The following is a 71372-nucleotide window of genomic DNA, read 5'->3' on the forward strand; positions in this document are numbered from 1 at the left end:
AATTACAGTTGGGCAATTGACAAATAAAGAGGGCATGACCATGCACATACATATTATGATGAATATTGTGAGATTTAATTGGGCATTACGACAAAGTACATAGACCGCTATCCAGCATGCATCTATGCCTAAAAAGTCCACCTTCAGGTTATCATCCGAACCCCCTCCAGTATTAAGTTGCTAACAACAGACAATTGCATTAAGTATTGCGCGTAATGTAATCAGTGACTATATCCTCGAACATAGCACTAATGTTTTATCCCTAGTGGCAACATCACATCCATAATCTTAGAGATTTGTCACTTCCCATTCACGGAGACATGAACCCACTATCGAGCATAAATACTCCCTCTTGGAGTTACAAGCATCTACTTGGCCAGAGCATCTACTAGTAACGGAGAGCATGCAAGATCATAAACAACACATAGGCATAACTTTGATAATCAACATAACAAGTATTCTCTATTCATCGGATCCCAACAAACGCAACATATAGAATTACAGATAGATGATCTTGATCATGTTAGGCAGCTCACAAGATCCGACAATTAAGCACAATGGGGAGAATACAACCATCTAGCTACTGCTATGGACCCATAGTCCAGGGGTAGACTACTCACACATCACTCCGGAGGCGACCATGGCGGCGTAGAGTCCTCCGGGAGATGATTCCCCTCTCCGGCAGGGTGCCGGAGGCGATCTCCTGAATCCCCCGAGATGGGATTGGCGGCGGCGTCTCTGGAAGGTTTTCCGTATCGTGGCTCTCGGTACTGGGGGTTTCGCGACGGAGGCTTTAAGTAGGCGGAAGGGCAGGTCAGGGGGCCACACGAGGGGCCCACACCACAGGGCCGCGCGGCCAGGGGCCAGGCCGCGCCGCCCTAGGGTGTCGCCACCTCGTGGCCCCACTTCGTCTCCTCTTCGGTCTTCTGGAAGCTTCGTGGCAAAATAGGACCCTGGGCGTTGATTTCGTCCAATTCCGAGAATATTTCGTTACAAGGATTTCTGAAACCAAAAACAGTAAACAAAGAATCGGCACTTCGGCATCTAGTTAATAGGTTAGTTCCAGAAAATGCACGAATATGACATAAAGTGTGCATAAAACATGTAGATATCATCAATAATGTGGCATGGAACATAAGAAATTATCGATACGTCGGAGACGTATCAGCATCCCCAAGCTTAGTTCTGCTCGTCCCGAGCAAGTAAAACGATAACAAAGATAATTTCTGGAGTGACATGCCATCATAACCTTGATCATACTATTTGTAAAGCATATGTAGTGAATGCAGCAATCAAAACAATGTATATGACATGAGTAAACAAGTGAATCATATAGCAAAGACTTTTCATGAATAGTACTTCAAGACAAGCATCAATAAGTCTTGCATAAGAGTTAACTCATAAAGCAATAATTCAAAGTAAAGGTATTGAAGCAACACAAAGGAAGATTAAGTTTCAGCGGTTGCTTTTAACTTATAACATGTATATCTCATGGATAATTGTCAACATAGAGTAATATAACAAGTGCAATATGCAAGTATGTAGGAATCAATGCACAGTTCACACAAGTGTTTGCTTCTTGAGGTGGAGAGAGATAGGTGAACTGACTCAACATAAAAGTAAAAGAATGGTCCTTCAAAGAGGAAAGCATCGATTGCTATATTTGTGCTAGAGCTTTGGTTTTGAAAACAAGAAACAATTTTGTCAACGGTAGTAATAAAGCATATGTGTTATGTAAATTATATCTTACAAGTTGCAAGCCTCATGCATAGTATACTAATAGTGCCCGCACCTTGTCCTAATTAGCTTGGATTACCGGGATTATCGCAATGCACATGTTTTAACCAAGTGTCACAAAGGGGTACCTCTATGCCACTTTGTACAAAGGTCTAAGGAGAAAGCTCGCATTGGATTTCTCGCTATTGATTATTCTCAACTTAGACATCCATACCGGGACAACATAGACAACAGATAATGGACTCCTCTTTAATGCATAAGCATGTAGCAACAATTAATTTTCTCATATGAGATTGAGGATATTTGTCCAAAACTGAAACTTCCACCATGGATCATGGCTTTAGTTAGCGGCCCAATGTTCTTCTCTAACAATATGCATGCTCTAACCATTAGGTGGTAAATCTCCCTTACTTCAGTTCAGGAAAACGAATAAAGTCCTAGACGGATGCGTCGCAGTTAGTCGGTTTGGGTCGCTCCCGGACCGTGGGCTATCTGTAACCGACTCAAAACGTGCGCGCTATGTGGGTGTGCCCCACGTTGCCTAGGGTTTACTGAGCCTATATAATCTCCTGACCGGCTACCGCAGAATCACATCTAATACACGAGTTAGGGTTTTGCTACCTCTCTCTGCTTGCGCCGCCATCGTAGCCTACTCCATCCCACGCGCCGACGTGCATCGGCGAACGGGAGAGCAGGTCTCCGGAACCGCTCGTACTTGCGATCCTGTACAGGAGATGGCGAATTAGGTTTTTGGGAAGTGCTCTGCGCGACTGCTCAAGCTCTTCATCACGGGTCGCCTTCCGTCCAAGTCGGGCGGTGCTGCCTACCGTCGTCTTCAACGCCGTCTACTTCGACCCGTCATCCCTGTCGTCAACAACGTTGTCATCAACAACGTTACTGCTGCGATATCATCTGCTACACCTCCACCGCCACCTCCACCAGATCGGTACGTGCGACATATCTTGATCTGTTTAGCGATGGATGCTTTACCGTTTGTGTTGCTGCTACTCATGTTGATTAATGCATCTAGTATGTTCGAGTTTCACATGTTAGTAGTTGCTGTCATCTTGTTTTATATTCTGGAATTAATCATGAAAATTGTGCCTAATTATCCAACAAAAACTAGTGATAGTTCTTCATCGGTAGGAGTGATATTGTACACCTCTGATCAAATTCCGATCTTCATCAGTAGGAGGTGCTATTGTGCTAGTGTACACCTCTAATCGGACAATTGTAGTCCAGACTTGTACATTTTTCAGTATTAAAGTTTTAGTTTGGTGGACATGTCAATTATATTGCACACTAGTGTCATGGACAAACAAACACATGAATATAGTCCCATGAGTCTCTCTCTTTAGATGGGATTCAAGATTCTATTCTCTCATCATCATCAATAGTGATACCTTGCATCCAAAGCTGGATCACACAAAAAAATGGTTGCAGTGTAATGTATTGAGTTTTTTTTATTAATTAAACAAAATTTCATATCTTATTAAAAGTAATATTATCACGTGGATGCAATGTCCAAACTGATTTTGTACCAGTGCTTGTTATTAAATTTTGTGTCGCTGGAAGGTGTACCTTACAAGGCAAAAAGATTATGCCTCACCATATCTGTGCAAGACGCTAAAGTTTGCGATGGATTTTAGTCTACTGAGGTGAATCATCAGAATGTTGCTGAACAAACCATGCCACAAATAGAATGCACGGAGCTAAAAAAAAGCAACACACATTCACTTTTACTAGTCCCACCTAACCGCGTTCATGACATATAGGCGTGTGGCACGACATTTATAACCTTCATGTAAACATGTGTGTTATAGTGATATCTAACGGTCCCATGCAATGTTTGTGTTGTCTGGTATGGAATCGAGTTTCCAGGTTGATTGCTACTCCAGAAGCCACTAGACCTGCCCGGTATTAAACCCGATCGCTACTCAAATTTATTTCCGGTCGTACATAATTCTTTATGAATTCTAGATTTCACACCGGGATTACAGAAAAAAGCATCCATGGCCGAGAAGATCATTTTACTCTCTCTCATGTTTGGGAGGAATATGTGGATGAGATTATATCACAACGTAGTTTATAATTCATCTCCATCAAGCTCATCAAGAGTACCCTCTTAACAGTGCAACATACCTATGACTCAGCATTCAAATTAGGTAAATTACGTGAAGCTTTAGCTCGCCAACACTTTTTCTCTATTTGTATGGGCTCCTTCCACATTTTACCGTTGCGTCATTTGTGACTAAAATCCGAGTATTTAGTGTCAACGTCACCAAATCCCACTTAGATTGACCGTTCATCCGGACATGGCTGGCATGTACACCACCACCGCGGTTGAGCTCGGTGACCGAACTCAACTCTCCTCAACCTCAAGCGCATACCCCAAATAGACCGATCGACCAGAGATCCATCCATGGGAGCATCAACTGGTATCAAGCACACTAGAAGCCATAGAAAATTTCGGAGGCGGCACATTTGAGTCCGAGTTTAGGACTTATAAGTGGTGACCGATTGACTCCATTTGCAATCTTCGTTTTCTCTTAATGAGTTTAAACCATCTTTCACTTGTTTTGTGCAGCTAGGCACTTCTGACCCTTCTATGTACTTGAGAGCCATGTCATGATGTACAATATGATCTTTATTTTAATACAAATTGGTCTGTTAAAAAATTAACTAGTTTTGTACATTGGACTGTTCCAGTGGTAGGTGAGATTACTCATTCGACTTTCCATGTTTGAAAAAATTTAGGGGGTGGAAGAATTAAAAGCGCAGAGCCCATGTGCCCTTCCTCCTTCCATCCTCTGTTTACCACGCCCAACGACTCCGCTTCCCCATCCCACCACCACCCTCCGCTTCATTTCCCTTTCCTTTCCTGGCTTCCCACTCTTTTCCCCTTCAGCCCAGCCCAAGCGAAGCCATCGTCGCCAAGAACTCATCAATCAAGTGAAGAAGCCAAGAAACCCCGCCGCCGCTCTGCGCTGCTCCGCTCCGCTCCAGGTGAGAATGGACGAAACCCTTCTTCTTCATTCTTCTGGATGCCGCCGCCCTCGAGCATTGGCTTAAAACCCTCAAACCCCTGTTTCTTTCCTTTTCAGGAACATTTACTTTTTTCTTGTGTGTGATGCCCCAGTTCCTTTACCTATTTCTTGGTTGTGGTTTTGTGGTCTGGTCCGAGGACCCAACGGCCCGCCGCAAAATCTCTCCCCTTCTGTGCTCGTTTGTGCGTGCGTTATTGGACCTGGCTACGGGGGGATTTCATCTTTATCAGTTCCGTACCCCCGTGTTTTACTTCGATTCCTAGTTCTTGTACTTTACTCGATCCCTTTCTTGGGAGCTCGATTCTTGAAAATTTGGCCATTTTCTAAACTTTCTTGCGCTGCGTGTTGTTCGGAGGAAACGAGGGATTGCAGGGAACACACAAATGTGGACATTCTGAATGTGGATTATGTGAGGGGATGGGGGCCTAATTTTACCTCCTGTGTTGTCAGTGTTGAGCATGCCGAACCTGAGCCTTTGGGAATGTGTTAATTTTTCTTCTTCCCAGCTGCTCTGATCTGTAATTTGGGAGTAGCCTTCGAAACACAAACGCTCTGCATGCCCAACTTGTCTTGTGGCTTACTGTAGCTTAATTAATTGCAATAGCACTCTTGTTAGACCTTTGCAGGAACAGAAACCTATTTTTGGATGGGACGATTGATTGTGTGCGTAAGCGCGTCCTTCAATTTCTAAGAGCCTTGTAGAATACAGACGCCAGGCCTTACTCTAGCATTGGCTACTGCTCATGTAAATGCTGCATTTGTAGAGTTATCCACACCCATCTTACTGAATCACATAACTTACAGATTTATCATTCTTTCTGAACCTTGTTGGAACAGGAAACAATGTTAGGACGGGGTGATTAACTGTTTCTGTAGGCTACTGAATTGCTGAGCACTATCATACTACTGAATACAGATTACTGAGTCTCATCAAGTTTGTGCTATGCCTTGTTTATTTATTTAACTGGTTTGTAAGGAATGTGAGATGAACTTACTCATTGGCTGAGTGACTTAACATGTACTCAGATTCTTTTGGTCTCTTGGTTTGTATGTTAGGCGTCATTCTAGTATTGCTCATCTATTTGGCACTGCATCTTTGACTTTCTGTAATATTTACCACAATCATTTCATAATGAACACGTTTGCACCTGTTTATTTCTCTCTAGGTTGCTGGGCTTTCCATGTTCTTTCGCAATGGACTATACCTCGGATGGAGATTCTGAGCTTGAAGCTTATGGGTCTGACACTTATGCACTTCTGCTGTCAGGAGATATACAAGTGATGAATGATGAGGGCTTGTACAAATGCCCCTTTTGTTCGGATGAAAAGGATGACTATAACAAATATGATTTACTGCAGCATGCCCTTGGTGTGGGGGCTGCACATGATCAGCAAGTGAAAGAGAAGGTAGACCATCGAGCCCTCGCCAAGCATTTGAAGGATGATGAACCAGCTAAATCGCATAGCCCACTCCTGCAGCCAATTGTTATAGATCCACAGCCTCCTCAACATAACAGAGATGACCTGTTTGTCTGGCCCTGGATGGGTATCATAGTCAATATGCCTTCTGAATATGTTGGAAAAAGTGCAAACCGGCTGAAGGAGCATTTCTCACGTTTCTATCCTGTGAAAGTGCACCATGTGTACAGTAAAGGTCGCCCTACAGGAAATGCTATTGTTGAGTTTGGGAAGGACTTGGTTGGTTTTAGAAATGCACTAACATTTGAGAATCAATTTGAGAAGGAAGGGCATGGGAAAATAGGCTGGCAGGAAAAACAGCATGGAGGGCCAGAGCCTTTTGGATGGATCGCTAGAGCAGACGATTACAATGCTCCAGGAGCAATAGGGGACTTTCTAAGAAAAAATGGTGATCTGAAGACGGCTGACGGTGTTGAGGATGAAGAAACAATGAAAAATAACAAACTTGTGGCCAGTTTATCTTTTAAAGTTATTGAAACTGATATGCATATACAAGAACTGAAATCTGTGTATCAGGAGAGAACTGCGTCACTGAAAAGAATGATGGAGCAGAGGGAACAGCAGCTACAGTCATACAATCAAGGTGTGTCCTAATCTTCTGGTAATTTACTTATTATATATGTCAATGTCAAGTAACTATTTGCACACACAGGTTTCTTTCCTCTTTAGAGTATGCCGCGTTCTTTAAGTGATATGAGTGTCTGACTTACGTTTTTAATTTCATGTGTATTAGAAATCCAAAAGATGCAACAGCTTTCTGTTGAACATACAAAAACGATTGTTGACGAGAACAAGAAGCTAAGCCTGGATCTTCAGTCTATGACGCATGAGCTTGATGCAAGGTCCAAACAAATTGATGAGTTGGCTGCACAGACTGATTGTGACAGAAGAAACCTTGAATTGGAGAAGCAAAGGGTGAGCCATTTTTTTGTCTCTGTATTACATTTTTCAGTCAACCAGAACTACGATGGCTTGTAAGTTAGTGTACTGTGTAGCTTCTCTGTTCATTTTTTTTTACAGCAGTCGACTACTATCTTAACTTCAACTCGTACTCCTTCAAAATGAAACAAGTTTAGTTAGCTCCACAAAAAAAATTCAGTTATGATCGTCGCTGACTTGAGGAACATTGGGAGTCTACTTTTTGTTCCTATCATGGAGTAGAACTTTCGGTGTTTGGATTGTTGTACAGAACTAGCATGCTAGTCCATGAAGTTCGTTTTTAAAAAAGGTCAAACCTCCCGGCTTGTGCATCCGGGAATGCAAGTGTATGTGCAACTTTAATGTGTACATTTTTTGTAGCAGAGTAACGTTCTCCTTCAAAATTTAATAGCATACTATTTTGGAAATAAGTAATACAGTAACACAATATTGTGAAGGCCATTCAAAAGGCAATGCTCTGCAAGGTTACTCCTAACATACAACAAAAGATCTAGGATATTTGTTTTCTCTGCATGATTTGTTTTGTAAATGTTGTCCTGAGCTCGGCGTTGTCTTGGGTTGCTTGAAATGCTTTGTGAGGGCATTGAAAATTTTGTTTCGATATTATGATCTTTTGATTGCAAGAATGAGAAAAATATGTTAAGAAAATTGACTTGTAAAGAAGTAATAAACTTCAAAAGGACATCATTTGTATGCATGGCAAGCATGACTATGTGACTTGACAAAACTGGTGGAGAACACGGTAGGTCGTCAAAGTGAAAAAAATAAAAAAAAATTGGTGGTAATTGTACAGGGAAAACTGTTTGTATTTAGCTTTATTACTGGAGGCGGCATGAATGAAATTAATGAGTACCGCTCAGAACAGCATGGGGGTTGGAGTGTTGCTTAGGAGCCTTGCTAATTTTCAATCTGCCAATGATTGGGTCCTATATGGCATGCTTCCTCGAGTTTATTCATTCTTGTATAAAATTTTAAGTTTTCGCCTTTTGCCACACATACCCCAGGTGCAATTTACCTTTTTTATTTTATCTTTTTAGTCTAATTAACTAGATATACCTTTTAATTCAATCATAGTTTGGATCCACTAAATTGAGGGTGTGATTATTTTATATTTACTTATGAGAACATGTATAGCATATTTTGTTTGAATTTTCAATCTGCCAATGATCATGTCCTTTTGGCAGCGACATATGTTTGCATATTTTTCACTATGTATATACATATATATTAATGCTCAACTAAGACATGATATCCATCTCAAATAAGTAGAAGTAAGTGTAGGTTCGAGTCTGTAATCTGTTTGGTTTCCAATACGTGTAGGGGGTTCTTTCTTTGTGCTTAGAGGTACCAGTGCTTGGTGGGAAAAGCCTTTGAGTATGTGGGATCCTGTATTATTAGATTCAAGGGTTATGTTTTAATGATACTGTAATTAGTTGTGCATTATTTTGCTTGTCCGTGTGATTTTCTAGCCTTCCTTTATTTTTCCTGGTAGATCTGTCATGGTCTTTTAGTATAGATTAGATGTAAGTGAATCAACCATCTTAGTTTGACAACATATTAGCTGAAGAATGCAGAATGGAATTAGACCACTTTATGTAAAATATCATTCGACTTGTGCCTTATTTTCTACAGAATGCAATGAAGTTCAATCATCTTACCCTGGCAGAACAGGAGTATCAGAAAGCTGATGAAAATGTTCTAAAGCTTGTCGAACAACACAAGGTTAGTCCCTGTTGAGCTAATCTGTGTTCACGCTGTTTTGTTTTCAACGATACATGTTTTGACGATGCCTTCCTGTAAACTGCAGAGAGAAAAAGAAACTGCTTTAAACAATATTAAGAAGTTGAACGAAAAGCTGCATCTGACGCACAAACTTCAATTGGATATAAAGCACCTGACAGGAAAATTGGAAGTGATAAAGCTCACACCAGGCAATGAAACTTCAGAATCGGGGAAAAGAATAGCGGAACTGACAGAGGAGCTGCGTGATAAGATCGAGGAGATGGATTATACAGAAAACTACAACCAAGATCTAATCGTACAAGAAAAAAAGACTGCTGTTGAGTTGCAAGAAGCTCGGAAACTGGCGATAGATGTATGCTAGTTCTTTTGCTTTACTGTGTAATTTCCATGAGTACACTTGTTTATGTGTATTCATGCTTTGTTCAATTGCAGGCAATACAGCGTTTTCCTGGCCAGACCAGTGGCAAAGCACACATCGGCATCAAGATGATTGGTGAGCTTGACTTGAAAGCATTTTCAAATGTGTGCAGGCAAAAATTTCCAAAAGATGACGCCGAAGTTGAAAGTGTTAAGCTTTGTTCAAAGTGGCAGAATGAAATTAGCAATCCAAACTGGCATCCTTTTGTGGCTGCTATGGTGAACGGAAAAGAGTCGGTATGAATCTTTGTCCTTTTCTTACCATAGACCTGAATTAGTATGTAGTAGCATACTTTTTTTTGCGGGGGATGTAGTAGCATACTTACTAAGCTACTATTGTCAAACTTGAAAATTATTGAAATTTCTCACCGTGTTTTCATCTTTTGCTCCTTTCACCATTTTATTCATGGAAATAAAATCTTTTATTGCAAAAATTGGAATCCTTGTTGAGTATTTAGTCACTCAATGGGGCTTTATATAATGACTGAACTGTAGTCAGTGGATGCTATTGTTTACACATATATCACTTGGAAATATTATAACTGAACACAGGCGGAAACAACGGTACACAGTCTCTTGTCTGCAAGAGTTACCTGTGGATCAATTTCTGAACAGAGGGAATCCTATATAAAATGCTTTATTTGATATAGTTTGAACGAAGTAACACATTGCACATTTTTTCCCGAAACGGAGGCCATGCCACAGCCTCTGCATCAATCGATGCATGCGGCTTTCTTTATTATTTTATTCAACACATTGCACATATTTCTGTCTTTCTATTGACATTCAAAATCGATAGTAGAGATCTTCCTTTCTGTACTCAAGTGGCTGCTGTCTCGTCCTTCCTCCTATACATAGAAATTACTGAATCATGGTGTGCGCTATTGTGTGAGGTTTTTTTCCGCAAGTCTTATTGATGAAGCTGAGCAGATAGATTGCACCAGGAAGGTTTTGTAAATTTGCAACCTAACATATTGAATTCAGAGTAGCATAGGGACAATAGATGAGTCCAGTCTTTACACAACATATGATGAGCCTAATCTTCTTAGCAATTCTTATCACTACACATTTAGTGTCTGCGCAATCTCCAAGTGCTAACCCTTTATTGCACTTGCAACTAACTTACTGGTTAATACTTTTTAATTTCTGTTAATTGCTGCTTCACTCATTACAATCGGCGATGCTGCACGGGGTGCATATTTTTGTGCAGGAAGTGATCAGGGAGGATGACAAGAAGCTCCAGGAACTGAAAGAGGAGTACGGTGAGGAAGCCTATACTGCAGTTACAATGGCGCTGACCGAGCTCAATGAGCACAGTAGCAGCGGCAGCAGGGTTCCTTTCCCCGAGATGTGGAACTACAAGGAGGGGAGGAAAGCGAAAACAAAGGAAATTGTCCAGCATGTCATCAAGCTGGCCAAGGCGAGCAAAAAGGGGCGTTGAGCAGCTCAGCACTATATGGCTCCTCTATCAGTGAACCGAAGCTAGAACCCTATATATGTTTTATCATGTATTAAGTCACTAAGTGGAGTGGAAACGTAACCCGATGCATTTTAGTGGAGCTACCTATTTCTATCTGCAGTAAGTGAAGCTGGAAGCAGCTACATTGTCCATTGGTGGACAGTCTGCTGTTCTTCTGTTAGTGTCGTATATGGGATGTCACTTAACTGGTTACGTATTGGTTCAACGTAACTATCTGATGGATTATGATGTCGACTCATATGTTGTTTCCCTTTTCTTGACATATATCGTGGTTAGCACTTTGTTAAATTAGGGAGGCAAGAACACAGGATTTATTTCCCCCATAATGATGCAAATGAAATGCCCAATCATTCATTTCTAACAATGTGGTCTTTTAATTCTTACTAGCTCCAACCGGTCATGCATCCCACGTAAATGATGTTCAACACATAGGGTCGATTTTTATTCAGTATAGAAGTGCTAGTGTACACCTCTGATCAAACAAATAGTCTCAGTTCATCATCAGTAGGAGTGTTGGTGTACGCCTCTGATGAAACAAGCATAGCCCGGGCTGGAGGCCCCCTGTCGAAGGCATCAGGGCCTTCCGTTGGTCGGCGCGGTGACCAACCCGGCTATTGGGAACGGCAGATCCCGTCTCCTGGTTGTCAGGGCCCTCAAATCTGACGGTCCTGCATGAGGATCAGGCCAAAATTTTGTGTTCCGGCGTCGTGTTTTAGAAGATGTGTGATACAATGTGAGAACATCTTCAGCGGTCCGATACAAATGTACAAAGGCGGTTCGCAAATGTATGTGTGAGGGCATCTTCAGCATGTCGAAGTGTACGTGTTAGGACATCTTTAACGGGCTGATACAAACGTACCAAAGTGGTTCGACTCAAACAGACCGATTGTCATGGACCAATTGGCGGGGACTCATTCCCAGCCCAAATTTGTGCTAGAAATGCGCCTGTGCGGATCATCCGTGCACGTTCCCCTCTTGTCCTCCCTTGGTCCTTCTGTCAGAGACATACAAATCACTCCTTCCATGAAATCATGAAAGAAGCAAGGAAAAAATCTCAACGGGTCAGCTCAATATTATCTCTAATTCATTGGTGTCATCTCATGCAAAATAACAATACTTACTACTAATTAGTGAAGAGTTTTGTAACATTCATGGGGGTTAGTATGCCAATAAGGCGGCTCCGTCCCTGCATGAAATCGACCCCCTCCCTCTCTGTCACAACATCGTTGCAGCGCTGCCACCTGTTCCAAGCCATTGTCAGAGCCGCATGCCGCTGCTTACCGAAGGCCATTTCTCTTGCCGGCGTTGTTTGTACGACCTAGCCGCTATCGGAGGAGCTCAGGCCATGTAGTCGTCTCCGCTGTCTTCCCGGTCAGCACCACCACCTTAGTCCACGCCTTCGTGTCGGTTGGTTGCCTTTTGCGGCTGTCTTCTCGGATCCGGCCAGGACATGTCCAATTCACTTGCCGTAGGCTTAGACGTGCCCGTGAACCATGGCGCCCCGGACCTATCCAGCTATTTTTTTGGCCAAATTCGAGGTATGAACTCGGCCTATAATTTCATGCCAACTTGCGCTGACATAGACATTGATATAGTGACCATTTATATGACCATTGTCCTGTATGTTGTGCAAAGATGGGCAGTAGCTCAACCGATTTTTTTCAAAAACACATTTCGTGAATAGGACGAGGAGTCCGAGTCCAACGGTTATACAAATGTTTTGTTGGCCACGGCAGCCCTCGTCCATGAGCACAATAAGAAGCAGCTAGTCATATTCTCTCATTTTATTTTATTTGCTTGTAAACTATGTTTGATAGTGAGCTATGTTATTTAATTGATTATGAACTATTTAAATTTATTGTTTGTAAAGTACAATATTGTATTGTATTAAAAATGGTCAAAATAGGTGAAATGGGAAAAAGCAGGGCTATACGGGCAGCGGGGACCAAATGGGGTGCACCCCACACCAAACCGATGAGTAGAGAATACACAACCTTTGGTATATTCATGGGCCGATTAAAACCAAAATTGATACATTTGGTGTTCAAAATAGGTCGACCCATTAGTGATGCCCGTAAGTCTAAGCCTGCGGCCCTGATTATGGCCACCCCTTCCATTTGACTTCTTTTTGCAGACGATAGCTTGCTTTTCATTAAGGCAAATTCTGGTGGAGCTTTGGAGATCTCAGAAATTCTCAAGGTATATTGTCTTTCTTCGAGCCAGCGTATTAATAAGGATAAATCTTCAGTACACTTTAGCAAAGGTTGACCGAATTTAGTCAGAGCAGAAATAAAGAACATTCTCCAAGTTGCAAATGAAACTCTGTCAGGAAAATATTTGGGTATGCCATCTGATATTGGAATTTCAAAAAATGGTTCTTTCAAATATCTCAGAGATCGGATCTGGAAGTACATACAAGGATGGATGGAACAGATACTCTCCTCAGATGGAAAGGATGTGCTAATAAAATCGGTGGCCCAAGCCATCCCAATTTTTTCCATGTCATGCTTTAAACTCCCACGAGGTCTATGTCAATACATTGATCAAGTTATTAGAAGCTTCTGGTGGGGGAGCAAGGATGGAAAGAGAAAGGTTGCATGGGTATCCTGGGATGTTCTAATAATGCCTAAGTATATGGGAGGTCTAGGCTTTAAGGATATGGAACTTTTCAACTTGGCCCTCTTGGCCAAACAGGCTTGGCGAATTCTTCAAGCTCCTCAAACTCTGAGTGCTAGAATTCTAAAAGTTGTATATTTCCCTCACTGCGATATTATGACAGCCGGCCTTGGCACTAGGCCTTCACAAGTTTGGCGGGCGATATTGGAAGGAAGATATGCTCTCAAGCTTGGCCTGATCCGACGCATTGGTGATGGCAACACTACATCCATATGGAATGAGAATTGGCTCCCTCGCAGCACTAGACTGCGCCCCGTTGCAGCAACTGGTACTGTTCACTGTCCGACAATGGTTTCTGAACTTATAGAACATACTGAGGGGGAATGGAAGATGCTAACAATGCATTTCCTACCTATGGACATAGAAGTTATAAAGTCTATTCCTTTGAGCACAGTTAACCAAAGTGACACTTGGGCATGGCACTTTGAAAAAACGGGATTGTTTTCTGTCCGATCAGCATACAGGTTGTTGGTTTCTACCAAAAAATGCAGAGAAGATTGGCTGGCAGGGCGTCCAGCTAGCTCTTCATCGAGCACTGAGCAGAAAGCATGGACCACTCTCTGGAAAACGAAGGTCCCAAGCAAAATTAGGGTCTTCTTATGGCGACTAGCTCATCAGTCCATCCCAACTGGATCAGTTCGCCACCATCGGAACATGGCTACAACCCCTAGGTGTCCATTCTGCGCAGCTACAAGTGATGATTGGAGACACTCGTTCATGAATTGTACCATGGCAAGATGTGTTTCGGCTCTAGTCGATGAAGAAGTGACTGAGCACATAAGCATAAACAATTGTGGCAATGCCAAGGATTGGCTGTTCTTCCTGATTGACACACTGTCACACGAAAAGTTCACCAAGGTAATTATCACGCTCTGGGCAATTTGGGGTGCCAGAAGGAAAGCAATACACGAAGAAATTTTTCAGAGCCCTCTAACAGTCTATGGTTTTATCACAAATTATCTAGCCGAACTGAACCAGATTCAAACAATCAACAAACCTCGATTGCAAGTTCCTGCAGTACCTCCGGCTGCCCCCTGGATCGCGCCACCAAGCAGTGCAGTAAAGGTAAATGTTGATGCTACGGTATCTAAGTATGGGAACAGAGGGGTCGTTGCAGCAATTTTCGGGATGAACATGGAGCTTTTCTTGGTGCCTCTGTCCTAGCAGTTCAAGGGATTGCTGATCCTGCAACTTTGGAGGCGATAGCTTGCCGTGAAGGACTTGCTCTCTGCTCTGATCTTCACGTTAACAGAATTATTCTTGCATCAGACTGCCTGGAAGTTGTCAATGCTATCAAGGAAGGGAGCAGAGGAAGCTACTTTTCTGTCCTCTGTGAGATTAACTAGCGCAGTTCAGCTTTTGCTTCAGTTAGTTTCAACCATGAAGGAAGAAAGTCCAATATGCATGTTCATAATTTAGCCCATAGTCACATTTCTCTTGAGCATGGTCGCCACATGTGGCTCCTTAATTCCCCAGACATTGCTATTGTACCTATGATGATTGAGTAATAAAAGGAGCTGTAAACCCTCAAAAAAAAAAAAAATTTGACTTACAGGTGTTGCGACTCTTGTTGCAAGGAAGGTAACTTCAGGTTGATCGATGTGATAAGTCTTCCGTGAATAATTATTAAAAAATGTTTTATTTTGATGCATAAGAAGGGATACAACTTCCATTTCAAAGAACACATACATAGGCAGCACACTTGATAAATATCGCACAAACGCGACGACACGCACACCCAAAACACAACTTATTACTGTAATTCATTCATCGTGTCTCTCTCTAGAGAAGATGAGATCGATCTCATCGTCGTCACTCTCACCGGCGTCGTGGCTCCGCCGTCGTCCATCTCAGACCTGCTTGGCCTCGATGCGGCCGAGGCGGATGCCGTTGACGTAGTCCCTGGGGCTGTGCGAGGCGAGGCCAGGGACGATGAGCCCGGACGCGCGGTACAGCAGCGAGACGGCGCCCTCGCGGTAGTCCTTGCCGGCCCTGACCCAGAGGAAGGCGCCCTTCACCAGGTCCCCCAGCGCGTTCCCGTACATGGACAGCAGGAACCTCGGGTCGAAGTAGTTGGGGTTGGGCGCGTCGCCGGGGAGTACCTTGCCGTCGTACCAGCCGTCGTAGTAGATGCAGGTGCCGCCGTGCGCGAACTCCGCGATCAGCGGGATGTCGAACGGCACCCGCGGCACGACGTCGTAGCGGTACACGATCCGGTAGTACGTCGCCGCCACCTTCGCCACCTCGGCGGCGAGGTACTTGGCGAACGTGTCGTCGCCGACCCGGGGCTGCCCGTAGGTCTGCACGGTGTCGAGCCGGCTGAGGATGTCCGTCTCCTTGTGCAGCGCGAGGATCGCCGGGAAGACGGCGGCGAGCGCGCCGCCTAGGCTGTGGCCCGTGATGACCAGCCGGGACCCCGGGTGCTTCTTCAGCTGCTCGCGGATCACCTCCCGGAGCTTGTAGTAGGCGATGGTCTTGCCGATCGGGGCGGCGCCGTTGGGGGCGTCCTTGGGGAAGGCGCGGTTGGCGTCCTTGCCGTCCTCCTCCTGGAGGCCGAGCGCCTTGAGGAAGCCGGCGTGGACGTGGCCCATGGCGCCCATGCCCAGCCACGACAGGTTCACGTCCGTCGACCAGTCCTGCATGTTGAACGGCTCCGTGCCGCGGAACGCCACCACCACCACGTTCGCGTCCTCGGGGCGGTCCGTGAACACGAACGCCTGCGTCGTCTCCTCCTTCAAGAACTCTGCATCCACCAACATTACATGCATACAGATAATTAATAATAAGCTTAACGATCTCTTGATTAATTTCGTGCTAGCTTAATTAGCTTGCTACTTACTGTTCCAGCCGTTGTAGAACCCCACGAAATTAAACTGCAAATCACAAAAATAATAGTACGTTAGATTAGATCGATATATAATTATATATAGATATGTAAACAGACAACTCGTGTGTCAGAATAAGCAGATGCCAATAATATTTTTCTCAGATTTGCTAATTCTAAGTATCCAGACAATTGAATATACTCTCTCACTAGTCAGTTTGGTTTATAAGACGTTTAAGGTATTTTAAAGGTTCACTCGTTTTTGTGTGTATCTAGTCTATTTTTAGTGTATAAATTCACTCCTCTTAATTTGTATTTAATCTAATTTAAATGTGTCTAAAAAATCTTACATTTGTGCATGGATGGGGTACTTTTTAATTCTTGTTGGTCTATATATAAGTTGCACATGAGCCGCAAGTAGATTGTAACATCTATTTGGATGATGTTAATCGTCTAAGTCGAGTGAGATCTTACATGCATGAAAAAAAAAAACATGCATGTGTACTTGTCCCAATATGATTGATGATGTCCTAGAACAGTTGCTGCCCCATTCTCCGCAAAACTAGCTAGTCCACTTGTACACATTCTCATCATTTGATTCGTCCATCACTTGTATCTCACTTGTCTCCACGTTTTTTTTATTAATCCTTTAGTGATGTCATGTGTAGTTATATACGTACAGTGGTGATTATATCTACTGTATTACTGTGGATCATTTTATGTGTGTGATTACCTTCCAGACATTGTTGACCACGTTCTCGACGAAGGCGGCGTTCTCGTAGGCGATCTTGGCCGCCATGACGGTGATCTCGAGGATCAGGTACGTCCGCACGATGAGGGGCGTCCCGTCCGTCACGTACCCGCTCTCCAGGTCGGCGACCTCGCCGGAGACCAGGACGTTGAGCACCTGTAGCTGCCTCATGTCGCCGGCGGACGTCTCCGGCGCCGGTTTCAGCTCCGTCCGCCCGTCAATCATGCCGATCATCGTCCGGAAGTTCGCAGCGTCGCGCCGCGGGATCACCAGCTTAACTGCATATCATCCCCATGCCAAATTCAGATTTGGTAGTAGTAGTGTTGCTATCATGCATGGCGTGCTCCGTTTGATTTAATGACAAGTACGGTCAGGTTATCAAATCATGGCTTGTACTTTGGTACAAGGTGCCAAATTCTAGCAACGCTGTAGCTGCGACCTGCTTCGTTAACAAAACTGTACTGGATAATGACAGTGCCAAGATGACATGCGTGCATATGTACATTCAAGCGATTTCCGTGGTAGACACGTGCATGCAAATTAATGTGTAATATAGGCATGCGTGGATTAGGACAAAACGTTGAAAGGTAAAAAACAAAAACCGAGATAATGCATGGAAAACATGCGAAGAGATATGGTGGCGTGTGTTAAACTCCCTTTCAAATACATGCATGATGTTTTACACATGTACATGCATGTACACCATATCTAATTTTTTAAATTAAACATATGTTATCAGTATGATTATTATCGATTTTTTTTAAATTAGCGAATGAAGAGATTCGGAGGGAGCTGTAAAAATTGAAATACACGAAGTTTAACATCATGGTTTTATGTGTAAGATTATTAGACATAACACAAGTGTGGCACTATGTTAAATTAACAGAAAATTAAGCACCGTAAAAATAACCATACAGAAGAAATGCGAAGATCACACAAGCACAAACACACACCCATATGCGCAGGTTGTAAGAAAAAAATAAAAACATGAAAAATGGTGACACAATTTAGTTTACAGAAAATAGTCCAAAATAATAATGCACATATGTAAGCTTTACATACGGTTAAATCAAGTTAATTAGCACATAGATGAAAGACACATACTTTGTTAAATTAACACCCCTTAAAACACCACATAAGTAGAAAATGCAAAGAAGAAATAATTGGGGAAAATACACACACACACACACACACACACACACAGAGAGAGAGAGAGAGAGAGAGAGAGAGAGAGAGAGAGATCATACATGTAATCGTTCTGTCTCACAAACTTACCTGGGACAGTCATTATCCTTGCATGCCTCGTTCAATATACGTTTCCGACATTCGATCTCAGCATGTTGGTCCATTACTCATTTATATGTAGATATATGTAGTTAGACGTTTGTAATTAGCTACATTTTGTGACACGGTTAATTAATTTAAATTAAGCCAAATTTAAGTCGATCGTCAGTTTATACAGATCTTCGTCTCAGTTTTTGTAGGCCCTTATTTCAAGTAGATCATGCATGAGTTGATTAAGACATAACCGCGTATAAGTATATGTGCGCATACTATATTCGTGGATACGTACATCTGACGATGTTCCATAGGATGCCGAGCAGGCCTCCGTTCAGCGCGACGAAGTTGAGGAAGAACTCGACGACGATGCCGAGCCACTTGGCTGGCGTGTAGATGGAGGCAAGCACCTTCTGGATGATCTCGGTGAGCTTGACGAAGATGTCGCCGGGTGTGATGCCGATGTCTCGGGCCGTCTCGTCGCCGACGTCGACGAAGGCGTAGCTGGTGATGGGCCGCCGCAGGATCATCATCGACAGGATGTCGAAGAGCCGCACCTTCTCGGACCGAATGATCAGCTTCTCCTCCCCCATCTTGGGACGTCCAGCAGCAGCTTTTCCGGCTGCCGCCATGCTCGCCGGCCGGTGAGTGTGCTAGCTAGCTAGCTCAGCTTAGCAGACTTAACTACGTGGTGTGTGAGTGGCACAGTGGGCGATCGATCAGCTCAAGGCACACTGCTACGCCGCGGAGAAGGGTGCCTTTTATAGGGCTTTGGAGGGAGACAGACGGAACCGGGCCAGGGCTGGGTTGGGCTGGGCTTGGTGCCGAATGATTGATTGGCTAGGGCTAGATGGGTACCTAGGGTTTTGCTTACGTGGGTAGGGCCGGTTCATGCATGCTAGCTCGCGCGCTGAGCCTGAGCGTGCATCACATGGCTCGATCCATCCCCGCCGGCCACTGTTTCTACCAGTTGTCGGGACAGCACTTTCTACTGACTTTGGTTTGGTAGAAGCAGTCACATAGCTAGACTCCTTCCAAAATGTCGGATAGTCACACTGTGTACGTTGCCTGCACACAAACCGTCAAAGGGAGTGTATTCTCACTCAAGCTAGCATGTAACACTGGAAGACTGGAAAGAGTTGTGCTTACCTCTTTCCTAGTGAATTCTTATTTGTTTAGACGATGTTGCAAAAAAAAAGAGTATTAACCGAAACTCCCAAATTGACCCCATGTTTTGTTAACAGGACACATCATCTTCCTCCACTCACTTCACATCCATGGATGATTAAAGAGACGCAAAGTGGTCCTAAGGCAAAATATATTTTCCAGTAAACATACATGTATGAAGTCTTTACATTTCACACGCCCTTTTTCATCATGTCTGCCCAAGTTAAAAGTCTAGTTTGTGCACAAATATGTACAGTCATATAGATCTCCAATTATCAAAAGATCATTGGTTTGGACATTGGGGTGTAAATATCCAATCATCCAAAGATCATTGTTTTGAACATATATATATGGTTTAGTCAAATGCTAGATTTAGCTACCGGTGTTCTTTTCCGATAATTTTATACATAGATGGCATATATACTTTTGAATCACATGGCACATCAGTAGTATTTCCGAGGAAATTAACCACTTTCGTACTATTAATTTTTATTTAAGAGTATACTATATAAGTGCTAAATACAGGTTTAAGATCTAAGTCGGTTTAGAACATGAAGCTACTCTAGTAAAAAAATCGAATAGGAGGATAACACCCCGTGCATCCATTGATGCACACCACCATATATTATTTATTTTCAGAACTAGCAGCCAAACAAAGTCAACCAAAAAAGAAAAGCTTGGATTGTATGCCTCGCGGCAGTAACTTCACTAGACACTACTAACCCTATGTTACAAGACTGAAGCAAACAAAAAGTACACAACTCTTAGGCCAAGCCTCAAGAAGAAATACCACTAGTACCACCTCGCTTCTAATAACGGCCACATCACCTTTGATCTAGCAAAAATTGCATGACTTGACACCTCCGCCAGAGTCACGGTGCAAAGCATCTGCTGGCAGCAGTATGACTTAATACCTCCTTATGAGGCGTCATGCGTAGAGCTTGTCAACGAAAACATGACTCAATGCCTTTAAAGAGACATCGTTGTAGAACCTATCGAGCCGGAAAGACCATCATGGTGGAGGGCACGTCGAATACCACCGCCAACCTCGGAAAGACCATCAACATCTCGAGATCTAGTCGCCACGTTGTCTACATGAGCACTATAAATCTTTATCGAACGACATGTTTCAAAGACAGCCAGATATTTTTTGTTTTGCAATTTTTCCTAGTCGATAATTTCATCGTATTTGGTGTGCTAGATGTCTTTCCAAAGAAGATTAACGATGCAATTTCTTAGTTGACGGTGTCTTCCAATTAAAGTACATCCACATGTATCAAGCTGGATGATTTTTTGATTAATCTTGATTGACAACTAGGAGTATATTTTATGGAGCTTGTCCGTATATATTTAGTCACACTAACTTTCTCCTAGGTAAGCCAGATGGGACGAATCAAGTAATAACTGCAGGTCGTTTGTCGTTAATCGTCCCTGACGCTACAAAGCGACCCATTCCAAGTGGTTTTCTAGCAAAATGTCGATCGCTCGTATCTGGTTTCTTGTATGAATTTGGATAGGTTGGAGTAATAGTGCTTTCAGAAAATGTTTTGCGTGTGTGTATAGGAAAGGACTAGCAGCGTAAGCTAGACTATTCCAACATGTCGTCTCGTCGGATGGTAACATCTCTATCTCACGATTCACACGAGCGCAGCGTGTTATGATATTGTCATGCTCAAGATAATTGCAATCCAGCAGGTGCATATCTCGTGACTCTTGGTTGATGGGGTGCCCGGCAGGAAAATTGTACATGTCCATGGTCTGAGACAGGGACATCCCTTATCTCCGAAGCTTTTTGTGATCGCAATGAAAGTTGTGACATTGGTTACATGCAGGGCAGCAGAGCATGGGCTATTGTCACCTATCAGCAATGCTACCAACACTAGTGGAGAAGAGGCCTTTGGACCCAAGCAAATGACCCACTGCTGAACCAAACCGGGTCCAATGTCCCCATTGGACCCGGTTCGTTTCTGCCCAGGACGACCCCACCTGCTCGCGCCTGTCCTGTAGCGGCCTTTGGACCCGGTTTGTCATACAAACCGGGACTAAAGGTCCACCCGCAGGGCGCGGCAGGCCGTGTCAGCCTGGGGAACCCTTTAGTCCCGGTTTGTATGACAAACCGGGTCCAAAGGCCCCCCTCTGGCTATATAACCTTGCCCCTGCCCAAGTGTGAGCCACACTTAGCCATTTTTTCACTATCTTCACAAGAGGGGTGTGTTGCTTTCCTCTCTTCTTCACATGCACAAGAGGTGTTCGATGAAATGCTTAAGAGGATTTGCCACTTGAGTTTACACAAATCAAGCCATACTTAACTTGCTTTTTTCTTCTTCATCGAGGTTAACAACTTTATCCTTTTCATCTGCAATTGATAAAATGCATGTGTATATATACATCGTGATGTTCTGTAATGGTTTTGATCAGCTTAATTATATCATGCAGATGAATCGGCAATGGATGTACATTGACCGACGGTTTGACGAGTTCACTGCGGGCCTGGATAATTTTATGGCCGTGGCGGAGGCAAACAAACATGGTGGCTTCATGTATTGTCCATGTGTGGACTGCAAGAATACCGTAAATTACGCTCGCTCGAGTCTCATTCACAGCCACCTTCTCGCGATCCGGTTTCATGCCCGGTTACTATTGTTGGACCAAGCACGGAGAAAGAGGGGTTATGATGGAAGACAATGACGAAGAGGAAGAGGATGATGACGGTTATCCCAATTTCCCGAATACGATGATACCGCAGAAGGCAATGAAGACAATGAAGTAGAAGATCAAGAGGCACCAGATGAGCCTCGCTGATGATGATCTTGGCCGGGCCATTGCCGATGCAAGGAGAGAATGTGAAACTGAAAAGGAAAGGTTGGCCTTCGACAAGATGATAGAAGATCACAACAAATTGTTATACCCAACTTGCGAAGATGGCCATAAAAAGCTAGGCAAAGACACCGGAATTGTTGCAATGGAAGGCGCAGAACGGTGTCACCGACTCAGGATTTGGAAAGTTGCCGACAATAATTAAGAGGAAGCTTCCAAGGGGTAACGAATTGCCCGCCAAAGACGTACGAAGCGAAGAAGATTGTCTGCCCTCTAGGATTAGATGTGCAAAAGATACATGCATGCATTAATGATCGCATCCTCTACCGCGATGAGTACGAGAATTTGGATGCATGTCCGGTGTGCACCGCATTGCGGTATAAGATCGACGAGATGACCCTGGTGATGTTGAGGGCGAGCGCCCCGGGAAGAGTGGTTCTGCCAAGGTTATGTGGTATGCTCCTATAATACCACGGCTGAAACGCTTGTTCGTAAATAAAGAGCATGCTAGGTTGTTGCGATGGCACAAAGAAGACCGTAAGAAAGACGTGATGTTGAGGCACCTGCTGATGGCTCCCAATGGAGAAAATCGATAGAGAGTTCCCAAACTTTGCACAGGATGCAAGGAACTTACGGTTTGGTCTCGACAGATGGCATGAATCCTTTTGGAGAGCAGAGCTGCAGCCATAGCACCTGGCCTCGTGACTCTTTGTATATATAACCTTCCTCCTTGGTTGTGCATGAAGCGGAAGTTCATTATGATGCCAGTGCTCATACAAGGCCCGAAGCAACCCGGGAACGACATTGATGTGTACCTGAAGCCATTAGTCGAAGAACTTCTACAGCTGTGGTCCCTAGCAGGTGTACGTGTGTGGGACGAGCACAAGCAGGAGGAATTTGACCTAAGAGCGATGCTTTTCGTAACCATCAATGACTGGCCTGCTCTTGGTAACATTTCAGGACAGTCAAACAAGGGATACAATGCCTGCACACACTGTTAACAGGAGCTCGAAGGTGATTATTTGGAAAAAGGTCGAAGGTCGTGTACTGGGGCATCGTCGATTTCTTAGGCTTACCCATCCCGTAAGAAAGAAAGGCAAGCATTACAACGGTGAGGCTGATCACCGGAGGAAGCCTCCCATCGTGATGGTGTTGATATATTTGGTATGGTCAAGGATCTAGATGTAATATTTGGAAAGGGTCCTGGCGGACGGTCTGTTCCGAATGACGATGCCGGACACGCGCCCATGTGGAAGAAGAAATCTATATTTTGGGATCTACCCTATTGGGAAGTCTTAGAGGTCCGCTCTTCAATCGATGTGATGCACGTGACGAAGAATCTTTGCGTGAACCTGCTAGGCTTTCCGGGTGTGTACGGGAAGACAAAAGATACACCGAAGCACGGGAGGACCAAAGCAACGTTGGAAAGACCCCAAAAAGCTGCATGAGAGAGTTAAAGGACGTCATTTATCCAGCTACGCTCTTACAAAAGCAGAGAAGGAAATATTTTTTGAATGTCTTAGCAGTATCAAGGTCCCGTCCGGCTTCTCCTCCAATATAAAGGGAATAATAAATATGGAGAAGAAAACATTCCAACTTGAAGTCTCATGACTGTCACGTGATAATGACACGGTTGCTTCCGATTGCATTGAGGGGGCTTCTACCGGAAAATGTTCGACCGCCCATTGTGAAGCTATGTGCATTCCTCAATGCAATTTCTCGAAGGTAATAAATGCAGTAATTCTACCGATTTTGCAGATTTATGTGGTCCTCTGTCTCTTTAGTTTTGAGCTGGTGTTCCCTCCATCATTCTTCAATATTATGACACATCTCCTCGTTCACCTGGTCGATGAGATTTCCATTCTCGGTCCCGTGTTTCTACACAATATGTTCCCCTTCGAGAGGTTCATGGGAGTCTTGAAGAAATATGTTCATAACCGTGCTAGGCCGAAGGAAGCATCTCCAAGGGCTATGGAACAGAGGAGGTCATTGAATTCTGTGTTGACTTTATTCCTGACCTTAAGCCGATTGGTGTTCCCGAATCGCGGCATGAAGGGAGACTAAGTGGAAAAGGCACGCTAGGAAGGAAATCAATGATATGTAGGGACGGGATTTCTTTGACTCAAGCACACTACACGGTCCTACAAAGTTCCACCTTGGTGGCTCCGTATATCGGTGACCACAAGAACTTTCTACGCTCCCAGAACCCGGGGGCAGTCGAACGATTGGATTAGACGTGAACACATGTCGACTTTCGGCGGTTGGTTGCAAAAACATCTCCTGAATAACAAACATATTGAAGATCAGTTGTACTTGCTGCCCAGACACCATCTTCGATCGTAGTGACTTTCCAAGGGTACGAGATAAATGGGAATACATTTTACACGATCGCCCAAGATAAAAAGAGCACCAACCAAAACAGTGGTGTCCGCTTTGATGCAATAATGAATGAAGGCCCAAATGACACATATTATGGTTACATAGAGGATATATGGGAACTTGAGTATGGACCTTCTTTTAAGGTCCCTTTGTTTAGGTGCAAATGGGTCAACAAAACAGGAGGCGGGGTTCGTGTAGACAAGTTGTATGGAATGACAACGGTGGATCTCAACAATCTTGGGTATAGAGACGAACCATTCGTCCTAGCCAAGGATGTGGCCCAGGTTTTCTATGTGAAGGATATGTCTACCAAACCAAGAAAAAGAAAACATAAGGAAACAAATACATCAAACGATGAGCCAAAGCGCCACATAGTTCTTTCTCGAAAAAGAAACATCGTGGGAGTGGAGGACAAGACAGACATGTCGAAGATTATAATCAGCTTGATGAAATTCCACCCTTCGAGTGAACATTGATCCAAGCATCAAGTTAAATGATGAAGATGCTCCATGGTTACGGCCGAAGAAGATTAATTAAATGATGAAGATGCTCCATCATCAAGTTAATTGAAGAATGTTCATGGCACAAATGAGTATCTCAACATGGCAATCAATTTCCCATTTATTTTTGTGTAATCATGTAATCGTATGTAAGATATTAAAAGTGGAGATGCGCCACGGGAGATTTCCCAACCCTTTCCCCAACACTGTTAGATGAGATGTAGTCGTTCAGGGGCTTGGCAAGGCGTATCGATGCTCCTTTTATAGGCACGGCACCTCTTCTACTTTGTCTTGTTCCTTCGACAGGGCGTCGTGCGCTACATGCTTTATCTCATCGAGCAGCTAAGGCGTCCACCCATGCGTTCTTATCCTGCCGACATCTTTAGTCCCGGTTGTACCCACCAGCCGGGACTAAAGGTTACCCACACGTCCTTATCCCACCGACAGTTTTGTTAGATGACACAAAAAAGGATCTTTAGTCCCGGTTGTACCCACCAGCCGGGACTAAAGGTTACCCACACGTCCTTATCCCACCGACAGTGTTGGGCGCCCCTGCGTTCCCGCCTCTTTTTCGTCCCGCGCTTGCCATCGCTTCCCGCCTCCGTCCTCCCGCCATTTTTTCACTATATATATGTTGGCTTGGCCTCCATTTACATATCACATCTAGACTCATATCTGCAAACCTCATCACCAGGTCACATGGCTTCCATCGTATCTCTAACCCTCCGGGAGGCGGAGGCGCTTTGCGCGTCGAACTACCCCTGCCCGCCGGGCTACCGCGTCCCTACCGGCTGGTTGCCGAGCGTCGGAGGGGTACCGGTCCCTCCTGTCCCTCTAGGTGTGGCGCGCGAGATGGCCATCACGAACCACTACTACTTCGAGCTCACGCCGAGCAGCGGAGGAATCCCGGTGGCATCCCGACTACAGCCCGACTTGGGAGAGCTTCTTCATCAATCGGCGTGAGAGGGCGCTCGCTGTGCACGAGGAGGGCGGCCCGCCTCCTTCGAACTTCAACGAGGCCGGCCGTCGGCTGTGGTGGCGCGACCGAACTCTCCAGGCGTCATGGCCCACCGCGGCCCCCGCCTGCGCGACCCTCAGTCCCACCCCCCGCGGGCTCTCCCGCCGAGGTTTGACTACCGCGACCCCGATGCCAGCCGACGATGATGACGGCGACTACGACGACTACAAAGTGGCGAGTACTACAGGGCTAGGCACGAGTATGACCGAATGACTCGAAACAGTCGAATCTGGCCATGTATCTTAATTAATTTTCAGTTGAGCTAGGCACGAGTACTATAGGGCTAGGCACGAGTACTATCTGGCCATGTATCTTAATTAATTTTCAGTTGAGTTACGTACTTTAATTCCACATGTAATCTGCGGGAAACTTTTCTCATCATCGGCGTCACACAACGACTTTATTGAAAATACAATAAAATAGATAAACAACTAGTCTAGTCGATCTACTCGTCGTCGGAGGTTGTCTCGGTCCAAATGTCGTCCCACCGAGGGTCGTTGTCGGCCCAAGTTGTATTCGGGTTATCGAGCTCGAACACGGCGACGGCCCGACGATGGCGCCTGTTGGACCTGCGTTGTGCCCGGAGGTCAGCGAAGAACGCGGCGGTGTTGTCGACGTCGTTGGGGAACCGCGCCCTCCACCGGCGCATCAACTCCTCGTCGTGCTCGGCGATTGCGATCCGGCGCTGCACCTGGCGGTGGCGGCGACGGTCCTCGTCGCCGACGAGGCACGGCGTCGGCGCGAGGAACTCCGCCTCCTCTAGCGATTCAACGTCCGGGAAGTTCATGTCGCACCGTGGCCGCCGAAATCGCCATGCGGCCGCGTCGTAGCGCGCGCCGCCAGCTCCGGGGTGTTGTACGTGCCGAGGGTGAGCCGGAAGCCACCGGCACGCATCTCGGCGTAGAACCTACCGTTCGGTCGCGCTCGGACGCCACGGAAACCGGACGAGCCGCGACGGCGCGGCGGCATCCCGGCGACGGATGAACGGAGGCGACGACGATGTTTGGTTCCGCGCACACGCGGCGCTTTATAGCACAGCGACGCGGCAAGTTTGGCGACAGGTGGCGCGGGGAAGCGGCGGGGCGTGGCACGTGGAAGCGGCGGCGACAGGTGGCGCGGGGAAGCGGCGGGGCCAGGCACGGCGGTGGCCCGTACATGGCGGTGACGGTGGTGGCCAGGCGGTGGCGGTGGCGGTGGTGGGCAGGCGGTGGCGGTGGCGACAGTGGCTTTTTTTCACTTGAAATAAGGCGGGAATGAAATTTTTTAAAAAAATTGGCCTTTGGACCCGGTTTGTATTACAAACCGGGACTAAAGGCCTTTTTTGCGCGCGCAGCGAAAACGCAGCAAAAAAGGCCTTTAGTCCCGGTTTGTTTTACAAACCGGCTCCAAAGGTCTTTGGACCCGGTTTGTAAAACGCACCGGGTCCAAAGGGGGGGGGAGTATAAAAGAAAGGACTTCGTCTCCGCGGCGATCAATCCCGCGGAGACGAAGCGCTGAGCGCCGCCAGGCTGCCCAACTGCGCGCGCCCACGCCGCTGCCGCCGCCGCCGCCGCGCGCCATCGCCGCCGCCCTCCCGTGCGCCATTGCCGCCGCCGCCACCCGCGCCGTCCGCACCATCCCCGCCTCCTCTCTCTCTCCCCGCGCGCGCACGTCGCCGCCGCCTCCGCCACTCCTCCCTCGCCGTCCGCCGCCACCGCGCCCCGCTCCGCCGCGCCCGCCTCCGCTTCTTCTCGTCTCGCCGCCATCGCCGCCGCCGACCCCGCCGGCCGCCACCGCGCCTCTCCCTCCGCCGGTAAGCCTCCTCGATCCGGTTTTTTTTTTTTCATTTGTTAGATTAAAGTGTAGTTAGTTTTACCCCGCACAAAAAAAAAAATAGTGTAGTTAGTTTTAGTGAAAATTTAGTTAAAATTAGTGTGTTAGTAAAATTAGTTAGTGTGTTAGTAAAATTAGTGTGTTAGTAAAATTATTAGTTAATGTGTTAGTGTGTTAGTAAAATTAGTTAGTGTGTTAGAAAAATTAGTGTTAGTAAAATTAGTTAGAGAAAAGTTAGAAAATTAGTTAGTTAGTGTTAGTAAAATTAGTTAGAAAAAAGTTAGTAAAATTAGTTAGGAAAAAGTTAGAAAAGTTAGAAAATAGATTCATTTGTGTCGGCGCCGCCGCGCGCCGACGACTTAGACCGTGGCGGTGCCGAGTCCGTAGCGGTGCCGCCGCGACATAGACTTAGGGTCGCGAAATAGAGAAAGAGCGAGCGAGGAGGAGCGCCGAGTCCGTGGCGGTGCCGGTATCGCCGGCGCTTCTGCCGACGCCCCCAAAACAGGGTCGTGGAACGCGGCGTTCGTACCAAAGTAGTGAAGTTTTTTATTTCGCACAATATCATGTTTTTTATTTATATTAGTATACATATATGATTTGTTTTCGTAGCTACGATGCCGCGACAGTGACAGCCGGCGGGCCGTGGTCTGACTCTCACCGAGGAGATGGAGCAGATGGGGGAGGTCCGGGACTGGGCTCCGCCGGGGTGGCACTGGGAGGTCTTAGCTTCCGGGTCGCGCACCTTGGTGCGGAATCCGGGTCCCGTTGTCGACCCGGATATTCTTTGGTGGAGGTCTTATGGGCCACGGTCATTTCAGAGGGAGCCGGCCCCGCCGGAGGAGGTAGCTCAGCGCATTGAAGCGGAGGACCAGCACGTTCGCCGTTACATGTACGCGTTAGACAACATGTATAGGACCGGATGGAGCGTTATGCGGGGATCTCATGTTAGCTATGCTCCCGTTGTTGTTCCGTGGCTTTGGGGGCACACCCAGCGCGGCTCAGGACCCGGTCGGCGCCCTCTAGGACCCGGTCTGCGCGGTTGAGTGGTTGTAGTAGTGATTGATATGTATTAGGGTTAAATAAACATGAACCCGATCTATGTATGCATGTAACTGCAGTATCTGCTTTCAGCACTATATTATCGATCCTTAGTTAAGAACTACACATATGTAACTCCATTTTCAGTTTTCGCATTATCCTTAATTTGATCATATGATGGTTCCTATGTATAGCTTGCAGGTCGTTGTAGAAAGCATGGAGAGAGATGAAATTCAAGAAAATTTCATGGAGGAACTCATAGCAAACGGTACTGGATGATCGCGACGACGACGTTATTCCAGATGATGGCGGTGACGATGTCACCGCAACTTATTTGAATGACTCCGGTGAGGGAGCGGAGGATATTGAGGAAGAAGATCCTAGTGGCGCCGGTGAGGAACAAGATCATCATAATGGCTCCCGAACTGTAGTTATCACCGAGGTATATAAATTAATTAAGCCGCTGTTGATCGACTAGATGCATTAACTAATGAAATTGTACTGACTATGAACTATTTCTTTTTTAGCCCTCCGGATCGAGCACTTCTTCTGTAAAGTCGAGGAAGCGAGGCCCGGCCAAAAAGTTGGATGACGGTGTTAGGTACGACATCACCCACATCGACAAGGATGGTAAACCGATTGCTCCAGAGAAAGGTGCAAAGGCATTTATAGCTCAATGCGGAGTGCTTGTTAGGGACCACGTCCCGATCACCGTTCGAGAATGGCACAAGCCGAAGGGACTAGTGCTGTCTGCGCAGAGGAAGAAGCTCAAGGTCTTTATATCGATGATGTAGCCAAAAACAGCATTATGAACAAGCTCATGGCACATTTCAACATAGTACCCGAAGAGGGGGGTGACGCTGAGAAGGCCAAGATGGAGCAGGCCCTCCGCGAGTTTGGCAAGAAGAAGATGGCCGAACTATTCAAGAGCCACAAGAAAAGATTGCGCCGCCTTATCAAGTTAAAGAAGACTCCGGACAGTGAGAAGGTAAAAAATCACTGGGACGAATTCGTGAAGTACAGCACGGAGTCAGAATAATTTTTGAGAAGGTCGGAAATAAATAAGGCAAATGCTGCGTTGAAGCTATATCACCAAATTCTGGGTCCAGGTGGATACAGGGCTAACCGTCCTAAGTGGGAGGCAGCTGAGGCGGAACCGACCGATAAAGGGATCGGATTAGGGACACACGGTTGGATCGAACGGTGCAAGGAGTGGTTCTACGGGATTGGGGGAACGTTGGATCCAGAAACAGGAAGTGCATCTATAAGAAAGCTCATCTGAAGGTTCCCATTGATGCCCTGGAAAAGGCACATAGGGACGTGGAGGCGGGGTTGTTCCAGCCCGAAAGAGAGAACGATGAGCTGACACGCGCCCTTGGGAACAAAGAACACGGCGGACGAACACGAGGCACAGCAGGCTCCGTTCCGTGGAAGTATGGCTTTCCTGCGGAAAGGAAGAGATTTCCTGATAAAAGCCATGAGAGGAGGAAGGCAAGGGAAACAGACCGCCTGGCTAACTTAGAGGAGGGTATGAGCACCATGCAAGCCCAATTAACCATGGTAACCCAAGTACTTACATCTCAGATGGCTCGGGGGCAGGCTGTAGATCCTGCACTGCTCAATGCCATCGCCCCACTGCAATCTCAACCACACCGGAAAAGCAGCGTGGCTTCCTCTCAGCAGGTGGATAATGATGATGATGATGACCAGGTGGTCGAGCCTCCTCGCTACCCCCCCGTGGATGATCTCACTGAGAGCCGTCCTTGTGAGCTGCATGTTAAAGTTTTCAACCTATCCTTCAAGGCGGCGGTCGGCATCCTCTTACCTACAAGGTCTTACCATTGCCGTCCGGTCCAAGACGACTTTGCTGTTGTGATGGTGGATGAAGTGTTGAGAGAGTATGAGGGGTTGGTGCTTGAGCACCCTGCAGGTGAAGATGGGGAAATCAAAGAACTGGGAGAAGCCCGTAGAACCACCGTGCAATGGCGGAAGGAGAACATTGTGTTTCCAGGTGAGAAGCCAACAAGCAGGCCACCTCCGCCTCCTCCGCCACCTGTGCAGTCTCCTCCGCGTGATGATTCTCCTCTGCGCGATGATGATTCCCCTATCCATGACCAGTCTCCTCCGCGTGAAAATACTCCGCCGCCTCCTCCTCCTCGTCAGGAGACTCCGCCGCTTCCACCTAAGCAAAAGAGGAAGCGGTCCGCGGCACCTCCTACAGCTCCGAAGAGATCATCAACTCCAATGAGGGAACAGACTCCAGAGTTGTTGCCACATGAGCAGACTGAAGAGCAAAAGGCGTTTCTTGCAACTGCGCCGAAGAAGATGTTTATTCCACCGCAGCAGTGAAGCACTTTGCCGAGACGAGAATGAAGAGACCAGAGCCGAGAGCTGATTATGACCGCTCTCTTGGACAGTCCTCTAAAGCGATGAAAGAAGCAAAAAAAGTCGCCCGGCTTGGACAAAGCGGGACATTCGGGCCGCACCCCACTTCATCGTGGAGCCATATCATGATCCAGAGACGGCATCGATGATCGAACGGGCGGCTAGAGCTCAGGGAGCATCAGTTGAGTACGAAGATTACTATCCAACGGCTCAAGTGGTAAACAAGTATAGATACGGATCTGATCTCGTCAAACTTGGCGAGCTCGCGCGTCTAGGGACTCAGATGCGAAGGTTGCATGAATGGTACCTGAAAGCCTGTCGAAGAGGTGATCGCTACCTCACGGTGTATCTTAGAGATGAGCATTACTTCCGGGGGGAAGACGAGATAAACATTGACGTAGAAGAACTGTTTCAGTTATTCAATCAAGACGCCCTCGACAAAGCTGTCATCAGTTGCTACTGCCTGTAAGTGATTTATTTGTGTAATTAAGTTTGTAGCTCATTCATTTGCACTAACAATTATCCTCATTATATTCTTTGTGTACGCTATACATTTAATTATGCAGAATGAAGAAGCTGGAATACAAAAGAGGCAAGCTCCTACCGCTGGGGTTCATAGACCCAAACACAGTTCATGAAGTTACGGTTCAAGACTTCGCCAAGGACACAGAGGACAACATCGTAATGTTTTTATAGAAGCAAGCAGACAAAGAGGATATATTCTTTCCCTACAACTTCAAGTGAGTGTTATATATAACATACATTATGCTTGTGCACCTTCCACTTTATTCTCGTAATCATTGAGCTATGCTTGTGCAGTTTCCATTTTATTCTCCTAATCATTGATCTTCACCTTGGAGTCGTAAACGTCATGGACTCGAAACGTAAAGAATATGCGGAATGGGCGGACATGGCTGCCATCCTCCGTAGGTAGTTTCAATCAATTTCGTATTGGCATCTTCATCTGCTCTAATTCGAAGATATCATCAACTAATCAATTACTCATTTACTCATTATTTTTTGTCAAGTGGCTTGGAAACGGTTCATCAATACTGTTCCGGGTGAATGGAAACCGGAGCTTACATTTAGAGATTACCCTGTAAGTAGTACTATATATATAGCTATGTCCGTGAAACTTTATATATGATATTTACTTTCAATACGATGCTTGATTATTAGTTTGATCGAACTATTTTTTCGTAAAGTGTATGAGGCAGGAAAAATGGAATAACTTATGTGGATACTACGTCTGCACCTTCATGCGTGACATGTCCTGTCCCAAGGGTGGGGATCCCCAAATACACCACACTCGTGTACGATAACAAATTTTCACAATTAATCTTAATTAGTACCATCTATTGTATTGAGTTCCATTCATATATTGATCTCCTTTTTTAAATATAGATGACACGCCTGCGGGACACTCTCATAACAGCGGATCAAATAAAAGCAATTCAAGAGGAAATCGCGGGATTCTTTATTACCGAGGTCCTTACCCCAGGTGGAGAGCACTATCGGAAGATCGTGACGGCGGAGGATATTCGTTCAGGAAAAGTTGTATTGTAAATATGCATGCATTACGTGTACTGTGTTGACTATGTCGTGTACTGTTGACGATGTCTATATATATTCATGACGATTTTTTGTGGTTTCTTGAATGATATATATATGCATTGCTGATACTCTGCCGCGGCAAGGAAACAGATCGTTTCTCTGCCGCGGCAGAGAAACGCTGGTACAGCCCAAATCTGTGCCGCGGCAGAGAAATAGCAATTCTCTGCCGCGGCAGAGAAACATAGGCCCGGTTCGTACCACGAACCGGGACCAAAGCCCTTCCAGCGCGAGCTCCCTGGTCGCACCACGTGTTGAGGCCTTTAGGCCCGGTTTATCTTTGAACCGGGACTAAAGGGTACCCCCTTTAGTCCCGCCTAGTTGGTCCCGGTTCAGGAACCGGGTCTAAAGGCCCAAATGGACCGGGCCTATTGCCCAGTTTTCCACTAGTGCAACATACAGAAGCTGTCGATCTACGCCGATGAATGTCGATCACCTATCAGCAGAGCAGAAGCTGTCGATCTAATCCGGTGAGGAAATGTCTGGATGTTTTTGGACATGCTTCAGGTCTTTTTTTTTTTGAAATTGGGATATAACCCAGCTTCTGCATTGTGATGATCCACACCGGTCATTTATAAAAAAGGGTTCAAATTCGGTAAAATGTTTACAACTCAAGCATTGCCAAGAATTGATACAAAAATCAACCGGCAAAAAAAGCAAAACATACTATGACTACGCATCAACATAGCCTTCTAGTATGTCGTCAGGCAGTCTGGCATAAGATATCCTCAGTGACCATCTGGAGCCGTGTGCATCCAGAAACCATGACATCCCGCTGTCCCTCCGGCGAAAGGAGGGCCCAAAGCTGAACCCAATGTGACACCATATGGATAACCTGCAAGAAGTGAAAAGATTTTTTTTGTTAAAATAAAGATAATATCATTTTTAACCCTCCATATAGACCAACATAAAGCAGAAACCCCAATCCGGATAAAAGCCTTAGATTGTCTATCTACTCCATTCAACCAGTTACCAAACATATCAGTAATATTGGTTGGAGACGGAAGATCATAAGTGAAATTAACCGTACGCCAACGAAGCTTAGCTAAAGGACACTCAATAAAAAGGTGTTGAATAGTCTCCTGGTCCCCGCAGAAAACACATTTCATACACCCATTCCAGTGATGTTTAGCTAAATATCTTTAGTTAACAGAACCTTGTTACTCAAAAATCACATGAAAATATTTTATCTTAAAAGGAACTTTAACCTTCCAGAGATACTTTCTCAGAAAAGGGGTATGGTCACTCATAAGATTCTCATACGTAGACTTCACCGTAAATAAACCTTTGGAGGTCAGACCCTAGGCAAAACAATCATTCTCTTCATTCAAGTTTACTATCATCAGTTTTCGGCATAATTCTAACCATGAGGTCCATTTGTTACCACTCAACACCCATCCAAAAGTATAATATTCAGAGAGGTTTGAGCTAACACATGAGCTACTGTTACATTCTTGTGATGTACAATATTATACAAAGATGGATACTGCTGAGCTAACGAAGTTTTTTCTAACCATGTATATTCCTAAAAACGGGTACTCATTCCATTACCCACTTTGAAAAAACCTCTAGAAAAAACTCCTCCTTAACCTCTATCAATCCCTTCCAGAAAGGAGAATCGATAGGCTTAGCCTACATCTCAGATAAGGTTTTCTGTCTTAAGAATTTATTATGTAGCAGTTCTTGCCACACCCCGTCTTCATTAAGAAGTTTAAAGAGTCACTTACTCAATAAATATTTGTTTTTGATTTCGAGAACCTCGATACCTAAGCCCCCTTGATCTTTGGGTCAGCTGACGATGTTCCATTTTGTGAGCCTATATTTTCTCTTATTTTCGTCGGACTGCCAAAATAACCTAGGTCTATAGAAGTCCAAACGTTTCCTTACCCCAACATGTATCTGTAGGAAGGACAACATAAACATAGGTAACTAGTTAATACTGAATTGATAAGGACTAGCCTATCACCATAGGACATGCTTCAGGTCTACATGTTAACTACTGTAAGACATCTGCCACTTTTAGACTAGCCACAATAGGAGTATCATAGGTAGTATCATGTATGCCATATAAGCAAAAATCTTATGTGACATATCAATTAATGAGGAGAGATGTGAGACTAATATCATAGTAGATATCATATCATAGCACGTAAAACTAGAAATTTTAGTGACAAACACATCTTGTATACACATTTGCATTGAGATTCTACAAAATATTAAATATGATGAAACTATAATACTAATTCATGATACTATACATTGTAGGTTATATCATACGTATGATACTAGTCTATAATACTTCCCATTGTGACTAGTCTTATTGGAGGAGGAACTGCAATACCCTATCAAGAATTTTTCCAATAAAATATCTCGGCCTTCAGTTAGCCTTGTGTCCTCTCACTAAGGCGCAGTGGCAACCGATGCTTGATGCCTCTGAACATATCGTTCCCGCGTGGCAGCGAGGGAAGATCGCACGCCCGAGAAGGCTGGTCCTCGTCCAGGCAGTCATGGCGGCACGACTACTACATCACGTGCTGGTCACCAAGTGCCAGTGTGGCTTTTTGAAGAACTGGAGAAAAGTCTGCGTGGCTTTCAGTTGGCTGAAGGAGAGATGTAACGATGGTAAGTGCCTCCTCGCCTGGAATCAAGTATGTTGGCTGGAAGAATTCAGAGGCTTGGGAATCGAAAACTTACGTCTGGAGGCCCCATCACACACGGTTAAATAAACCGGGTGCTCTATAAAGAAGCATCGTCCACTCTTACATGGTGACAGTAAGGTTTACTGCGTGTGACGATATGCCATTTTAACCGTGTGTGAAGGCTTATTCTTGACTAGCGTATCCTAGCAAGGCTGTCGTTACATTGTTTCGCAACACAACATAGAGTTTATTGTAAAGGAGGTATGGAGATACAAAGAGATCCCAATAGTACTAAAAGTTACAAACAGTTAATGTCAAGGTGCATAGAATTGAATCAAATATGGGAGAGGACTCTGCTTCCAGATGTGTGGTTCTATCATCCCTTCAAATTTTATATAGATCTTTCTGTTAAAATATTCCAAGTTCACAACAGAATTGTGTAAATACTAACTCTAACTGAACTTTTGCGAAGGCGTCGGTTTATCATCCCTTCAAATTTTATACATATCTTTCCGTTAAAATGTTCCAAGTTCACAACAAAATTATGTAAAATACTAACTCTAATTGAACTTTTGCGAAGACGTCAGGCATTTTTAACCACCAGGCAAGAGTTTTCCATTGGCTTCGTCAATCTTAGAACTCACCGCCTCAGTCTCTCGATGATTCTCATATGGTAGGATGTGCGAGTGTTCATAGGGATGAGTTTATGTGCGTGTTTGTGAGCGTTTGTGTTTTAGTGTGTTCTACAAAAAATCTAGGAACATCATAAACACTAGGAAATCAAGGATAGTGTCAGTTTGCATGATGACTTGGGAGGGGAGGGGAGGATGATGCCCTAGAATAGGCGCGAGAAGGCAGTAAAAGGTGAGGCACGAGTGGAGTCATGCGCGTGGAGGGGGTTACGCGGGATGTGTACTGGTCATGTTTACATCATAACTAATTACTGTTTTTTGCAGGTAGTCAGTTTACTGTTTACAGATATGTCTTGGGTCCTCTTAATCTACAACCACCGCCAAAGAAATTATTAGCTTGCAAGATAACCATTGAATTATAGTGTAGCTTTAAATAGTAAAAAGAGTGTGGCATATTAGATGTTGAAGACACATTAGATCATAGATGGTGATATAAATTGAATAGAAATGTACCTCTATAAATAAGAAAAATATTTTGTCACTAATAAAATATAGACTCAGTTGGTAAGTAGTAACACATCAGAATAGAACCCGACCTTTCTCCTCTCCTCTCCCCCACCGACCCTTAGAGTGTTGTCCACACATTACCGGATCAGATCGTTGTTTCCGCTGTTGCTCGTGCTAGCTTCTATAGGGATAGATTAGGATGCCACCCCCTCCCCTTTATACAAAGTAGTTTTAGGATTTCCTTTGCCTTATGGCTATAGTTATTCAGCTCCCGTATGTCGGTCCAGGCCAGGCTTTGGGCTGGGCCAAAGAAAGCCCGAGTAGAAAAAACTACGCCCATGCGCCTAGCCTGGCCTCGCCAAAAACTCCTAAACTTGGTGGGCCATAGGTCGGGGCCTCCCTAATGCGCTCATTTGGACTACCCAGGCCCAGCCTGGCCCGACCATCAGGTCAACACTTTTAGGCCCAGGCCTAGGAATTCTAGTTGGGCTTCTGGGCGGGCCGTGGGCTGTGTTGTAGTTGTTTCCTTTTTTCTGTCTGGTGGAGCTTGGCCATGGCGGGTGTGAGCGCTTCGTGGTTGCTGGCTTTGCTCCTTGGTGATTATTTGTAGTGGTCAAAGGCCTTGGGGGCGGATTTAGGCCACAACTTCGTTAATAAGCTCATGGGCTATGACGAAACCTCGATTTTGGGTAGATTTGGAGGCCTTTCTACTTTATCCGGATCTTCATGGAGACAAGACATACGGGGAAAAGATGTCGTCTAGCTACTCGGATCTTAGGCTTTGTGGGAAGATGGAGTACATGATGCATGTGTTCCGGAAGCTGTGATCTATCGTAAGAGTGCAGCGGGCTTCTTCGCCAATGTTATCCTTGGCCAGCGAGACATTTCACACTTGGATGATGAATCTTAGCTTTTTCTTCCTCCGGGCTGCTATGCCGATACGGAGGATCATTGATTTCGGTGCAGGGTTCTCAGCGAGCCTCACTCCAAGCGGAACAGCCCGGTGGCGTTCATGGTGCTTGCGCCTTGACGTCTCTGAGGAGGTGCAGTGAAGACGATGGACCTGATTGCTTTTTCCTATTTTTCTTTCAGGTCCTGTTTGCAAAGTGTGAGGATTGGACTATAATTTTTTGTTTCATCGGGTTTTTTTTATTGTAATCATGTACTCACTGCTTATCTAATGCAGTTTCTTATCTATTGCAATTTTCAGGTCCTTTGGGTCCATTCCCTGTCCATTTTTTTTGTAGTGTAGAAAGATGTCAGAGTCCCAAGTACTCCCGAGTCCCACCTCCCTACTACTTGAAAATTCAACAACCCCAATACCGAAGAAACCAAGAGTATCAAGCAGAGCGAGTTTTGTCTTTGAGTTCACAAAACCAGAACCTGAATCTAGAAGGGCATATAGCACAAATCATACAAACAGAAGAGGTTACATCCAAACTTTAGACCAGCTGAACAGGTAAATCGTCAACAGCTGCACCGTGCGCTTCTTCTTCAGAGGTGTGGCACTTAATCCCCCCAAAAAAAAAGTGAATTTCACTTTTTACCCCGTAGTTCTACCGTTGTGACACTAATTGCCACATTGAATAAAAAATCATCTAGATTATGCATTTTAGAATATTTGGACCCTCGATTTCTAGGGCGTATTCATTGGGCAAGCTATGAGGTGATTACCTACTTTCAAAAATATCAGTACGAGACGAGGAATAAAACAATCGGATAAGAGAAATCTGGACATAATCGTAGATGAGGGCCTCCGATATTTACACATTTTGTCGCACCACTTGGGCGAAATACGCCGGTTCTATCTAACAAAAACAAACAAAACGCTAAATTGGGGTAAAACCATGTTTAAAAACTCCTAGATGGGATATTTTTTTTGTAAAAGTTGCACTAAATGGGGTAATATGTGCCACAAATGCGCAACTATAGGGTAAAAAGTGAAATTCACTCTAAAAAAAATCTAGGACACTATCTTTCTTTTTGTCCAAATTAATAACCACATTTTTTCTATTTAATAACCAGTAGCAACAGAAATGCATTCAATTATTCTAGCAAGCTAGCAGTTAAGAACTTGATATAGGGAGGCACGTAACTAATCTTGATAAGAAAAGTTTGTTTAGCTGTCTCCATATATGCAGTAAGCCGGCTGTGTAATCCTAGTGCGGACAGGGATATGCACGCATTCCGCACGCGTTAGCGTATGTAACGGGAACAGTTCAGATCTTCATTTCAGCAATCGAGTCACGGACTCAGGGAACAGATATAATCATGCGCCCGCTGAATATAAGCCAATGCGTTGAATTTGATCAGAAGAAAACAAAGATACTACTGTCTGAGATTTTTCTGAAGCGGTAAAGCTGAACGATTTACTTTTTAATGCAGAGAGAGAGGCAGGAGTTCATCCTGCATTTGATGTTTTTTTTTTCAATACATATACCCATTAATATTGGGTATCCTTTTTTCACATAACCCGTAGAGGAAACTCACAACATCTAGCTAAAATATGCTGAACACCGTACCATTCTTGGGCTTGCTAGTGAGCCCACTATCCAGTTTTTGCGCAAATTTATCAAGTGTGCATACTTGATGCATTTAGGTATGGATAGAAGCCTCAATTTTAATGCAGAAAAAAAGGACGTAAACAAGCTATTCTAGGATTTTCATCTATGACCTATCTGTATGGCCACCCGGGTTTCGCTGCATACGGGAGCACATGCCCAATCATGACCCAATCACTAATGACCAAACTAAGATGTTTCCGAAGCTAATGGAGGATAATTGATTAATTCTAGTAATATATTGATTAATTTACCTAGTCAGAGATATTCATAAGTATAGACGATGCTAACATAATAAAGAGCTTCAAAGCCTTAAAATTATTTTGAATTTTTTATTTTTAGGAAAATAGTTGTACTACATTAACTTAGTAATACATATAATACTTTGAACGCTAATCAATATCGCCATCTGCAACACGTCATACATTACTTACTTCACAAGTATCGATGTGCAAATTACTTTATGTCTGGCGCATGATTTTATAGTGGAGAGTTAATTTCTCTTTGTATCTCGTTGTTTCATATTTTCTAGCTCTTGTTTATATGCTATCAATTCATGCATGGATCTTAACTATATAGGAAAGAATGGATCATTTTTTTATGTTTACATCAATTTAGCCTAGTGCTTTATTATTTAAGCTAACCCCATCACATCCTAGATTCGCCGCTGCATGTACTCTTCCACAATTCACAATACCTTTTTAGCTAGCTTGCTGTAGCTTAATTTCCAGCTTCACGAGTACTGTACCTGTAACTAACCGCACAGCTGGCTTCACCAATATGTCTTTGTTAGCTAGCACGAGGATCACACTCACCCCTGCAGTTCTGCAAAGGACCTTCTGCATCGTAAGTACGAACATTATTGGCGGGAGAACGTAAGGATGCAGTCAAACAGGTCCTCAGCCTGATCGTAGCCGGTAGATCAGTCGAGATGGACCTCGCCGATCAGTCGATATGATCTAGCTCCGTCGTGTTTCGTAGATAATAACATTGGGTAATACGTCGGTCTCCTCAGTTGATTGATTGATTGACAAGGATCGGAATAATAAAATAGAATAAGAAGGTAGCATCTTATCTTATATATATTAGTGGTCAGTGGATGCTGACAAGTGGAATACGGATCAAGATTTTTGTCACAAGACACGACGATTGACAAGAGAGAGATTCCGCATGAAGCACGTAAACTTAATTAATTATTAACACGAACAGAATTTCTACAGATCATCGATCGGGTGCAGTGCTGCACTGCAGCTGCATGATATTGGTCAGCATGCATGCACATGCGCTCCATGCCAGTAGACTCTGCACACTTGCACAACACTACCTGCCTGCACTCATCAAAGAGGACGAAAGAGAGCATCCATGACCATGCATCAATAATCGACCGATGTGCACTTGCCAGTAGGATCGATGCGATCGATCGTATCTAATGCTATACTATTATTCCGTGATCATGCATATCGATCTAATGCTATGCAAATGTTCAAATCTTGCAGCATGAACACAACAATTGTCTCAGACATCCAGAATCACGCAGCAAACAATTGCATGTCAAATGAACTTAAACAACATACAAAAATTATCCAAAGAATGCTAACATTTGCCACCAAGATTCTTGCCCTCGGCCTTGCTATATATTTATTTTGAATAAAAGACCAACGGTCCTACGTTAAATTAATAACGCCTAACAACGAAAATGATACAAGATGTTGAACTCAGCTTATAAGATAGAAACCGACCTACCAAAGAGGCTACAACGGAAATATCAGGCATGACCATGACGGAGACTACCCCGAAGAAGAGCATGAGCTGGACGGGCGCAGTTGTTCAGCCGGCGCTCACCATAGAGCACAAGCGAACCAACGAACGATGCACGCCGATGAGACTATTGCACCATTGCAGGAAACCCCACCAGTAGGTGACCACCACAAGGAACTGACCACACCACCGCCAACAAACCGTTGTCAGGACAGAATCCAAAGGGGAAAATGGTGGGTGCATAGCACGAATCAAGCTTTGCCGAAGAGAGAAAAATGAATAGCCAAAGCTGTCTGAAGAAGCATTGCAACTCCACCAAATAACCATGAGAGAGCTGCACACTGCGAAACCCAAGACGGTGCCTTCAAGAAAATCATGACACAAGAGTACCGCCACCGCCTGATCCGAGGATCTTGGATTTTCACCCGGAACACGTAAGAGGACCGAGAGGAGCACCAATGACGCCTTCAGTGGACATCACCACCGTGGCCCAAACGGGCAAGGTTTCCCGCCGGCATAATCTCTCCTCCTTCTGCACGGGGTGCAAAAAGTCGAATGATAACCAAACTGCCGCCATAGCGCATTGCTTGCCAGCACCACTCTATCCTTACGACCATGTACAATGACCAGCACCAAAGAATATGGCACTCCCACCAACTAGTAGGACTCCCACCTTCCAGGGCTTTCGCCCCGACGCTCAAGTTGCACACACCACATAGCTGAAGGAGAAGACAGATGGCGTTTCTACGAAACTTGAGAGACGACAAGACAAGGTTCATTCGGCCAGATCGGCAACCTGCATGCCCCATGGCAGCCGACACCCTTAGATCTGGAGGTCGAGGTTGATGGGCTTGGAAAGGGCCTAGGCCCCCTGCCCTGGCATGATCAAAAGGCCACCAGAAGCGCCGTGCTGCCCATCCACCTACTGGATCTATCCCCACCGCCGCTTCATTCCCGCTGGCCAACATCGTGGTCACAACACCCCCGGACCGAGAAGCCCCATCCTCCACCAGCCCATTGAACGCCTACTAGCGCCGCCCACCGCCGTAGATGCACCAGAAGGCACCGCCACCTTGGTCTTGCTAGAAGAAAATCTATGTCGTCCAACTTCTCCCCCAAGCCGGATCTAGTGAGCCAAACTCATTCTCCTCTTTCCAACATATTTTCTGAGCTTGGGCATAGGGGATGCCAATTTAAGATCCAACATTGTGTCCATCGCAGACTCTTATTCTTCTACTCTATTTGTCTCTCCTACCTAGCTCCTTGAGAGTCGCACAACGCCTCCGCCTCCCCTTTGCTGATCCTATCATTCGTAGTAGAGGGATGGGTGAGGCGGTCGGGTCTCCTCAGTATGTCATCTCGAGTTAGACCTTGTTTTGCCTATATGGCTTTTGGCTTTATGCCGGTTGATGGAGGCTGATTCCGATCACTTGCGAGTAGCGGCTTGGGCCGGCTAGCGAGCTTCTACACGATTTCTCCATGGAGAAGGAGGAGGAAGGGGAGGCATCAATCTGGTAGAGGCTTGTCCAATAAGCTCAGGGAGATCCGGTTCTTGGTGTTCATCTTTGTTGTGGTGGAGACGGAGGAGGGTGTCCCCAAGATCTGGATGCTCTGATGAATTACTTGTGGCTATAGAAAGCTATGGCGGATTTCATCAACAACGACGTCTTCGTGCCGGAGTTATCATTGGTCGTAAGGGAGGCCGCTGCACACTTAGTTAGGTGCCATGTGCACTTGGATTTTAAGATCTTGTGGGGAGGTGATACGTCTCCAACGTATCTATAATTTCTTATGTTCCATGCTAGTAGTTTTATGACAATACCTACATGTTTTATTCACACTTTATAATGTTTTTATGTATTATCTGGGACTAACCTATTAACAAGATGCCGCAGTGTCAGTTCCTGTTTTCTGCTGTTTTTGATTTCAGAAAAGCTAGTTTACAAATATTCTCGGAATTGGACGAAACAAAAGCCCACGGCCCTATTTTCCACAGAGTGTTCCAGAAGACCGAAGAAGCGTCGAGGAAGGCCAGCAGGGGGCCCACACCATAGGGCGGCGCGGGGGGCCCCACTGCCGCGCCAAGGTGTGGTGAGGGAGCCCCCTGGCTCCCACGACTCCACCCCTTCGCCTATTTATTCCTTTGTCCCCGAAAACCCTAGGACCAAGAGCCAGAATACCAGAACAGTTCCAGAGACGCCGCCGCCGTCAACCCTAACTCGGGGGGTTCAGAAGATCTCCTCCGGCACCCTGCCGGAGAGGGGAATCATCACCGGAGGGCTGTACATCACCATGCCCGCCTCCGGACTGATGCGTGAGTAGTTCATCCTTGGACTATGGGTCCATAGCAGTAGCTAGATGGTTATCTTCTCCTATTGTGCCATCATGTTTAGATCTTGTGAGCTGCCTATCATGATCAAGATCATCTATTTGTAATGCTACATGTTGTGTTTGTTGGTATCCGATGAATATGGAATACTATGTCAAGTTGATTATTGATCTATCATATATGTTGTTTATGATCTTGCATGCTCTCCGTTGCTAGTAGAGGCTCTGGCCAAGTTGATACTTGTAACTCTAAGAGGGGGTATTTATGCTAGATAGTGGGTTCATGTCTCCATTGAATCTGGGGGAGTGACAGCAACCCCTAAGGTTGTGGATGTGCTGTTGCCAGTAGGGATAAAACATCAATGCTTTGTCTAAGGATATTTGTAGTGATAAAACATCAATGCTTTCTTGTAGTGATTGTTTACATTACGCAAAGTACTTAATGCAATTGTCTGTTGTTTGCAACTTAATACTGGAAGGGGTGCGGATGCTAACCCGAAGGTGAACTTTTTAGGCATAGATGCATGCTGGATGGCGGTCTATGTTCTTTGTCGTAATGCCCTAAGTAAATCTCATAGTAGTCATCATGATATGTATGTGCATTGTTATGCCCTCTCTATTTGTCAATTGCCCAACTGTAATTTGTTTACCCAACATGTTATTTATCTTATTGGAGAGACACCACTAGTGAAATGTGGACCCCGATCCATTCTTTTACATCTGAAATACAACCTACTGCAATCATTGTTCTCTTTTGTTTTCTGCAAGCAAACATCATCTTCCACACCATACGTTTAATCTTTTGTTTTCAGCAAGCCGGTGAGATTGACAACCTCACTGTTAAGTTGGGGCAAAGTAGTTTGATTGTGTTGTGCAGGTTCCACGTTGGCGCCGGAATCCCTGGTGTTGCGCCGCACTACACTCCTTCACCAACAACCTTCACGTGGCCTTCATCTCCTACTGGTTCGATAACCTTGGTTTCTTACTGAGGGAAAACTCGCTGCTGTACTCATCATACCTTCCTCTTGGGGTTCCCAACGGACGTGTGCTTTACCGTCACAAGCAGGAGGCCCCTTTCGGAGATGTCGGCATCCAACATCTTCTCATCCCCATGTGGTATGTCCACAGTGGCGTTAAGCTTGCCAGCGGTCGAGTCTCAGGTCCGGTGTAGAAGACCAAATACTTGTTTGTTTTTCCTGCTTTTGTTCGAAGATCCTTTGTGCAATCTTCCAGTACTATGTTGTAATTCTTATTTTTCTAGGGTCATATATGTAAAATGTACCCAGCTACCAAATAAAGGCATCCATCTGGTTCAGTCGAGACCATTCTCTCCCCGTTAAAAAAATACCATGTCCATTGTAGGAGCTCTTGTATCTGGGTATATGAGGGAGGAAGGAGCTACATAGGAGTAGAGGAGGACGAATAATTATTGTTATAGGAGGTTTGTGAAAGAGGAGCATCTCCTTATGAGAAGTCATAGTCTTGGGGAGGATCAACAACAAAAGGTGTGGAAGATTGCTATGATCAATGTGGTGGTTGTTGTATCATCAACGAATTAGCTAGGATCAGACTTCATGTTTGATTTCACCGTGGTGTGTCTAAGCAAGATCAATTATTTATCGGTGTCAAGGCGTCTACAATGATTTCGCGATCTTAAAACCACGCAAGCTGTGTTTTCACTGGATAAACATGTGTTACCATGGTGTGCTCAGAGTTCCAAAATCATACTATGTACTATTTCATCGTAAGCAAACTAAGCGTTACAATCCGAAGAAAAAAATAGATGAAGAAAAATGCTATCGCCTGGTTCTCTCGAAATGGGGTGTGCACCCAGAGCAGACCGAAAAGCCCATCCTAATTCTCCCCCTTCAGGGCTCGTTTGGTTGCATACTTTCCCAGCGGTTTCGCTCGTTTTCCCTGGCCCAACAAACCCCGGGTCCAATCGACCCGGGTAAGCTCACGTGGCCATTTGGTTGCTCATACGGTGTAGTTTCCCCGTCGTTTCCGCGCTCATCCCCGGGAGAACGTTCCACCACTCGAGAGGTGGGGAACCAAATCCGCGACTCGGCTCTCTCTCGCGCGCGACAGGGAGACGACGATGCTGGGTCGCTGAGAGCTCGCGACCATCCCCTCCGGCGGCCGGAGGCTCTCTCTCCCCTCTACCTTCTCCTCCGCCGGATTGCCCTCCTCTGCTCTGACGAATCTCCTCCGCGCGGAGAACGCATGAACTCTCCAAGATCTGGCGCTCTCGTCTCCAACAACTCCACGCCATGCCGTGCGGCGGCCGGCGGGTGCTGCCTCGTCTTCGCCACTAGCCAACTCCGACCCTCAGCACATCGTCGTCTCTGGTTGCCTTGCACGGATCCGCCAATTTCACTTCCTCGAGGGCAGAGGCAGCTAGCCAGTGCGTAGTGTTTCCCTCGCTGCAAACCAAACAGACACGAGGATTAGGGAAATATCTCCCGTAAAAACTGGGGATACCAGGTGCACCCCAAAATTCCCTATCGGGGTATCCTTCACTGGTTTTCGTGCCCCCAACAACCAAACAAGCCCTCACCGTTGCTCGCGTCGCAGGCTGTCCGATGTGGGATTGGGACGCTACCTCCCTCGCCGGCGCTATCAAATCCGCCGCCACTGGCCGCTCTGCGCACCACGTCAAGCCCCTCCACGCGCTCCTCCTTAAGCTCGGCCTCTCAGCGTCCGCCATTCTATCCACCTCGCTCGCGCATCTTGCACTCCGCTGCGGGCTTCCAGGTTACGCCCGCGCGCTGTTCGGCGAAATGCCCCGCCGGGACGTGGTCTCCTGGACGTCCCTCATCACCGGTCATGCCCACCAGGGTCTGCATACTGATTCTTTGTCCCTTTTTCGGCGCATGGTGGAATCTGGTGTTGCTCCCAACGGGTACACGCTGTCCGGTGGGCTGCTCGCGTGCGCCGGGGTTGGCCAGGCCGCCCTTGCTATCGGGAAGGAAATTCATGCCAGGGTTGTGAAGATGAGTATGTATGGCCCCGTCGATTCAGTTGTGGAGAACGGAGTTCTTGACATGTACACGAGATGCGGGAATGTTGACTACGCCAGGAGAGTGTTTAGGGTGATGGCGGCAAGGGACATTGTTGCGTGGAACTCGATGATGGCTGGGTGTCTCGGCAGTGGCCAAGCAGAGGAGGCTGTGGCGTTGTTTGCGTCAATGGTGTCTTGTGGGGTTGGCGCAGATGGATTCTCGTGTGCCATAATTGTCGGTGCGTGCGGGGAGCTGGCATTGTTGAAGCAGGGTATGCAGGTGCATGCACGGGTTATTCGTGGTGGATTTGAGTGGGATGTGGTTGTCAGGAACTCCTTGGTGGATATGTATGCAAAGTGCGGTTGTGTTGACTCAGCAGAGCTTGTCTTTAAGGCTGCAACATCACTGGACTCTGTTCTGTGGACTACGATGATCTCAGCTTATGGGAAGTCTGGCCGTGCACAAGATGCAGTATCTATGTTTGATAGGATGGCACATTTGGGCATAAAAAGAGATGGAGTAGCATACCTTGCGGTGTTGTCAGCTTGTAGCCATGGCGGGCTTGTTCGGGAAGGTTGGCACTACTTCAAGGTTCTGTTTGATGGCCAGAGCTCGGTTAAGCTGCAGCCTGAGCACTACGGTTGCATGGCAGATCTTATTTGCAGGAGAGGTTGCCTACAAGATGCTCTTGAATTCATTGAGAGCATGCCATTTGACTCCAGTGTTGCTGCCTGGAGTGCATTGCTTAATTCATGTCGAATCTATAGGGATGCTAAGTTGGGTCAGCTTGCAGCATCTCGTCTACTCGAGCTTGATCCTGGGAACCACAGTAACTGGGTTGCTCTATCAAGTATACATGCGTTGGAGGGAGATTGGCATGAGACCTGGATGATCAGGGAGAACATGAACAAAGAGTGGGTGAAGAAAGAGCCTGGATGTAGTTGGGTCGAACTGCAGGATGGGGTTCATGTCTTTCTAATGGCTGACCAGTCTCACCCTGAGTTGGTTAATGTACTGCAGACTCTCGATTCTTTGAAGGAAGATATATAGAGGATGCCTTCATAAGAAGCATACGATGAACAAGTTTTTGCGAGGCTCTTTGGTCGGAGCTCCTTTAAATCTCGCCGGAGAGTGCGATGTTGTCCTAGCTGGTGATTTTCCTTGCAACTAGTGTGACCAGTGCCATCAAATAGGTTTGGAGATGAAAATACGTCCTTTGCAGATGTGCCATTACAGCAAGAGTTATAACTAAGGTACTATGGGCTACCGGCTTATGTGCATTTTATAAATAGTGGTACATGCGATAGTCTTCATGTGCTGCTTTCAGCTCACCATTAAGAAGTTCCCTTGTATTCTGAAATGTTGATACAAATGGATATATATTGTTCCTTAACAAAAATTGACCCTTGGGGAAGAAATCTGAAGGCGTCATTTTTAGGTCGATAAAAGGCCCTCAACTCCAGCTCCATCCATGATGCTGATGCAAGGGCGGCCTAGGTAGATATACACAATGAGATGTCTCTTTTGTGAGAACTAGGGTTTCAGTACTGGTTGGTAGTCTTCACATCTGGAGGACTTACTAACGCACGAGACACACATTCTCTTGTTCATCTTACACAAATTGTTATATTTCATCGATACAAATAGTTAAGGGCCTCGTTGATTTGAAGGAATTCCGTAGATTTTATGCATGACTATACTTATGATTTACAGCTCTTGTTTGATCTGTAGGATTGCAAACCAGGGGAAGACTTAGGTAGGATCAGGTTTTAGATGGGATCTATGAGAACATTTTTTTTTTGAAAAGACAAAACATGTTTAAATATTCTGAAAAAAAATGACAACACACATGTGTGTTACATATGCAAGGTAAAAAAATTGCAAATTTGACATACACTTAGAGAACCAAAAAGATAAATTTGGGTGTGAATACTTAATAGTGTGAAATCCTATTCAACCAGATCTGTCACTATTCATAGTCGAATTTTTCTTTTCTGTTTCTCCAAGTGTAGATCAAATTTTGAGCTGAAATTTTTGGGAGTTGTAAACACAACCCATAGGAATGTTATATATTATTTTCAGATTTTTTGCATTTTTAAAATATGTTTTCTGTGGGTTGATCCTATGATCCCACCTAATAGGGAGATACTATACAAGTCTCTCCCTTGTAAACCATATGAATTTTCCATATGGACAACTTCTCATGCAATTTTAAAGGAAAATTCAATTGAGTCCAACATCATGGACATTTTCCTCTCTCTTGCTGATAATACGTCAAGAACTTAATGATTGAAGAAAGTCATGTGTTTTTCTTGTGATGCGACCAAAAGCTTCTATTAGACATTCCTCTCATTTAAATTCCTGTAGGATTCGACATAGCATGGCATTCAGTTCCTAAGGATTTCATATTCCTGTGTTTTTCGAATCTTTTGAATTAAACAAGCGCCAAATTTGAGTAAAAAAAGACTGGACTATTTGCCATTTCAGAAATGCATGCCCTCACATAAGACAAAACTTGCATTCCTGGCCGAGCTGGGAGATAAAATAATCCTTCACTCATTGGTCTTATGTTTTCATTCCTATTTCTAAGTATCTGTTTTGGTTTATTGTATTTAGCACAGAAGAATTTTCAGCTGTCTTAATATTTCTATATGGCTGTAAGGGGCTGATCTTGTGTCATAGCATAAGGTACTGATCTCTGTTTTTGCCACTCCATTTTGTTTTGAAGGACCAGTGCCTTGCTGCATATATGTGGCATGCAAAAACGAGACCACGTACAGAAGACGATAGGATTACAAGAAAAGTTCCATTGAAGTGTATATCTACCCAGGTCAAGTTTCTATCCTTAACTTGTACTGTAGTCAAGAAGGAAAAGAAACCATTTTGCTAAAAGTTGCGCCCATGTTTCAGTTCAAACAGTGTTGGTTTGCCTCTATATATCAGTCTATTGTACGTCTTGATTGCTAGACATCAGGAGACCAACTACACATATGTGATACATTCTGCAAAATATTAACATTTCCTTGAAAGAGAAGAACTTAGGCAGAATGGTTGTGTTTTACTCCTTGAGGATCAGACTACGCATCTGAGACTCCATGCTTTAACTACATTGTGTTGATCTAAGGACTAATCTTCTACCTACACAGAATAACCATAGCAATTGTACTTGCAGTGACATCTTCTCTGTTTGACCCCTTAATTCTGCCGAAAGCAGTTAATCTAATGCCAAAGCATAATATTCAGACACCAGACATTTGTAATGAAGTGATTGAACATTTGCACCGTCCATAGCTTTTTCTCATTTGAAAGCTCTTACAATTTACCATAGCAAAAGAAATTACTTGCAATTTCCGAGTTATGGGTGGAACCACTGCAAAAAAATGAACATCTATTGTATGTTAAGAATAAAGGCGTGTTATTGTATTACTTAAATGTATTACTTAAAATTAGCTTGGTAACTTGTTATATTCTGAAGACCTATAGTTAACTTTAAACTCAGAGGCTGAAATCAAAACTGTGGCCATATATGCACCAGGCAACATACCAGTCAGTTAAATGTGTTGGGCAACGGAAGCATCGGGAAATACAGCTAACTTCAAACTCAGAGGATAAACAAGGCTGTCAATAAGCAAGATGCAAACCAGTTAAATTTGTTTGTCAGTTGAACCAACTATAAACACTCCAGCAGTCATCCACCAGGAAATTGAGACATTTTCTATCATCACTTGATTCAATCTCATGATGAAATACAAGTTTATTCCATGTCATTTGTTGAGCACATCCATGGTTGCTCTTGTCCTACTTCGGTTTCATATATTTTTACTGCAGTTTACGTGATTGCAAATGGGAAATTGTCAACAGAGTGCATGGTCTATAGTTTTACCTTGTTTCTACTCTGTCAAGTTGCAACAATGTCCAGTATGTTAATTATTTTAAGTCATGATGTTCTTGAGTGCTCAAAATCCGCATGGTCCTGTAAGGTAGACAGGTAGTAATATGTTAAGTGTTACATTCCCTACATGAAATTCGATGCAATCCAAATCTTGAAACAAATCAATTCACACCATACATTATTTGTTTGGCTTTGTTTCTATGTTTGAAATTTGAAGGCGTTTCTTGTATTGTTCCCATATATAGGATTTGGGCATAAATCATAACTTGTACATATGCTTTTGTTTGCTTGCTCTACGAATATGAGATTATGGGTTAGTTTTATAGTAATTAATGGTACGCAAGAAATATTAACTAAGCTACATGTAGCGACAGTAAAGCAATATGATAGGACACCTGCCTTTTGACATTAATCACACGATCTAGTTGGACAATTTGATTTGCTCTGGACGCAAGCAACAATAGGAACGAACAGGGAAGAGCTGGCTTATTGACAGTCAAATGGATGCCAAGGTAAGATACCTGGAATTCTGAGACTGGACAGACCAGGGTAGTTGCGAGCACAGTAGCAATCTCAGGGAATCAACGTACCGGTGTTGCCAATGACTTGTTATAATTGGTGAGAAGACCATAGGCGCGACAGATGATGTCCAAATGGCTTTGGATAGCACTGAGCTCCGCTGGATCAGGTCGTCGGAAGATGACCAATTCATCAGAATATAGGGACACCGCGGGGGCGGCATGGTGCTCTGAGAGGCGCTGTAGCACCCCATGTTAGACTTCCATCTGACATGATTAATAATGGTGTTTTGGTGAAAAGGAGGGAGAGGGAGAGAGAGAGAGAGGGAGAGAGGGAGAGGGGCAGAGGGGCAGAGGGAGAGGCAGAGGGGGAGAGGGAGAGAGAGAGGGAGAGAGGGAGAGGGAGAGAGAGGGAGAGAGGGAGAGAGGGAGAGAGAGGGAGAGGGAGAGAGAGAGGGAGAGAGGGAGAGAGAGGGGGAGAGAGGGAGAGGGAGAGAGGGAGAGAGAGCGAGGGAGAGAGGGAGAGGGAGAGAGAGCGAGAGAGAGAGTTGCCAATTTCACTTTGTGGATCCATTTTCACTAGTACTGCAGGCAAAACATATTGCAGGACCATACTATCTGTGTATTTATGAGACATCTATATCAATTATTACTTTATTTTGCTCTATAACGTGAGATGCTGAGGGATTGGTTCTTCTAATTCTATCTCTAACCCTTATTAGTTGTCATGCAACATGTATTAGCAGTTAGTTTATAATTAACTAAAGTTAAAGTTTCATTTATCAATAAACATAATTCATGAAATATTAAAATAATGCTTATATTCCCTTTTGTTCAATGTGGCAGCAGATGCATTATCGACAATTATGATGTGCAAATTGGTGTGGGTGTATCTAGACATTTAGTGATAGGAGGGTCGTACCTGCATCTAAAATGTTTATGTTTATGTGATATGTTCTCTGCTAGACCTGTGAAATCTTCACAGGTTTCGAAGGTGGTGTAGGAGGTAAGCACAAGTTTCAGTGAGGCTTGGCTTATATAGTCCACTCTGAAAAACGGAACTGTTCAAATTTGGAGCAACACTTGGGAATCAGCTTTACCCTCGAAGGTAATGTTTCGTAGGGTATTTGATATTTTGTTAAACCCTGGACCTTTACTACTCCCTCCAATCCATAATAAGAGTCGGGGGTTTAGTCAACTAAACCCCCGACACTTATTATTGGTCGGAGGGAGTAGTTCGTTACATGAGTGCATAGAACTGTTTGATATTTGAGAATATTAACATTTAAATAACCGTTGGTGCAAGTTGTAAAATTGGTGGACTATTGTGCAGTCAATACACCTAGACGATAAGAAAGACCGGGTTGTTTGGGCTCTTGGTAAATTTGATGTGTACTCAGCTACATCCTTATTAAAAGGTATCACTCTTAGCGGGCGTGAGCAATACTTGGATGAAAAAAGAAGCAATGAGCACGTACTAGAAATTAGGATCTTGGGGCAGCTCTTTCATGACCAACTTTAGAAGGCCGGACATCTCAGACTAACAAATTGGGTTGGAGATCTCAATTACTTACGTGGCGTTCCTGCAACTGTCCACCATATTTCTTTTGATTGTATCCGTTTCAGTTTGTTTGGTATGCCCTCAAAGAGCATTACTATGGTGTTGGCTAACTCTACAGACTTACTGCACCACTAACGAACTATGGATTCTGTGGACAAATACTGTGTTTCTTTGTGATTTATTGGGCTTGATAATAAACATAGAGGCTATTGAAACAATATTCCTTAGCTAGCGTGATGAAATAATATCCAAATGAGCTGTTGAAATATTTATTGTTGGGGACAAATGTTACTGCCTAAAATTTTAGAGGATAGACAGAACAACATTTATGAAAGCAAATGGCTTTGCAGAAAGTTGGTGTCCCTGTACTAGCTCAGTACCTGGCTAGTATACATAGGCCAACTATATAACTTAACCTATCACCCACAGTTTATAGTAGCTGTGGAAATTGAGCAGAGCAGGGAGCAAGAAAGTGAACAAAGTAGGAGCATTTGCTAGGGCTATGCTCTGTTTGCCATAATTTTTTAGACAGGAATCACATTGATGTAGATGCAATTGGCACAATAGAAATGAGCATGGGAGGTCCCAGGATAGGTTTATGCACATGCAGTCAACTGTTAGCTCTCATTCATGAATTGCCCACTGAATTCTGTGAGGGGATACATGCGATTGGATGAGGCGATATCATTTCTCACGGTGTGTGCATGCATGTCTGTATCATATAGCCACTGAAAGTACATAAATGGAAGAGTTAATCAACTTATGTGCAAGCCCTATAATCTGCAGTTTCGGGGTACCCTGTTGAAATTAGTTTCCAAATCTCTTTTTTTTTATGTTGTTACTGCGTGAGAAGTCTCACCTGGACTCTAGGAGTGACTTAGTTTGGCTGAGGTCCTTCCTTTCTCACGATGCCAGAACTCGAGATGTAGTTTTGATGGTTGTTGTTCGGTAGCTCGCATGTCTGCTTTTGCTTAATGCTTGTACCTGGCTGCATTATACATTCACGCGTGATTATACATTACGCAGGAACCTCTGCTAGATGTAAATCTGGGTTGCCACCTAATCTCTATTGAACACTGAACCTCTAAATATTCTAAAATAGAAGACATCTTAGACATTCTTTCAAAAAAGAAGCTACATGTAACTGTATAACTGAAGTTCTTACCTAAAAATAAAGGGATGGTAGTGTTGATCACCTACATGTAACTTAATTAAAAGCATATCGAATTAAAGATGTTACATCGTTCTATTTCGTTCACGTTGTACACATAAGTATATGTACCAACAAAAAAGTATTGACGTCACAGCCCTGAATTTCTATGGAACAACATAAGTACAAATTGTAAGTACGAAAGCAATTAGTTTTCCAGAAAATTCACTCACTGTTCCTAACTATATAATTGCACCCATCAACATAACTACATGTATACACTAACTATATAACTCCACCTATCGTACCAACTTTAGTTGACAAATAAAAAGAGGCGAGCGAGATAAAAGTGAGCAAACCGAAGTAGATGAAGAGGGCCATCCTCTCTTGCTCAAGAATTACAGCAAGTTATTGACAGAGACTATGTATATATGATGCAATTGGCACCAGAGAAATAGGCCTAGGAGGTACCGGGATAGATAGTTCATGCACAATCGCAAGCCCCAGCATACATGTGACTTCTTGAAGAATTACCCCATAAATTTTATGAAGAGATACTATGTACACCACTTGCCCTTTGAACACTTCAATAGTTCAAGTGATCATGATGGAGTGAGTGCCATGAAGATTATATAGACCTGTCATTTTTGCTTGTTCAAGTTAGGGTTAAAATTCTTCACATCGGCAAAACTAAAGGCCAAGATATTGCTGCCATGAGTGAGCTCAGTCTCTAGGTCAATCTTGTGTCTAATCAGCATGGATGATCTAGCTGGTGAATCCTTTTTCTAATGGAAATAGTGGATGAAATAATGACCAAAGTACAAGCTCATTTTTTCCTTGATTACATGTTTCTGTTCGAAGAATCAATGAGATAATCATCAAGTAAGCAGCACTGACGCTCTATGCAGCCAATACTGAAGGAAAAGCCTCTGTACATGAAAATTTAAAGTTAGCCAGAACTTTTTAATGGCCATCATAGCATTCTTAAGGGGGTACAACAGCTTGTAAATTAACTAAATGAGTGCCAAAATAGCATTTCAATACTGCTATGTGCAAGTGATGCTTCTAGTTAAAATGAAATAACGAATCAACGCTATAGCCATATGGCACTTCGGAATTTTGTTTTGTTTAAGCTCTTGCAAATCTGCTCATGGTAATTTAATGACTTATTTATATTTCTCGTCTTATTTAGAATGATTGTGGAAGGGGAATATTAGGGGAAAATCTACCACTATTTGGACCATACGGTCACAAGTTAAATGAGAGTCAGGATTTTTTCAATTTTGGGTATGATTGATGAAGTGCGGTATTTTTTCTGCTTTGACACTTCTAACATCAAGGAAGGGTCTCAGGACCGTTTTTGGCCGGACATGGTAATGCGGGGCTGCTCTTTGTGAGTGTATCCTGGTGTTCTAAATGAACATGACTCAGTCAAAGAGATGGTTCTTCATATTGTAAGTTAGTAGTTTGGTATGAGCTACTTAGCAGGCTCAATGATGTTCAACTCTCAGATGTGAGAGAGATTTTAGTGTCAACGTCCAGCAAAATTGTATCCATTCTGTCAAATGTACGTAGCTAGCTTTGATACACTCACAGGTTACATAGCCACTTAGCGAGTGATGGGTTGTGGAATTTAAAGGTTCCATTAAAGATTAAAAATTCTTTGTTTCATGCTCGGGGGTTTACATTGACAGAAGATAAATTAGCTAATAGTTTATACTGAGTTACTGACAGATTGAGACAATCAACCATTTAATTTTGCTAACACCACTTTTCCAGTCTTCAATTGCCTATAATCTATATCCATCTCGTAATGTAACCCATATACTTCTTCGGAGATTGCATGGTTTGGCTAAAAGAATAAAGGGAACTTATCATAGTTGGTGCGACCATGGTTTGGATGGTGTTATGACCATACATCAAGACTTTTGCCAATCAAGATTTCAGGACTGATCAAGATGGAGTTTGAAGGTTAAATCATTTGTCACTTCGTATCTACACTTGCTTTGAAATTTCAATTTTTTGTTGGCTATGCAGCCATCTTTGCTACCTGCATATTCGGTTGAATTACTAGCCCTGTAAGCATTCAGATTCTTATGTATTTCTTTATTCATAACAAAGCTAGTTTCTCCTTTTCTGAAGGTTCTCCTTGAATATATAGGGAGAGTAGTGGTGATCCGCTAACTGTAACTGAATAAATGTCCACTTCAAGGTGCTATATCATATTATTTTATTGTCGTATGTACAACTGATACGAATACAAATGTATTAAATGATACTGTCCTGGATTTTAGAGGGTAGATAACTAGATATAATATTTAGTGCGTATGAAAGCAAATGTTTTTTCACCATATTCACTCGATTCTGACAATCTGTGGTGACCTTGCCCGCACCATCATAATTAGTGGCTGTTGTCCACCAACTATATATAACTCAACCTCATGAAGTGTCTCTAGTTGAAGTTTTTGGCGAAGTCCAGCGTCTGCGTAGAATGCAATTTCCGGAAGAGAAATAGGCATGGGAGGCACCAGGATTGACAGATGACGAACAACTGTTCTCAAATGTGTGGGTCATTCAAGAATTACCCACTTAGTTACGCGAAGAGGTGTTTCGGATTCCAAATGAGCTAGATGTTGTGTGGAGTATAGTTACTGACATGGGGGAGGCAGGGGTTAGAGCATCTAAAAGGCCCAAAACCGAAAAATAACCGCCGTTTTACGGGTTCGGAAAAACGGCGTCGATCAGTGACCGTAAACGGGCCAAAACCGAAAATATTTTTTTAGGCTGCGTTCGGTTCGCTCCGTCGGCCTGTATATGTAGGGGCCGACGGAGCGAACCGAACGCAGCCCGAACACAATCCCTAATTTGCGCGCGAGGGAACCTTCAGCTCCTCCCAACCGCCGCCGCCCCCGCCGATCTGTGCGCCCTCATCTTCCTCTGCGCCGCCGCCCTCCGATTTGTGCCCGATGAGTCTCGAATCGACCCCATCTGCCGCCGTTGCTACCCCGTCGGCGCCGCCACCTTCTCCCGTGGTCGCGGGAGCTTCCGCCGCTCCACCAACAACCCCGGCCACCGCTCCCACCCCTGTGACCCCCGCGGTTGTTGCTTCGACGGTCTCGTCGACGACTGGGGCGAAGAGACGGCGCGCGGGAACGCATCTGCTCCCGCAAGCCGGTGCCGCGGCAGTCACCGGTGATGGGTCGGCGGTGATGCCGAAGGCAGTCCGTGCGAGACCGAAGAGTTCGGGTCCGAAAAAGGACCAAAGTGAAGGCGGCGACTGCCCGTGGCCCCGCGCCTCCCTGCCCATCTCCGCCAACGCCGCCGCTGCCGCCTCCGGAAGCCACCGCGAACGCCGCCTAGGATGTGCTCGACGACGGCGCTGCAAGGTACACATGAACTCTTCCTCCGTTTTTTCCATTGCAAGTACATACCGAGGCCTCGTCAAATTAGGAACGATTCCACCTCGTACATGGAGATGTTGGGGGAGGTGAACATTAACCCGCTCCCTCCATTCGGCAATGAGAACGACTACGTGGACGAGGGGGGACAAGGGGAAGAAGGGGACGAGGGGGACGAGGAAGAGGAAGACGGTGTGGTGGAGGTCACGGCCGATGGAAATCGGAAGAAGAGGCGGGCCAACAACTACACGGAGATTGAAGACGCCACCTTGTGCCGAGCTTGGACCTCCATGGGGATGGATGCTGTCTCCGGCACGGATCAAACAGGGAAGCGGTACTGGCAGCGCATCGAGGACAAGTTCCATAAGCTCATGCCGCGCGTTCGCCATCCTGTCGATCACACCTACCGATCCCTCCAAGGTCGTTGGGACGCGATCAAACCGGCGTGTAGCCGGTGGGCAGCAGCAATGGACCAAGTGGTGTCTAATCCTCGAAGCGGCGCAACTATCGACGAATATGTGAGTGCATACTTGGTAAAGCTAATTGTAGTTTAGCTTGGATGACATATTGACGATTTGTTGGTTCCTTTTGCATATGTAGGATCGCATTGCCGATGCTAGGTACAGAGACATGGCCGGCAGCAAGGGAAAGAGCTTCACCATGCGTCACTGCTTTGATGTGCTCCAGCACCTCCCCAAGTGGAAATTGAGGGATGAAGAAGTCGCTCCGAAGAAGGCTGCAATGGTTGCGCTCGACGACACCGAGGACAAGAAGGATGGCAGGAACGCCGACAAGCCGGAGGGGAACAAGAAGGCGAAGGAAAGGCTAAGGCTCGAGGGGGAGGCTGCATTGTTGAGGGACAAGTTTGACCAAATGATGAAGTCCAAGGAGGTGATAGCGACCAAGACTTTGGAGACCAAGCGTGTCATCATCGAGACGAAGAAGGAGGTGAGCCTTGCAAAACTTGAAGCCAGCCGAGAGGAGGCAAGGAGCAAAGTCAAGTTGGAGGAGATGAGGATCAATGTCAAGAAGGACAAAGCAACGAAGCAACTTTTGGCCGAAGAGAGGGAGATCATGATGACGAACACTAAGAACATGAATGAGATTCAACTGGAGTGGTGGAAGGAGACTACGGCGGAGATCATGGCAAGACGAAGAGCAGCTCGTGAAGAGGCAACTGGTGCAGCCGATGTGACTCCAGGAGGTGGTGGCGACGATGCTGACGGCAGGACAACCTCGGTTTGATGCCGGCCGTGAGAGGAGAGGGGGAACTATGAACTATGTCATTTGATTCTGTCATTTGATGTCTGCACTATGAACTATGCATGAATTGTTTGCATTTTATTGTGATGTTTCTTCGATCATATGCTAAAATAATTTCATAAACCCTGTTTTTACGGGTTCAGATGACGCTGGCGCAGAACAGAGCCCGTAAACCAAAACTATAAAATAGAATCCATTTTACAACCCGAATACGCGAGTTCGGTGAACTGAACTCGCCTTTTTCGGTTCGACTTTTTACGGGTTCTGCTAGAGATGCTCTTATCATATGAAATGGATCAATTAACGGACCGGGCATAAGGGCATCTCCAGCGGGCGCGACGCAAACGATCACTGGATCAATTAACGGACAGGGCATAAGGGCATCTCCAGCGGCGCGACGCGAATGGTCGCCGAGCGACCGTTTTCGTCCGCCGTGAGCGGAAATGCGTCTGGCACCACCTCCTGCGGGGCGACGCAAAGTGACCGGGCCGTCTGCGGAGACGCAAACCTGGCCCAAATATGCGCATGTGATGCGTCTCTGCGGACGCTGCGCGGATGCGGAAAGTGTTCGCTTGCGTCTGGCGGACATTTTGTCTGGCCCACCTGGCTGTGACCCAGCGTCGATGCGTCTTCTCCGCCAGTACTGGCGCCGTAAATGCGATGCTTCGCGTGGCGCGCGGCCGTCGCCTACCTCAGCGCATGAAGTAATGGCATTGCCACGCGTGCCGTGGCCGTCGCCCTGCCTCTGATCTATATAAACAGGGGCGGCCAGCATCTCATCTCCTCCCCGCAAAACCCCTAGCCGCCGCACAACCTCCACCGTAGGCCCGTAGCGCCGCTGCCGCTCAGACTCCGCCGCAGCCACCATGAGCAACGCCGGCCGCGGCCAGGCTGCCGCGCCTCCACCTCCACCTACACCTCCCACTCCACCTCCCCTGGCCTCGAGCTCCGACGAGGAGTTCGACTCCGACGACAGCACGGGCGACCTCCTCGACCCGGTCAAGGACGCCAAGGCCTTGGCACTCGCGGCGAAGGAAGCAGAGGAGGAGCTGGCGGGCCACGCTGCGTTGGACGCCGAGCTGGAACAGCGCAAGCTGGGGGCCGCCGCAGCCGCAGAGGACTCTGACTCCGAGATATCTTGGTCTTCCGATGACCCTGATGCGCCTACGCCGGAGGAGAGGGCGACAGAGCAGAGGGCTATCGTCGAGTCTTTCGAGACGCTCAAGGATGACGCTGCGAACGCGAGGCTCGAGCAGTGCCTGCAAGAGGACGCGGCGGCGCACCGAGCCATAGCAGCCGCACGGGAGGCGGCGGAGAAGCAGGCGATGGAGCGACACAACGACGGTGCCGGCCCGTCCGGAAGCAATTAGTCTAGTCTTCTAGATCTACATTGTATAGTTTTTATACATTTAAATGTACTACTTTTTATGTTTTAAAATGTGTTGCAAATCTAAAAATGGATCGCCCCGGTGGGAAGACACCCAGACGCAAACGGACGCGCGGACAAAATATATCCACGGGGCGACGCAAACGGACACTCGCGACCACTTTTGAGCGTCTGAAATGCGTCGCCCCGTTGGAGATGCCTAACAATTCCTCACTGGACACCAAAGATTCATCGAGTGTCCGCACGACGGCATTGTCTACCGTGGTATATAGACGTCTCTTTTTTTTTGAACATAACGATTTTTCCATTAAGTTCAGCAACATTTTACAAAAGCAAGCGTGCACAAGGCATCGCTGAATTCTGAAAATACATCTCTGAAGGAGCATCGTAGGCCATCCTCGTTGCTAGCAAGGCACCTGAAGGAGAAAGGCCTACCCTGTACCTGAATCCTATTAGCAAGCTTTGCTTGGAAATCAGCTTTGAAGTTCGTGCTCCTAGGAACATGAAATATTTTCTGCGGATTGAAATAGGGCATGCTAAAAAGAGCAGCTAGTTGTGGCCTAATCTGCCAGTGACCTGGGGCTTCAGTAATGTTACAAGTAGTTGCTGCCCTTGCTAGGATTGCGTTGTCGGTGAAGAAATGAACCTGCTGAAGCTGAAGGTGGTGTACCAACTTTGCTGCAAGAAGAAGTCCAAAAGCTTCGGCTTGCAGTGCCGAAGCAGCCGGGGGCGAAACAGCTGAGATGAAGAGCCGGCTGCATCGATGGGCGCCTTCAAACTGAATGAAAATTCCTACTCCTGCCTTCGATGTATAAGTGCCCTGATGTTGGAGTTGTGGCCATGAAGCATCTGTAAAGACTTTTGTGCCTGGAATGCTCCATGGATCAGAGACAGTTTTCCCTGGAGAAGGAAACACCTGATGGTTGATGTGCAGATCTCGAGTTGAACTTGTGGTATACTGTTGGTCTTGAACAGAAGAAGTTGGTCCAGGTGCCTCCTGTTGGTGAGGAAGATCTTGGATCAAGCTGTCATGTGCCCTGTCATCCAACTTGGCTCCTTGGAGTAGAGCATTTGTTGCAGAAAACACCTGCCAAGGTTTATGAGCTTTCCTGCAAAAGAGCTGATCGTTTCTTGCTTTCCAAAGGCACCATAAGAATGTATATATATTCTCAAGTGAAGCTAAAGGGTGACCAGAGGAAATAATGGCGTGAATCAAGTCTGGGATGGATGGGTGATTAGAAGCAAAAACTTCAGACCTGATGTACCACGGGTGACAGAACCAAGCCGCTTTAGAAAACGGGCAGAGGAAAAGCATATGCATTTCGTCTTCCAGTGCTCCACATCGAGAGCACTCCTTGTTGATGTGTATAGAATACTTACCAGCTCTCTTCCCAGTGGGGAGCGCTTTTCGCAACAGTCTCCATGCGAAAGTCTGAACTCTCGGAACCATCTTCTTGCATTTCCAAACCTGCAAAAGAAGGTTTTTGATTTGCACTGGCACTTCCTTTGGTCTTTGGTTGGCTGGGATAGCCAAATTTGCTCTACAATGGTAGTAAGCACTTTTTGCCGAGCACACACCTGCAGGGGTTAGCTTCCAACAAAGTGTATCTTGCCCATTTGCTAAGATGATAGGAGTTTGAATAATTTGATTAGCAGTTTCAGTACTGAATAGGCTTTGAATAAGAGGGATATTCCAAGCTTTTTGGTTGGGTATCCAAAGATCTTTAACAGTGGCAGGGTAATTGTAGGGCTGATCTTGTATAATAAGGGTATCATAAATAGATTCCCAACCTAGAAACCATGGGGTACTCCAAATGGAAGTACTGCCATCAAAGAGTTGGTAAAAAGCAGCGGAGAACAAAAGAGGTCGTACCTTTAGTATAGCAGTCCAGAAGGCGGATTTTGGAAAGTTTGATTTTGCTCGCCAAATGGAGGTGTCAGGGGGGTACTTGGATTTGAGAACTTGCGCTAAATGATGTTGAGGATCATTTGCAAGCCTCCAAGCCGCCGTTAGAATTAGACATTGATTTACGGCCTGCAAATTTCTAATGCCTAGACCACCTTCCTTTTTGTGTGTGCATATATCAGCCCATGCCCTAAGACACAAGCTTTTTGCGGTAGACTCTTCCCTCACACCTTTCCACCAGAAATTTCTAATGATGGCAGTAAGTTTGGACAAAAACTTCCTGGAAAAAAGTATATTGGACATGTAGTACACAGGTATAGATGAGAACACAGATTTTATTAAAGTTAACCTCGCAGCATGGGACATTCTATTGGCCTTGCAAGCAGTGAGCTTAGATTTGAATTTTTCATATATGAAATTGTAAGCAGCTGACCTATCCTTTGTAGGTAAAATTAGAGTATGGCCTAAGTGGATGGTGCTGATGTCAATGTCCTGAACCTGAAAGATGTGCTTAATATCATGTCTATCCTGCATGTTAACATTTTTGCTAAACAAAATAGCTGATTTACTCCAATTGGGGGTTTGGCCAGAAGCTTGGCAAAATTGATCGATAACACTATAAATAGTTGCAGCTTCTTGGGTGGTGGCCTTACCACAAACAAGAAGATCGTCTGCAAACAATAGGGAGTGTATCGGGGGACAACGTGGCCCAAAAGAAATACCTGTCAACTGATTAGCCTGCAGTGCTTCTTGTAACGCCATGGAGAGTTCGTTAACTGCAAGAATAAAAAGAGAGGGGGACAGAGGACAACCCTGCCGAATACCTCTGCTGCTACTAAACCGAGCATGGGGCTGGCCAATAATGATAATAGAAAAAGAGGGTGTCACAATACAAGCATGAATCAAGTTTATGAAATGGCCATCAAGCCCTTTACGAGCAAGCGCAGCAACAATGAAATGCCATTCGATCCTATCAAAAGCTTTCGCCAAATCTATTTTAATCATGAAATCATGGCTATTCCAGGAATTAAGGTTAAAAGAGTGTGTAATCTCCTGGGCAATGGTAATATTATTGCTAATATGCCTCCCTTCAATGAACGCTTGCTGCGACGGGTGGATATAATCAGGAAGGTGGTTTTTCAGTCGATTTGCAAGAGATTTCGATATAATTTTGTAGATAACATTGCATAAGCTAATTGGTCTATAGTCTGCAGGCAAGTAGCAAACTAACTTCTTTGGGATGAGGGCTATATTAGTATCATTGAGGTGAGGAGGGAGAATACCTGTTTGGTAGAAGTTTTGCACCAACCTTGTTATGTCATCTCCAATCCAGTTCCATGCTGATAGGTAGAAAGCCACATTAAAACCATCCGGGCCTGGTGACAGCATTTCTTCTCATTGATTTAAGAATCTGAAAAATTTCCTGCTTGTCTGGAATTGAATATGTGAAATCATCTGCGACTTGTGGAGGCGTTGAGTTGGGGAAAGGTGTGCCATTACTAGTACCAGCAGAAGTAAAAATATTTCTAAAATAACAAACAAATTGGTTGGCAATGTCATCCGGATCATGATAAATATTTCCCTGAGCATCCTTTATTGAGATGATGCGATTCCTTCTTCTACGTTTAAGGACAGCATTGTGAAAGAAAGAAGTATTTCTGTCCCTAAAAGTAGCCCAATGTTTTTTTTGCTCTTTGTCTATAAAATTCTGTTAGTTTAGTCATGCTTTCTTCATACTGAGCTACCAAATTTGCCTCAAGAGACTTGTTTTGTACCTGAATTGGTTGCATCTGGATATTGTTAATTTGCTCCTGTAGGGAATCCAATTGTTAGTTGAGAGGCTTCTTTTTTTTTGCACCATCGCTTGAGAGATCCTGCAAGATTAGTTGTTCGAGTATGGAAAGGCCTATTGGCTGAAGCTAGCCAAGCAGATTTAGCAATTTTTTGAAAATCATTTTCCATAGTCCACCAATTTTCGAACTTGAAACTGAGTTTCGGTTTACGAAATTGAGAATCTGTAGATACAAGGATCGGAGCATGATCACCAAGCATAATAGGCAAATTAAAAACATTAGTATTCGGGAACAAGCCACACCACTCAGCATTTGCCAAACAACGATCCAATCTTTCAAACACAGGAGTTGAGGAAAAACATTTGTTTGTCCATGTATAAGCAGGACCGCTATAACCAAGATCAAATAAACCACACTGCTTGACATATGAGTTGAAAGCACGCATTCGACTCTTATTTATGCTAGAGGATGTGGTATCAACATCACACATGATATTATTGAGGTCACCTAAACAAGCTACTGGTTTGCCAAGATTTTCACCAACAAAATTTGCAATCTGGTCCCAAATCACTCTAGTTTGGCGGTGGTGAGGGTCTCCATACACACAAACCAGAATAAAATCCAAACTAGTGGCTATATTCACAACAGAAGCAAGGATCAGATTGAAACTAGAAAACTTGACATTGACCTGAACTTCGTCATTCCACATGAGCCAAAGGCCTCCTGAGCGGCCAACCGATGGAACAACAAAACTACCAGCTGTGCTAAAGTGATTGTTAAGCTGCGCAGAATTGTATTTAGAAGTTTTGATTTCAGATACGAAAATTACCTGCGCCCTGGTGGAATACATCAATTTGGCAAGGTAGCCCATCCTGTTTGAGCTGCGGAGATCCCTGCCTGCACCTTGGCAGTTCCATCCTATAATTTTCATAGATACCTCTGCCTCCTCTTGCTCTGTGCTCTGCCCTAAGTCGTCAAGAAAAGCCAATCGAATCACTGCTGCAAAACGGAGCCAAAGCGGCCTGTATAGACAGTAGAAAGTCTCCGCCCAGGAAGAGGATTGGATTTGGAGATTTTTCTTTTTGGGTCGTGGCTCACCGAATTGGGATTTGATTTGGAGCTTCTGGGATCGTGGCTCACTAAGAAAGAAAGAGAAAGCCTATGGAAGAGGAAACGGATCAAGGGAGTGATTACGGGGGAGAAAGAACAGGGGATTCAGATCTAGGGAAGAAATAATAGGTAGGAATAATTTGGAGGTAGGAGAGATCGGCAAATCGCCGGACTACGGCATGTCGCCAGTCGCCATACGGCAGAAACTTCCGGTAGTATGGGTTATATATATATAGACGTCTCCTGATGTGCGATGCCGCCTATAATGACCCGATGTTAGCTGTAAATATGCTTAACTGAAAAATCTGAACAATTCTTTCATATGCCACATGTATTGTTCGTGTGACCACCAAGAGGTGTCGTAGTAAGTGTTCGTTGATGGCTAACCGTGCAGATTTCCTACACTCTTGGTTAGTTAGCTATGCAGTTCACAAATCACAAGTCCAATATTTATTCTCTTTCACGGTGATTTGTTGGGCTGTACTTATGGCTGATAGGAATCAAGAAGGTTACTAAAGAAATGTTCCACATGCAACCTCATGAAATTCTTATGATGCAAGTTATGGTGACGTTCCTGCGTGAGATGTCTACCACTAGTAGAAAAAGAATCTTTTGTTCGAAGCTGCAAGGAGTATTAGTCCTGGCCATGATTTGAATCAACAATAATAGTTCCGATTCCAACGCCTAGGACGGGCGGCCACCTCTAGTCCTGGTTCGCTTGGGACCTTTAGTTCCGGTTGGTGTCCCCAACCAGGATTAAAGACCTTTTCGTCAAAACTAAGTTTTTTTTGAAATCTGTTATAATTTTAAATATTTGATAAGTGTTTGAATATGAATTTGAATAACTGTTGCATACTTTCGAACCTGAACAAACTTTGAAAATCAAAAGTGTTTGAATTTGGAGAAGCAATCCAAAACCGTTCTCTATTTTGTAAAATAATTAATCTAACTATTCAAACTATTAACCAAGCCCACGCTCCGGTTTCTGGTTGACGACTTGACTGACATGATAAGGCTGGTGCCAATGCATCACTGCCTATCAGCTTTTACCCTCACTCTCACCCCACTCTCACCCCACTCTCACCCCACGGTGCCAGTGCACGGGCTATAGTGCCAGCTCTCACTTCTCTCTCCTCCACATCACCATTTCTTTTTCAGATTAAGTTATTTCAGATTGCGCCACGTCAGCTAGTCGTTACCCCTCCCTTTCGCCCGCGCTCTCGCCCCGACCTGCCAACGCGGTCGTCCCCCTCTCGCCCCCCTCTCGGCGCCAGCGCGGGGGGCAGCCGGGCCCTACCGCCGGGCGGTGGATCCACCGCCCCGTGCTACCGTCTCGCCCGCCTCTCGCCCCTACGCGGGCGGTACCGCCACCGCTCCAGCCCGCGTTGGCACCAGCCTAACACCTCTAGTGTGAGGTCACTGTCCATTAATTTCTCCATGAACTGGGAGCAACCGAGCAGGTGCTCCTCTCAGTCTCTCACCATAGCTATCTCCATCGGCCATGACCACGTGCATGAGTAGCATACACATGTTACTTTGTTGCTACCCAGGCCATGGCCCCTTCTATCTCCACTAGTGGAATAGACCAATAATGGAGATGAATGCGTTCACGGGGTTGTGGGAAAATTTTCCCGGGGTGAGCTCTTTGAAGATGTCGTAGGGCGTGCGCACAAACGACATCTTCGAGAAGCTCCGCCACGTGAGATTTTTCAACCCTTTTCTCCGGCTATGGGGATGGAGTTCCATACCTTCTTGGTTGACTTGTTTTTGCTAGTTAAATAGAGGTTGTGACATACCATAGAAGAAATTTGTGGGAGATGGAAGAGGATGCTGATAGGAATAGACCAACAATGGAGATGGAGGCGTTCACGGGCTTCCGGGAAATTTTCCCGGGGCAAGTTCCTCGAAGATATCGTATGCCGTGCTAGTTAAATTTGGTTTTATGTACCACCCTATAATTTATGTTGAACGCATAATTAGTGAACCTACTTATGATTAACTTCTAAGTCTCTGGTGTTTTACGTTGTTTCTTGTTGTTTTTTTAGTGATTTTGTTGCTTATATGCTCCTTTAAAGAAGGAAACTAGCACTTTCCTGAAATCTAGGTTGAAAGAGAACCAACGAAAAGTATTGATAAGCCACATGTGACTGAGATCCTTCTCAAACTTATTATGGTGATTGTGTCATTGTCCACTTTTTTTTTTCAAAAAGGAGAGTACAATATCACTGTATAGCTCAAAGTTTAAATAATGCTGTCTTGAACTTCGGACGGGTAGATTGAATAGTACGTACTAAACTAATTTGTTCTACAAAATAGTGGCGTCCCTGCAAGAGCAATTATACACACGCCAAGTCACCAACTATATAGCACCACTTACGGCATGTACTACAGTATATATTGGTTGCGAAGCAAGTGAAGAGACTGAAGATTCACACAGTCGAAGAAGAAGAGATCACAGTTTATAGGGTCAAGTAATGCAATTTTTTTGACGAGGCCGTGTGAAGAGCCTTTCATGTGCAACCACATGAAATTGTCCAGAGAAATGGGCATGGGAGACACCGGAATAAGTAGTTCAGCGGACAGAGAATGACAATGTGCGTCTCCTTCACGAACTATACTGTGAATTATGCGAAGGGACAATCTCGACGTTACATGAGCCACTTGCTATTCTTGTGAAGCATCATATCAGTGTAGTCTTTTTCACCGCAGCGGCTCTTCATCCAACTTCTACATGTATTAACTAGCATTTTTTCTTTTTTTGCCTCCCGGGAGCACACCACCCCAGCAACCCCGCCGCCGCCAGTGGAGGCCATCCGACGGCAGACGCCGGCGTAGAGGCGTTCTTAGTTTCAGTTTTCTTGGCCCTATATCGTCTACTGCTTGCGCCATGTACATCCTCTTGCTGTGATTTTTGTTTTTGAAGCACAACCTCTTCCGGTGATACTATGCTGGAGGCAAGAGATCCGGCAATACACCGCGGCACACCTCGCGCTGTAATTCCAGGTGCCAAATCACGAGATCCCGCGGAGTTGCGGCGGCGCCCGCGCACACGTCGATAAATAGCAGCAGGCGCGTGCGAAAGGATCTGTAGCCGCGACGGATGACAACGATCGTGGCAGGCAGAGCATTGCGCTGGATTTGCATGTTCATGGCCACCGGAATTGAGCGTTCGGCCCGAGTTTGGATGCCGGGGAGCACTTTGCACAACTCGCCCCATGCTTGCATTCCGGCCTTGGTGGTGAGTCACCATGTCAATGGTTGTTGACCTTTGGTCACTAACTCCATTCTTAGTCCTTATCAAAAAAAACTCCATTCTTAGTTATCAAATTCCAGTTGCAACTCATGCTGCAACTCATCACTATCACAAATGAAATCTAACGGTCGATCTATATCACTTTTCTTCGTTGCATCCTCACTTGTAACTGGAAAACTCCCAGTTACAACCAAACTTGCAACTCATAAGCACGAATCATAATGCCTAAAGATATATATTCACTCGAATTATATCTGCACCTTGGATACATCGACCTTCACACCTTCATATATTGCAGCTATTAACACAAGGTGATGATTTGGGGATCAAGGCCGTCGTGCTCCAAGAAGATCGGTTAGGCTCTGGAGGTACAATCTCAGTCGACAGAGAGCGTTCCAAGGAGTATTCGTTGCGGATGGGGAGAAGATGACGCTTCACTTCTAGTTGTGTGCACGTGGTTTAGTTGTGTGGCCATGTTCATATCAAAATTGTGCATGTGACGCCGATCAGTTAGATAATCGGTGTTTCACAACATCTTTGAGTCTATGATTGCTTGGCCATGTTTTTTTTCTTTCTATTTTTTAGCTATGTGCAACCTTGATGTCTAGATTTCTCTTGATATTATGTCGTTGCAAAGGCTCGATGTACTTGGTATCAACTTGATACTAATATATTTTTTTATCGAAAAAAATTAACTAGTCTTTTTCGTCGGATGTGAGGGGATGTCGCATTACTAGGAAAAAGGTTAGCAGTAGCGCACAGAATTTGGTTACCAGTGGCGCACCACGTACTAGTGGCGCACCAGAAGGTGCACCACTGGTAAAATTTTGAAATCTGGATCGGGCACGATTTTTTGCTCGTTTTTTAGCTGGTGGCTGGAGAGGAGAGATGAGTCGGCAGCCGAAGAGGAGGGAGGGAGGAGGAGAAGAGTGGTACGTGGAAGGAGGGTTCGTCAACCAAAGGAAGGAGGAGGGAGGGGTGGCCAGAGAAGGAGAAGAGGAAGTAGGAGAAGAGGTGGCCGGAGGAGGAGAGGAGGCCAGGCACCGGAGAGGAGTAAGGAGGGAGGAGGAGGAGGCCGGGTGTTGGAGAGGATGGAGGAGGAGGGCGTGTGGTGACTGGAGAAGGATAAGAGGAAGTAGGAGAAGAGGTGGTCGGAGGAGGAGAGGAGGATGCCGGGCACCAGAGTGGAGTAAGGAGAGAGGAGGAAGAGGCAAGGGCGCTGGAGAGGATGGAGGAGGAGGAGGAGGAGGAGGAGGAGGAGGAGGAGAGGAGAGAGCTATGCCAGAGAGGAGGGTCAAGAAAGAAGGAGAGGATGGATATAGGATGGAGGAGAAGGAGGAGAGGATGAAGTGTAAGGGATTCGTAGTAGAAAACAAAAATTCTAACTTAAACGCAAACCCTAATTTCCCAAGATATACCTATTAGTAATGCTGTAACAGAGAAGGTTTCGGTTACATATCCTTGTAGACCGAAAGCGGTTAACATTTGGCTAGAACATGGATGACCTAGTCGTAACCGCGCCGACCTCAAGGTCGTGTGGAAGTCCTGTCGTATTGCGTCGAGTGTTTTATCTTCATCACCTCGTTGTTTTTGCACACGTACGGTGCTCAACAACGCTCCCGACTACGATGCAGCAGAGTTGCGGAAGTAGATCTTCTAGATCTGGATCCCAGCAGCGCTCCCGCGTACTGGGTATGGTTGTCTCCCTCCCTGCGTAATTCTTCGGGGAAACACGCGGAGAGAAAAACTAGAGAGAGAGAGAGATAGAGAGAGTTCTCATTCTTATTGTGTATTTCCTTCACCCAATTGACCACTATATTTAGGGGAAGGGGAGACTAGAGGGCTTGGCTTGGCAAGGTGGGACAAATGAGGGGGGAGGAAGTGGTAGGGCCAGCCGCCCCTCTTGCCCCCACTACCCGGCCCGGCCGTGCCCCCTTAGCCCATGGGGTGGCTGGCCACCCTTCCATAATGGGCCCCCTTTCCTTGTGGAGCTCATTTAGGGTTCAAAGCCTTTTTAATTAAATAAAAATATTTTAATATATTAAGTAATTTAATTAACATATTAAACATATTATTTAATAGCCAATGATTAGAGACAGCTCCCGAACCATTCCAAACACATTCTGATACTCCCGGAAACCTTTTCGGCACTCTCTCTCAATTTTCCGGTGAATCCAAAACTATCTTAAGTTTCGCACATTCCCTAAGAGTGCTACCCTATGGTTCAAGAATATGTAGACATAACCGAGACGACTCTCCGGTCAATGATCATCAAGGTGTTCTGGATAACAATAACAAAATGTGTGCATTCTACGAAGATATGATTGTCGTATGAACCATTACGCTATGTCCTATTCCCTTTGTTACTTCGATACCGAAACTCGCCCGAGATATGATCATCGGTATCAACGAACCTAGTTCGATCTTGTTACCGACAAGGCTATTCAACTTATTCCGTGTGATTCCATCCCCATGATCTAGTCATTTGTTGCGCAACTTTACGGATGTAATCCCGTCGAGTGGGCCCAGATTATCTATCAGTCATATGGATGAACACATCTCATTCTCGATACATCGGCCTCAACACACCCTATCGGAATACATGTGTAATACCTTTCTGACCACCCAGTTACGATGCATGGCGATTAATATTACCAAATTAAGCATCTTCCTGTTACAGTGATAATATATGATCTCAAAGGTCTAAGGATTAGATCACTACACTTCCACAAATATTGCAACGGTGCAATCTATGAATTGATCTTGTTACAATATTTATATGTTTGGGCATGTCCATCATATCATTCACCTAATTATATGACTCAATTTTCAATGATGTGCGTGCCCATGATCTCGAAACATTTGATTGACCTGAATAAACTAGTTTGTGAATACTCACTAGGGACCCTGGTTTGTTTATAATACCACACGTGTATTAATGTTTCCAATTAATGCAGTTATAGCATGACACAAAACTATTATGAATATTTGAGATATAAATAACAAATACTTATTATTATTTGCCTCTAGGGCACTATCTCCAACATCATGGATGGAAAGTTAGTAGCGACCCACCAAGATATGGTGCGCCACTGCTAACTTTTCCTCATCCAAACTTTTTTCTAAAGCTAAAATACTCCTATTTCCTTTTTAATTATTAGGAATCTAAAAATCGGTACGGTTATTGAATTCGGATGTAAATTTTTTTTCAAATAAAAAACATTTTCGTCCGAAGTTTTATGCAACTAGAAAAACCATTTTACCGAAACATGACGCCATATTTCATAATATTTGAAAATTCAGGTTTTTTATTTTTCCTAACAACTAGAACACATAACACCGTAATATAGAAGGACTTTTTTAAAAAAATTCTATCTCAAAATCAAAAAGGTGATCTTGGTGCGCCACTGCTAAGTAGCGCCCAAAATCCCCAGTCACTGTAGACATACCAGTGGTGCACCACACCTAGGTACGCCACTGCTATGACGCACCTAGGTATGACACGCCACTGGTATGTCTGGGGAAGGGGTCCAATATGTTGAAGAATAGGAGTTGCGTACCTTCAACCCTAGTGCCCCATTGGTAATTGGCAAGCAGTGGCGCACGTGATAGTCGT

The 71372-nt window shown here is 45.1% G+C and overlaps 4 protein-coding genes across 7 annotated transcripts; 2 read left to right on the top strand and 2 right to left on the bottom strand.

Moving 5' to 3' along the window:
- Positions 1–4559: 4559 nt before the first annotated feature.
- Positions 4560–11067, top strand: LOC127348686 (factor of DNA methylation 1). 2 transcript variants are annotated; one of them, XM_051374636.1, is made up of 7 exons: positions 4560–4743; positions 5951–6846; positions 6997–7178; positions 8835–8924; positions 9010–9297; positions 9378–9599; positions 10573–11067. In XM_051374636.1, the coding sequence occupies exons 2-7, from the start codon at positions 5979–5981 to the stop codon at positions 10801–10803; spliced, it is 1881 nt and encodes a 626-aa protein (XP_051230596.1). In that variant the 5' UTR covers positions 4560–4743; positions 5951–5978; the 3' UTR covers positions 10804–11067. The 2 variants fall into 2 exon arrangements, with proteins under 2 accessions (XP_051230596.1, XP_071683037.1); XM_071826936.1 differs by lacking the exon at positions 4560–4743 and adding an exon at positions 4842–5013.
- Positions 11068–15138: 4071 nt separating this feature from the next.
- On the bottom strand, positions 15139–19101 carry LOC127348703 (triacylglycerol lipase OBL1). The gene is made up of 4 exons (XM_051374639.1): positions 18667–19101; positions 17076–17371; positions 16358–16391; positions 15139–16261 (listed from the first exon to the last, which is right to left on the bottom strand). The coding sequence occupies exons 1-4, from the start codon at positions 19001–19003 to the stop codon at positions 15369–15371; spliced, it is 1560 nt and encodes a 519-aa protein (XP_051230599.1). The 5' UTR covers positions 19004–19101; the 3' UTR covers positions 15139–15368.
- Positions 19102–45514: 26413 nt separating this feature from the next.
- Positions 45515–51157, top strand: LOC127348713 (pentatricopeptide repeat-containing protein At2g13600). Of its 3 annotated transcripts, none has more exons than XM_051374648.2 (3): positions 45515–47778; positions 49254–49355; positions 50061–51157. In XM_051374648.2, exon 1 carries the CDS (start codon positions 46106–46108, stop codon positions 47573–47575), a length of 1470 nt encoding a protein of 489 aa, XP_051230608.1. In that variant the 5' UTR covers positions 45515–46105; the 3' UTR covers positions 47576–47778; positions 49254–49355; positions 50061–51157. The 3 variants fall into 3 exon arrangements, with proteins under 3 accessions (XP_051230608.1, XP_051230614.1, XP_051230603.1); XM_051374654.2 differs by having other exon boundaries at positions 49260–49355; XM_051374643.2 differs by lacking the exon at positions 50061–51157 and having other exon boundaries at positions 45515–46007; positions 46098–47778; positions 49254–49462.
- Positions 51158–59973: 8816 nt separating this feature from the next.
- LOC139837538 (uncharacterized) lies at positions 59974–64715 on the bottom strand. The gene is made up of 2 exons (XM_071826943.1): positions 61568–64715; positions 59974–61162 (listed from the first exon to the last, which is right to left on the bottom strand). Exons 1-2 carry the CDS (start codon positions 62987–62989, stop codon positions 60008–60010), a joined length of 2577 nt encoding a protein of 858 aa, XP_071683044.1. The 5' UTR covers positions 62990–64715; the 3' UTR covers positions 59974–60007.
- Positions 64716–71372: the final 6657 nt, after the last annotated feature.

This window comes from Lolium perenne, chromosome 1 (assembly GCF_019359855.2).
Source record: "Lolium perenne isolate Kyuss_39 chromosome 1, Kyuss_2.0, whole genome shotgun sequence".
Taxonomy (NCBI): domain Eukaryota; kingdom Viridiplantae; phylum Streptophyta; class Magnoliopsida; order Poales; family Poaceae; genus Lolium; species Lolium perenne.

Excerpts from the sequence above, each read along its gene's own strand:
- LOC127348703 (XM_051374639.1), bottom strand. The coding sequence starts at position 19,003 with ATGGCGGCAGCCGGAAAAGCTGCTGCTGGACGTCCCAAGATGGGGGAG. Across the intron at positions 16,392-17,075 it reads TGGTCAACAATGTCTGGAAG|TTTAATTTCGTGGGGTTCTA; the intron begins GTAATCACACAC and ends TGTGATTTGCAG. Across the intron at positions 16,262-16,357 it reads GTTCTACAACGGCTGGAACA|AGTTCTTGAAGGAGGAGACG; the intron begins GTAAGTAGCAAG and ends TGGTGGATGCAG.
- LOC139837538 (XM_071826943.1), bottom strand. The coding sequence starts at position 62,989 with ATGCTGTCACCAGGCCCGGATGGTTTTAATGTGGCTTTCTACCTATCA. Across the intron at positions 61,163-61,567 it reads TCTGGACTGCTATACTAAAG|GTTTGGAAATGCAAGAAGAT; the intron begins GTACGACCTCTT and ends CTTCTTTTGCAG.
- LOC127348713 (XM_051374648.2), top strand. The coding sequence starts at position 46,106 with ATGTGGGATTGGGACGCTACCTCCCTCGCCGGCGCTATCAAATCCGCC.
- LOC127348686 (XM_071826936.1), top strand. The coding sequence starts at position 4,868 with ATGCCCCAGTTCCTTTACCTATTTCTTGGTTGTGGTTTTGTGGTCTGG. Across the intron at positions 5,014-5,950 it reads GGGGGATTTCATCTTTATCA|GTTGCTGGGCTTTCCATGTT; the intron begins GTTCCGTACCCC and ends ATTTCTCTCTAG. Across the intron at positions 8,925-9,009 it reads AGCTTGTCGAACAACACAAG|AGAGAAAAAGAAACTGCTTT; the intron begins GTTAGTCCCTGT and ends TGTAAACTGCAG.